General features: G+C 40.5%; 3 protein-coding genes across 3 annotated transcripts; all 3 read right to left on the reverse strand.

Annotated features, from left to right (window-relative positions):
• Positions 1 to 7,543: 7,543 nt before the first annotated feature.
• LOC114270652 (MATH domain and coiled-coil domain-containing protein At1g31390) lies at positions 7,544 to 9,537 on the reverse strand. The gene is made up of 4 exons (XM_082877286.1): positions 9,406 to 9,537; positions 8,936 to 9,227; positions 8,253 to 8,419; positions 7,544 to 7,936 (listed from the first exon to the last, which is right to left on the reverse strand). The coding sequence occupies exons 1-4, from the start codon at positions 9,503 to 9,505 to the stop codon at positions 7,782 to 7,784; spliced, it is 714 nt and encodes a 237-aa protein (XP_082733412.1). The 5' UTR covers positions 9,506 to 9,537; the 3' UTR covers positions 7,544 to 7,781.
• A 5,453-nt stretch (positions 9,538 to 14,990) lies between these two features.
• LOC114270651 (ATP-citrate synthase alpha chain protein 2) lies at positions 14,991 to 34,861 on the reverse strand. Its single transcript, XM_028212202.2, has 12 exons — positions 34,423 to 34,861; positions 21,551 to 21,727; positions 21,303 to 21,464; positions 21,121 to 21,201; positions 17,820 to 17,871; positions 17,539 to 17,653; positions 17,373 to 17,454; positions 16,284 to 16,379; positions 15,993 to 16,094; positions 15,767 to 15,883; positions 15,562 to 15,678; positions 14,991 to 15,290 (listed from the first exon to the last, which is right to left on the reverse strand). The coding sequence occupies exons 1-12, from the start codon at positions 34,519 to 34,521 to the stop codon at positions 15,219 to 15,221; spliced, it is 1,272 nt and encodes a 423-aa protein (XP_028068003.2). The 5' UTR covers positions 34,522 to 34,861; the 3' UTR covers positions 14,991 to 15,218.
• On the reverse strand, positions 25,326 to 31,595 carry LOC114266586 (uncharacterized). Its single transcript, XM_082877223.1, has 3 exons — positions 30,983 to 31,595; positions 30,077 to 30,901; positions 25,326 to 25,370 (listed from the first exon to the last, which is right to left on the reverse strand). The coding sequence occupies exons 1-3, from the start codon at positions 31,460 to 31,462 to the stop codon at positions 25,326 to 25,328; spliced, it is 1,350 nt and encodes a 449-aa protein (XP_082733349.1). The 5' UTR covers positions 31,463 to 31,595.
• Positions 34,862 to 72,089: the final 37,228 nt, after the last annotated feature.

The raw sequence follows: 72,089 nt of genomic DNA on the forward strand, positions 1-72,089 counted from the left end.
CATTGCTGCCATGGAGCAGTTCTTTGCCTGCAGCTGATCTCCTTTGACCTCCTCTATCCCATGCTCTGTTGGGAATCACAATAGTTAATACAATGTTGAGGGAACAGCCCTCATTGCATGCAACCATGGCCTTCCCAGGATAGCATTGTAAGGGGAGGGTGTGTCGATTATGATGAACTCTGTCTTTATCTTCATGGTGCCAGCCTGCACCTCCAAGCTTGCTGCTCCCAGTGGCCATGTCGGCGTTCCATTGAACCCGACCATTGGGCCATTGGATTGCTCCATATCGTTTGAGTAAAGGCCAAGCTCCTTGTAACACCTGACATACATGATGTCACAAGAGCTACCTTGGTCAATCAAGATGCGCTTCACTTGGCACTTCCCAACCTGGAGGGATACTACCAAGGCATCGTTATGTGGATGTTGTACCATCTCAAGGTCGGCTTCAGTAAAGGACACTACTGGTCCCTAGCACTCCTCGAGCCGATGTCATTTCTCCCCAACCTGGTACACGTGCTACAAGTGTTTTACCTTCTGGGTCTCCTCCTGTATTTCGTTTTCGTTGACCTTCGAGTGAATTACATTGATTACCCGAGGTCCTCCTGCCTGCGGTTGTTGTGCTGGAGGGGGTGGAGCTGCTGGTGCTTGAGTCAATCTTGTCTGCTCTTCCTTTGTCCTGGCCTCATCTATAACCTTAAGTGGCCTTACCTTACCAGGTCTTTTAGGTATGACTTCAGGGCTTTGCAACCTTGAGTCAGGTGCCCATCCTCATTATGGTAAGCACAATGCTTACCAAGGCTTCTTCCCATAAATTCTCCGAGCACCCTAGCTGGGGCTCTGAAATAGGGCTGGGATCGGATTTTATCCAGGACTTTGTGAATTGGGATTCGGAACACAGTTGTGACTGCCTGTGCAGCCCTCAGTCCTATCTCTTGCTTGTTGGATCCGTTGTTACCTCGGCCTCGCTTCGGCGAGCCATTTCCTTTCTTTTACGTTGTCTCTTTAGTTCCTGACGTGTCTTCCTCGACTCTGTCATACTTCTCAATTCTGGCCATGAGCTCTTCCATGCTTTTTGACAATGTCTTTGCCAAAGACTTTCGTAGCGGACAGTCATCTTTTAGGCCGTTCTTGAAAGATACGACCGCCACCTCTTGATTGCACTCGGGTATTCGGTTGAACACTTCATAGTACCTTTTAGCGTAGGCCCTAAGGCCTTCATCCTTACTGATTCTCAGAGCCATTAAGGCATCTACCCTTAATGGCTGTAGTTTGTTTGTCACGAACCTGGCCACAAACATCTCGGCCAAGCCTTCCTAGGTCTTCACACTTCTCTTTGGCAGTTTGTGAAACCAAAATGATGCAATCTCCCCGAAGGATGAGGGGAACACCTTGCAGAGCAACAGCTCATTCCCAGTGTATAGTGCCATCGAGTTCAGGTATAATCCGACGTGAAAGTTGGGATCTGACTTTCCGTCGTATATCTAGAACCTCGGTATACTGAATCTTTTTGGGGCCTCAAATTTGTCCAACTCTACCGAGAATGGTGTTCTTGGCTTAACAGGGGAAATTACCTCGGCATCTTGTTGCTTCCTCTTGAAGTAATCTCTCAAGTTCTCTTTTGTCCGCCTAGGAGCTCGGCTATCTCCTGATTTCAATCTTTTTGGTGCACTACTTTCAGCTTCGTTGTGAGCCCTCTTCGACCTTTCTCCATTAGTTGTGTCGAAGCACAACACCTGCCTTTGAACATGCCGATGTTCTTTGGGGTCTGTCTCCTTGGTGCGATGTGTCCTTCGAGATTCTTCCCTCCTCGACTCTCCTCGCCCGACCTCCCTTGAAGGCCGGTGAGAGTGTCTTTCACTCCTGGTATGTTGGGGGGCTATAGGGATTGCTTTTTGCCCTCCCTTCTTGGCATTGGCCACTGGAATCGGCGTGTCCTGCAGCTGGAACGATGGCTGCATGACGTTGTTTTGCATCATAAAATTGACGACCGATTGCAGGTCAGCCAATTTGTTTGCCATCTCTTTTACCTCTTCATCCCTTCGCAGGCATCTATCTTTCCATACCTGGAGGTTGTTCTCATTGTAATACCCGCTTCGGTCCGACTTTTTTGGTACGTCGCCCTCCTGGCCGACGTCTTCTTTATCGTGATTTTGATCTTGAGTCTCCTCGTTGCAACAATCTTCCTCCAGGTTAGGGTCAACGTGTTTACCGTTCCCAGCAAGGATTTCGTTCCCAACCTTTTCCTTCTATCCGTTATTGGCCATCTACTCTCCTTTCTTTCCCACAGATAGCCCCAAATTGTGTGAGTGAATTTCTGACCACACTGCCAAACTCAATATTCAGTTGGAGAGCACTGGCAGAATAGATGGCTCCTGATTGACCTGCAACAGAAAGAAGAAATTTCGGCGGTGGTTCGTCCACCCGGGGGCACTTCGACGATCAAGTCAGTTATCTCTCGAAGATAGATCAAGTGCTTAACTCACTGTTCAGAATATAAATTACGTACCGTAGACCCATGGGGGTGCCTCTCTTTTATAGTCAACACAAACTCAGTCCTAGTAGAAGCCTAGCTTCAATGGACTTCAGCTCAGTGCTTATTTTGGACTCTTCAATAGATAAAGATAAACTCTCTAAGAGTTTTATCCTTATCCAGGCTGAAATCCTTCCTCATTCTAGGACTTGTCCCTTATCTGCTTATCCCGGATTCTGATATCTTCGGAGATAATCTCGGCCTAACCGAGATCACCTCGGCATCACAACCAGGACACGTGGCACCTCAGCCGACACGTCGGCGTCACCTTAGCCACGTGTTTGGTACTCATAAAATATATCCCCACAGAACTAAAAGAAGAAATATTGAGATAATATGGAAAAAAAATGAAATAAAAAATGGAGATCAATTTGAAGAAAAAATCCAAACAACAAAGAAAATTGAAATATTAAAACAAACGAACAAGAAGATAAGAGGGAGAAACAAACAAAATCAAGAAAAATAAGAGAGAGAAAGCGAGAGAGAGAGAGAGAGAGAGAGAGAGAGAACTGGAGTGGAAGAGTGAAAATTGAAACTTGAAATTTTTTGGAAATTAGTAAAAAGCTGGCTTTTGGCTTTTTACCAAGCTTTTTAGCTTTTTGAAAAGTGATTTGGAAAGTTGGTAAAAAGCTGGCTTTTGGCTTTTTAGTTTAATATTTGTTTATGGTGTCAAATCAAATTAAAATGACCAAAATACCCTTACCCAACATAAGAAATTTATTTTTTTATTTTTTTGTCGTAGGCCCCAATTTGTAATTTCACACTTGCTGTAGGCGCGCCCGCGGAGGGGGGGGCCTCATGCTACTACAGTTCGGACTCGCGATTTTGTTGTCGCGGTTCTTAATCTGAACCAAAGAGTCCAAATCTGGCAAATCATTTTGAGAAACAGATTTTTGAAAAGTAGTGCCAAACATGGACTGCTTTGGCAGATACAGAGTCGCCACCTAAATATTTTTAAAATGGGAAAATTTAGGAAACCCTGACTCGGTGCCGAAGGCCACATGTCCGTCATCACCGGAGTTGTCTCGGCTCGGGAGCTTGGGTACGATCGGGGAAGGTCAGCTATGAGCACCCCCTTTCGCCCGGTTCGAAGACCGGCCTCTACTAACCATGATATCCGATTTTGAAAACATTACGTGTTCTTATTCCAATTATTAGCCTAGAATTACTATGTTATGCGCACAGCAAACAAGTATAGACTAGATTGCCTAATTTGGAAATAAGCATTGCATATCCGTTTGTTTTGAAAAACGCTTTGGAATTTGCTACTCGCAAGTAGACTAAAACACGGATTTCAATGAGTCCTTCCAACTCAAACAATCCAACCTTCACCCACAGGCATTCAATCAGTTTAACAGATAAGCATTTAGCCACATGGCAAGCATACTGTCATGGCAACACTCACACGCATGCGGGATGCTAAAGCATAAATACTTACATCGTACTCCGTGCCAAAACAGTAAACTAGTCAGCAAACATGCATGTCCTAGTTCATGTTAAAAATGGCTAATGCATCACATGCAAAAATGCAATCTAGGCAGGCTCGGCTAACCCTAAACATGGCATGTGAAATGCGATCGACTACCACATATTCAATTTGTGAATTGAAGTACAGATGCAGTTAGCGTGATGTACCGAGCCTAATATATGTAATACAAATGTATGGATGCACGCATGCATAGCATAAGGTATGCTAATTTTAAAGATGCCCTAATCTACCATCATAAGCAGGTAAATAAAAAGGAAGAAAGAAGTGGGGATTGGAAGACATACACACCACCCACACACACTTATTACAGATTTGCCCTCACTCGGAGGGACCAAATAAATATTACAAATTAATTAACTACGCAAGCTAATTAAATATTACAAATTGCCTAATTAATTAAGCAAATTAAATTGAACTAAGAAAACAATAAATCGCCTCGGGAAATGCGCCGCCATGCGTGAGCTGCCTTTGTTTTCCTTCCTTCACTCCTTTGGAGGTTGCCAAAACCTCAAGACTGCTTCCTTGGATGCTGGGAGACATCACCGGCTGCATGGAATTGCCACCGGCAGTGGGATGTGGCCACCGGCACAAAGTTAAGCTGTCGGCAGGGAAATGATTGCCGGTCGGCACTTTACACTGCCGGTCGGCAGAGTGTTCCTGCAGAATCTGCAAATGACAGCAACAGAGGGCAAGGCAAAGCATGGCAGCATAATTCAAGGCATATATGCACCAACCATGTCCCTTATCATGTTTGTGACTCAAAGGGGCATGTGTCTCGATTCTCGGACCACCAATCACGCATTTCCATGCATGATGGCCCAAGGAATCAAGTATGCAACTTTCATGTCAAATGAAATGCAAACCAATCAAACAAACTAAGGCCCAATTCCTATCATCAAGTCAAGGAACAAGGCATGCATGCAAGATGCAATGCAACCTAGGCATGCAAGCTAAGGATGCAACATGGCATGGCAACAAACTTATGCAAGCATACAAGCAAACATGGGGCCATGTAAATGGATGCAAAGATGGACTTATACATGATTTAGGCAGCTCTAATTAGGCCTAAAACGAGGGCCAAAATGCTATAATATGGGGGACCAAATACATACACACATGCACATAATTGAGGGCCAACACTTAAGCACAAATTGAACAACCCTCAAACACATTTGAAAGGGGGTAATCATGGACATATAGCATGCAACATAAGCATTAAAAATCATGTTAAAACATGGTGCCAAATCAAGCAATAAATCAAGCCAAACATGCAACAAATGGCCTAAGTGCTCAAAGCAAACCAATGGAGCATTGAACTACACTAAGCAAGACCAAACATGGCATGAACTTATTGACCAAAAACAGAGTTTTAGCACACTAAGACAAGGCCTAAAGAACACTTAGATGGCATCTAAGTGGCTCAAATTTAGAGGCATGCACAAGTGCCAAAACAATGAGCATTGCTACACAAGCTTATGAGGCATTGAAGATGCATTCAAGGCAAACATATAGGCATGCAAATAGGACTGAAATGACATGGTGGATGGTCCCAAATCACCCAATCAATGCAAAGATGTCATGCTATACATGCACATACTTAAGGCCAACAAGCCAAAATGCAAAGAGGCTATATGATACATGCCAAAATCAACCCAAACACCTATGGACAGACCTAAAACATGTCAAGATAAGTACAAAATCTTCACAAATGTAAGCCTAAAACATGCTAGAAACAAAGGCACACGACCTAAGACATGTTAAGGAATCACAAGGCATTACATGGCAACTATGCTAAGCATGCATGGAGTACCAAAACCAATTTAAAATCATGTTATATTATGGAAAAATAAGCATGAAAAACAGTCTATACATGCTCAACACACACTCAAACATAGGCTCCCTTTAGAGGCCAAAACATGCCCTTTTCAAGGACAACAAGGAGAGGGGGTGGCCCTCTCCTTTTAGAGACTTCAAGGCACCATCTCCACCACTGAAATCCCTCAAGATTTCAGTGGTGAAGAGGCCCAAACACCAAAGTCTCGAAGCTTGCTCAAAATGGCTCAAAATGAGGCCTTTCAAGGCCTAAGAGAGGTCAAACACCTCCAAACCACAAAACATTCTTAATAAACAATCAAGAGGGCCTAAAAACAGAACTTTTTTGTATTATACACTAAGCTCAAAAACGATTTTAAGATAGGTAGAAATACAATGCAAGATTGGGAAATAAAAAGGCTAGATTCTTACCCTTGAAGACCCCTTCACAAATAGTGCTCCAATGACCCTCCTTGGCTTGAATCCAACACCAAAACTTCAAAATCAGTCCCTTAGAACCTCAGTTCCAAGAGGAAGGTGAAACACTAGGTGCTTGTGTGCAATAGTATGGACTAAAACACACACAAGAGTAATATAGAGATAGGATGTGTATGTAACTCAAACCCTAAAAACCAGAGCTTGGTCTGTGTTTTTCTCTCCCTAAAATGTAAAAACTCTCTAACCCCTGCAACAAGAGAGAGCCCCTCTCTATATAGAAGCTTTTTGTCTTGTAAAGCTTACAAGACAAGCTTCATAAGAGGGAGATCCCTCCATACACGTGTATGGAGGGGAGCAAAAGTAAGACAGCTGTCTTAAAATATCTGCAAAAGCAGATGCACAGTAGTCGGCCGGCCAAAAATGCCATCTTGGCCAAAAGGAGTGCCGACCGGCACTAAATAGTGCTGACCGGCAACAAATAGTGTCGGCCAGCAACAAAAAGTGCCGATGGAAGCAAAGACCAACCGGTGGCCTCTAGCCACTGCCGGTGGTGGGTGGGGATGATCTACAAGCCCTACCCTGCTTCTCAAAGGCAAGATGTCAGTGTTTGGTGCAAAACCAGACACTAAACGGTCGAGTTCGGAGATCCTGAGGCAAGGCGCGTAGCCGAGGCCTCCGGGAACTCCAAACGAACACAAACATGGATGATCACCGAGTGTTCAAACGGTGACGTCCAAGTCTTGAGGACAGTCAAAAATGAGGTGTCTACACTTGCATTTTTATAACTTCCCAAACAAATTTTGTTGCATTTTTGCCACTTGCGTTTTTGGACATTTTGACAAAAACGTGACTTTTTATTTTGGTTCCCAAAACGGCACAGATCTAAATTATAACTGATTGTTTCACTAGTATTTTTTTATATTAAAAAAAATCCTAAATTGATTTTCTTTACATGAGTAATCATGAGTTTCATACTACAACTAAGAAAATATCTTAGCAAACATGGTTTATTCATAATCTGTATTTGGTTGCGGAATTTAGAAAGGAAAAATGTATTCACATTTCATTTACCTTTTTCCTTTCTTTTCCCAAATTTCTTCCCAAATCATTTAACCAAACACAGCATTATAAAGTTTTCTCATAACTTTGGGGTGGCGGTTGCACTGCCAGCCCCCTCCCCCACTCTTCAGTCCATTCCAAGCCATAATAAGGAAAAATGGAACTATATTATTATAGCGATTATGTGCACACTCACTATAAATTTGAGCCATATATTAATTTTCTATGCATGTAGCATTACTGAATATTAATTCAAGAAATATATTACATTGCGGACCAATTGAGCTGGTGGAGTTAAGAAGCTTAGATAAATAGAACGTTTTTGTTTTTCTTTATCTTACAAGTAGAATTTTTGGTGAAACAGGATCATACAAATTCTTCCGGTTAAGAATGGACACAATTGATTCTGTGTTTAAATTTACACCCCCAAACTGAGTATGGCAAAGCCCTTGTTTACATTAGATTAGCCATCCCGTGGACAGTGATCTCTGCTTCAACCCAGCAACTGTCCTTCACCAAAAAACCAGTGTTTGGCTGATTGAAATGACCCAGTGTAATAAACCTGTCCCCTCTACACTCCTGTCTTGTTAAGCTGAACCAGTAATTTGCTGCAATCATACCAGATAAAAAATATTTGAGCTCATTAGAGAAGCGCACACACAGCTGTGAATAAACCATGTTTGCCAGATTTACAAAAAACACTTGACCCAGCCATATAGTGCCTCATGATGAATGAGTACAATAATCCATTTGTTTTAGTGAAAAATGTTTTTTTACGCTAAACATTAAAAAAAAAAGAATCTTATATTTGATTGTGACCTTAAAACTAATGTGCAAACAATTCCTGAAATAAGATTTTCGTTGCAAAATGACTAATATATCCTTCTCGGGATAAGTTCTCCCACCTCATTAACTAATGTTTACCTTTACCAGAGTGATGCTTGGCTTTCATCTGGTCCAGTATGCGCAGTGCAACATCTGCAAATATTTTAGAACCAAGAGGAAGAGTTGAAGGTTCAGCCAAAGTTAGATACAGAGATAAATGGGTACCCATTCCACTGCCTTTTCCCTTGGGATATAGCTGTATCTTCCTGCACCAACCAACAAACAAACAAGTCACAGAGTAATCATTGTTTTGTTTCTATTGATTGTAATCAAATCCAACGGGACTCTAATGTATGATGATGCATAGCTTTTCATCGTGAACACAGTGGCCGTGTTAGTAAATTTTATGACGAGCTGATCATTACTTTAAACTTGCACAGGTATGGAGGAAGCAAGTGAAATATATTACATTTCATTTTTTAAAAACGATACTACCAAAGATCTCATAAAAATGTTCAGCATGATGTGCACAGTACTGCATTCATTTTGGATGGAACATGCACTTCACAACAGGATGAATGTAGTGCTGCTACACTACATTATGGGTATTTTTCTGAATATGTAGGATTAGTGTTCTCTTTCTTCTTCTTTTTCTTTTTAATAACATTTTGGAAGATGTTTGATCTGAATAAACACATTCACACGACACAGTGAGTACATAACTTAACCAAAAACCTCTTAAACAAGATATAAGTGACATCAAAAAGCATATTTGAGTTTACCATTGGAGATCTCCAGCACTGAATGCCTTTGAGTCATAACACTCCTTATCCAACCTTGAGAAATTATCAATCTTCCAAGTGTTCTTGTAAGTAATTGCATCCTTCACCATCGACAAACACTCCCCTTTCCCTGTATTTTGTTCCTTGCACACAAAGACCTCTGCCCCAAAGACACAGGTGTCGTTTACAAGATATCCATTGGAGGGATTGTTGAATGCTTTAAGAGGGATGAATTGATCGAATCCCCATTCCAGCTTCATTCTATGAAAACGTTTTCCCTTCCCCGGTGCATCTAAGAAAACATAATTAATGACTTGATTAGTAAGCAGCGCACATCAAACCATGATGTTAATTTGAACTCAGTCAATGTTATATTAGAATTGAGAATTCTTTTCAGAGCCAACATTGACTTGTAAACAAAGGGAATAAGAAAAAAATTGCAAAATATAGTGCTAAATTTGGCAAGATACCTTCAAGTACTAAGTAGGTGTCCTTGTTTTGATTAAGCACAAACAATCGGAAAACAGCTTGGACCTCCCAACCGGGATGCACTGGACTTCCTTCTGCCATCACCAAGTAAAGAGAGAGGTGATCTTTGATACCCTTTGTTAAAATCCACCTACTCTCCACCTACTTCACCCACTTAAACCTACTCCACTAAACCTAACCCACTACACCACTACCACCTCACCTACTCCACTAAACCTAACCCACTACACCACTACCACCTCACCTACTCCACTAAACCTAACCCACTACACCACTACCACCTCCACTTCACCTACTCCTTACCTACTACACACTCACCCTCTTCTATATATAGGAATCATGAATCATTGTAATAGATATAACATTACATCAATCAATAATAATACATACAATTTATTCTCTCTCTTTCTCTATACATTATTTCTTACATGGTATCAGAGCAATAAGATTTAAGCCTGTATTTCTTTCTCACCGGCGGGCAGCCGGCCGACACCTTTGCCTTTGCTGCCCGCTGGAATTTTCTACACATACCTGCCACTCTCCACAGCCGTAACTCTGCAAGAAGAGAAACTTCGCTCCATCATTTTCTTCCACGAATCTTCTTCGTGGCTTTCGAGCTCGTCTCTCACTATCTCGTGCAATCGATCTTTGCACTTCATCGCCACATGTGAGCAACCGTGGCCGTCGTAAACGCCGAAAAAGTGCAAATCCGCCGGATTCTGACTACTCCGGCGGCAAAGCAAGGGGTGAATGGCCACAGCGTCTTCCATATCTCTCCTCCTTCCACGCACAGAAGTCATGCCTAACTTAGGGCATTTCTGAGCCACCTCAGGCTCGTTTGTCACATTTGAAGTCGGAGATGCACACTGTTTCGCAGACGTCGTCTCTGATTCACCGTTCTCCACCAAACGACCGTCACTAATCACGCAATTCTCAACTGCTTTTCCGCACTCAGACAGCTTCGAATCTGCCACCAAAACATCCAATTTCTGACGTTTTCTACCGTGCTCTTCCAGCTTCTTCTCAGCTTGGTGATAGATTTTTCATAATGGTTGCTACCGCCGCTACTTCTGCATTTTTTCCAGTTGCATCTCCTCCACCCGATTCTGGTGCCAAGACATCCAGCAAGCTTGGAGGACCTCCAGCAAATGTGGATGCACGAGGGATTAAATCAAAATCTGCTGCCACTGGGGGTTTGCAGGTTAAGGCCAATGCACAAGCCCCTTCCAAGGTAAACGGTACCAAAGTTGGTGTAATGGAGGGGCTCAAGAGTGAGGATGATTCGCCATCACTTCACCAAAGGATTTTTATCAACCAACTGTTCACCCACGTTGGGCAGTGTTACAGCTGCAAATTTGTCTTCTTATCACGTGAGGTGATGATGAGATTTGTGAATTATTTGAAGTGGTTTGAGCTGGAATGCATATCTTCAGAAAAGGAATGTGCCGGTAAACCTAAGATAAACTATGTTAATATGTTACAGTGTGTCTCTCTCTCACTTTACTTTTTCCACCACCCACAACACATTATCATCGCCATTCCCTAACCCACATGGACTTGTTCCCATCGTTTCATACAACTCATCATTCATCCCACTAGAATATATAGAATATATATATATATTTAAAAAAAAAAAAAAAAAAAACAATACAAATTTGCACACCAAACCTTCCCTTATTTTATTCATGTTGGGGCTCACCCCGATCACCTAAAAAAAAAAAAAAAAAAAAAAAAAAAAAAAAAAAAACCACAAGATTTGTTTTCTTTTCTGCAGACGGCCACCCACCGATCTCACTTTTTCGCCTATTCCGCCGGTCTTTTCTTCTTGCCTCCGTCCTGGGCGGCCCTTGACGGTGTTGCCTCCGTGTTTCCCACTCCACTGGGCACGATCACTCCACCCTGCTCCTCCACTACAGCATATGGCGGACCTCCAAATCGGAACATAACGGTGGCCTTCCGCTTCAGCTCCTTATTTTCCGCCTTTAGCACACTTATCTCTGCTCGCGCATCCTTATACATGCGTTGGAGCAGAGCCAGTTGGGCGTTTAAATGCTGCACCTCATTTGTCCTACTCTGCAGCCGGTTCGACAAGTTTGTGACCGCAGTCATAGTTTCAACACAGGACTTCAATGTATACTGATTAGCTTCAATATCCGTTTGCACTGCCATTTTTTGCTCCACCGACCGCATCGGAAAGTTCAACGGAGCAAAACCAGAGGTGTTTGGTTGAGGTTCACAGGCCGCCGCACCAGTTATCTCTCTTGTTGACTCGTTGAGGTCGGGAAAGAGAGTGAGCAGACCACGGGAAGAAGAGGCTATGTTCTGGGTAGCTGAACGGGAAGAAGAAGCCATGTTTTTGGGTTGCTGAGTGTTTCAGAGAAGGGTTGGTTACAGAATGTTACAGAGAACGAAGAGGTTTCAACTGGTTTGTTATGCTTCCAAGCCTCAGACTTCGCTTTGGTTTATAAAGACAGAGACGACGAGGCCGACACGCGCTCTGTCAATCACGTGCATCGCCGCGTGTCAGGCGCCCCTTTTGATAGCTCGACGCTTTCTGTCGGGCACGTCTTTTGATGAAGTGGGCACGCCTTTTGATGGCACATCTTTTTATGAATTGGGCACGCCTTTTGATGGCACGCCTTTTTATGAATTGGGCACACCTTTTGAGGGTGCGACTTTTTAAGGGTCCGACAAGACTCTGTAAACTGTCCCGACATTGATTCCGGTTAGCTCCTTCATGGGTCCGACAAGACTCTGTAAACTGTCCCGACATTGATTCCGGTTAGCTCCTTTAAGGGTCCGACAAGACTCTGTAAACTGTCCCGACATTGATTTCGGTTAGTTTCTACAAGGGTCCAGCAAGACTCCATAAACTGTCTTCTACAACGGTCCGACATGACCCCATAAACTGTCTTCTACAACGGTCCGACATGACCCCATAAACTGTCTTCTACATCGGTCTGACACCACCATACAGTGTCCTCTACAACGTTATGACACCACCATCCAGTGTCTTCACCAATGGTCTGACACGACCATACCGTGTCTCCTATCCTCTTTTATTTTTATGTATTTTCTTATTTTGTTACTCTCTCCAAACTCAAGTTGGTTAGTTCCTATCCCCCTTGAGTTTGCGGGGGGCTGTTAAAATCCACCTACTCTCCACCTACTTCACCCACTTAAACCTACTCCACTAAACCTAACCCACTACACCACTACCACCTCACCTACTCCACTAAACCTAACCCACTACACCACTACCACCTCACCTACTCCACTAAACCTAACCCACTACACCACTACCACCTCCACTTCACCTACTCCTTACCTACTACACACTCACCCTCTTCTATATATAGGAATCATGAATCATTGTAATAGATATAACATTACATCAATCAATAATAATACATACAATTTATTCTCTCTCTTTCTCTATACATTATTTCTTACACCCTTGCTCTTGTTTCCACTTGGGTAGAGAGCCAATTTCCTGCAAACAAACCAATAAAATTTATGTTCACCAAAACAAAAGGCGTAACATTTTTAGGAGATGAAGAAATGTAACCATTTGTAGCCTCCAGCTTCGAAATCACCGGAGTCGTATCTTTCTATGTTATTGGTTGTTAGCAATGAAAATAATTGGATTTTAATCGTGTAGTGAGCAGGTGGTGCATCTGAAGTTGATCTTGAAACCACTGCAATAACAAAAATGACGATGATGATGGTGACAACATGAATAATCGTGATGGTAAGATATAAAACTAAGCTAAAATCATTATAAACAGCTAAATATTAAGTGTGGGTGTTCCATCAATTTGTGAGGTCTGTAGCCGTTTTGTCAACTGTCCAATTAGTTCACAACGTAGTTTTATATTGGAGCAGTGGTTAGAAGTTCAGCAAGTGCTAACTCTAAGACTGTGTTCGCTTCAAGGATTTGGAGAGGGATTTGGAAAGGGGAAAGGTAAAATGTAGGTGAAATATAAAAAAATATACTTACATTTCATCTAGTTTCACGCACCTTTTCCCTTTTTCTTTCCAAATCTCTCCCCAAATCCTTGAACCAAACACAGCCTAAGGGATTTGGCTTAGTGGGAAAAGAAGGCAACCAAAGGGCTTACCACCCAAGAGGTTGTAGATTTGAATCCCACGAAAGTCAAAGAACCCAAACCTTGGCTTGACCTAGGCCCAGTGGGTTTTTACTTGGTCTAAGCGCATACTTTAGACGGCTAGCCTGAATAAGGGTCGGGATGGACCTGGGCCTAGATGTTAAACCCCGGTTCAATAGCCCCGTTTGTTGGCTCGTAAGAGGTTGAGCAGAAAAATCAATAAAACTTTTCCGATGGGGAAAATCAATGTTTGGACAGGGTTTTTTTACATGCACACACAAAATAATAATAATAATAATAATAATAATAATAAATAAATACAAAAGTGCATAGAAAAATAAGGTCTAGTCTAAATTCATTATGAGTGTGATGGGAATCACATCTAAAATGATTCCAGATCACACATTGATATTTCTTTGCACCGTTACGTGCACACAATTTTTCCAATTGGAGAGAGATGGAGAGAGAGAGGGGTCATACCATCTTGGTCATCAAAGATAAGATCTGACATGGCAAGAAATATATAAATATTCACCACTGAATTGTGTAGATACAGATATAAAAACAATGAACCAATGGAGTTTTGCATTTATAAGGACTAAGGAAACCTTAAATTCCAGAAGACTTCCAAGGAAAACCTTAAATTCCAAAACACTTTCAAGGGGTTTATCCTTGGCTTTTCAATAGGACTTCCCATTGTCAGATGACAAACAAGAATCCATTCCCAGCTTGTTGGTTTTGCAGATGTTAATTCTTGAATTGAAAATTAGCAAAACCTTCCCTCCTGACAGAGCACATCTGTTTCTTGACGGTTCAATTGCTTCATCTTATCAAATCAAACCCACACAACAATGATATCTGCTTTTGTGTGTCTGACTACGACTCTGAAAGGTAAACTTCTGTGTGAGGTAAACTCGGAATCGGGCTACACTTCAAGCCGAGTTTGAATAGGCAGGAGGCCCGAGAAGGCTTGACGGATGATTTTAGTGAAAGAGGAGGAAGTTTTGGTAAAGACTTTGTAAGGGTTTAGGAAGGGAACACTTGTAACAGAAATTTTATTATCATCATCTAAATACGGGACTCAGATGAATTTCTCTCACTTCAAATTGAGTTTGGAAAGACTCTCAGCCAAACCGAATGAATTGCAGTCCTAACACCAACTTCTCAAAATTATAAATTAAAAAGAAAAAAAAGGACAAAGAAAAATTGCTCATGCTAGAAGCTCTTCATTTTTTTTCCGTCTGTGAACACATCAACTGACAACAGACACGCCTTTTATCTTCATTGACACATTTCTTCCTCAATAGGCGACAAAATATGCCAAAAGAAATTGAAATAGAGCATGCGCTTATTCATGCTTCTTATCTTAGAATATCAAAGAAATATGTCATATGTCAAATAGTTTGTATAGAGAAATCTATAATATATAAAACAGAGAAGAATGGGAAAGCTACCCGGACAGGAAAATTAAACCAGACCTTTCAAGGTCGCTAATATATATAAGTTGATGAAATACAAGGCAAGCAGGTTTGCAGCAGTAACTGTTTTCAGAACTTATAAATTATACATTAAAACAATCCAATCCCAGTCTCCCATTACGAAACTTCGATAAATAACTCACTCTCTTCACAAACATGTTAAAAAGACTCTTGCACACATACAAAAATTCAAATTAAGATGGGATCTTATGCCTCAGACATGATGCACTCAATTGCTTGCTTGCATATTCCAGTCATTGTTGCCTCAGGCCCAAAAACCTGCATTAGAGTTTTCTCACGGTCAAAATTTAAATAGTAAAACAGAAGTTTAAAAATAATCAATTGATCAAGAAGCGAAGGCTGCCAGACAGACTGCAATATCAAACTTGAAGTTGAAATGTTGTGACATGCAGCCCAAACACTATACTCTATTTAGTTTTCTTTTTTTGTTGTTGAAATATTCAAATCGGTTAAATATGATTTTTGAGTACGACTGATTAGAGCTGTTTGTAATATGTGATAAAGATATAGCCGAGATTTTATCTCATACCTCTAGAGGAACCCCTAGTTCCTCACCCAGGGCACGCATCTTTGCCAAACCAGTCTGATAGTTTGGACCACCCCTTCTCACATAAATATGCATTCTTGCTGCTTTTAGCTTGGATTCCTAAAGTCACAGAAGAGGTATATGTGAGCATATAAAAGTGAAATTAGATTATCAAGTTGCTTTTATAAAAGAAGCAAAATGTCTCTACCTTCTCCCTTAGTGCTCTAATAATTCCATTAAAAGTAACAGCAACATCAGTGAAATTAGCTATGCCACCTCCTATGAGAAGAACCCTTTTACGACCATCAGGATTTGCAGTGGCGCACTGCAAAATCAAGGGAATGTTAGATGCTACCGGTAATGGTGGATATGTAAATTACATCAAGAAATGAAAAGAAAAGCCTCAAATGCAAGAAATATTGACAAGCTCTTACATCAATGACAACCCTAGCATATTGCAACACCTCTTCCTCATTAGGAGCACCACTATACTCTGCATAATTCCCAAGTTCTGATGCATAACCCAAGTCTCCAACCTAAATGAGAAAAAGAAACCCATATACAAGGCATCCAAGAAACTAAGAGGGACAATGGGATTATGGGAAAATAAGCGCCACATACGCTCATTTACGATAAACAGATGGGATAAAAAGTAAACAAGCAACAAAATAGTCCAGCTGAATTGTAAGCTATGAATCACGTTAATGGTCTATTAAGAAACTCACAGTATCAGCATAAATAACACTTGCACCCCCACCAGCTACCATGGTCCAGATGCGTCCTCTGGGGTTCAAAACAGTGAATTTTAAGGAAGCACTTGTCTGCAACATTGTCAACAGATCCCAACTTATTAGTTGCTGCCATGGATGCAATTTAAGCCTTTAAAACTAACACTCTATCACATAAAACAGTAAGACAATGCACAAATGACTGAGCAGAAATATAATTCTTCTCAAACAGGGTAAAAATTGACTGTATACTCAACCATTTCCGTCCAGCGGATATTAGATGCGTCAAGTTAGAGAAAGTCTGCCTCTTTAAGTTTTGAATTCCATTAACCTCTAACAGGACCACACAGATTAGAATACTATTGAGGCTGCTTGGTGTTGGACAATTTTAGGGTCTTGAATGTGATATCAAGGAATGGGGACTAAACTGGGTATAATTTGAATGTGATGTCAAGGAATTTCCATTTGATCATGGCTTTGCTTGCTGTATCCCCAAAGTTTGTCTCTCGAATGCATCCACACAAACTAAATCAAGCATAATAATTTGAATGTGATATCAAGGAATTTCCATTTGATCATGGCTTGGTTGCTGTATCCCTAAAGTTTGGCTCTCAAATGCATCCACACAAGCTAAATCAAGCGTAAATCCCATCAACCAGTTCCAAGACCAAAATCGTTCACAACGGAGCACTTAAAGAGTGTTAGAAACAATAGATTTTTTATATCTGCTGACTCCACGGCCTTCCACAGCTCTACATGACAAATGAGATCTATGTACTTGAATACATGCATAACTAAATGGTATCTTGTTGCTCAAGTTGGTCACTGAGATGATGGTCAGAAGAAATCGAAGTCCAGAACTTCCTAACTTGGGATTTGTAGGAAATCATAGGTTTCAAAATTTCCTTGCCTTTTCTGACATCTAGTTGAGAGTGATATATAATGCATACTAGTTATAACCCAACTAGAGACCATCTGCATAACAGTCATTTGGAATGCCATAAGCAATAAATGAACGCACACTAAGGGGACTTTCATAGAACAATAGACAACATGAATGCAAAGTGTAATATCTTTTACACCTACCTTTTCATCCAATGAGTGAATGAATGTCTCTGTAGGGCTCAGAACCCTGCCAAAAGGCAGCGGAAATTCTACATTACCCCACCTGCAGAAGTTAACACAACATTAAAATGCAACAGAAAACAAGCAGAACTGATATTTGTTCGTCAAATTCTCAACAGAAGTATACTTCTGAAAGTTCTTGAAAGCAGCAGTGTCGTCCAACTCCCCTCTCATATCTAATGGATATGGCTCATCATTAACCAGTGTGAACGGGTTCATCTCCAGGAAACTGAAGTCCAGATCTGTGGAGCGGCGCAAACTTATTTCACTAAATATTTGACTAAACAACTAGCTAAACAAGGATGTACACTCTGATAATTCAAGGTACTATCTATAGCATCCAAAGATGGGATTGAAGCAAATATCTGTACTATGAATTGGTGAATGGTTTTTCCTCCTGAAACATACCCTGGAACACAGCAAACACAGCCTTTATAAAGTCCCCAATTTTTCCCCGTACCTGCAACGTAAAAGTATATATTGTAACTTGTAAGCACAACTTTGCGAAGCAGTGTTAAAGGAACTCCAAGAGAGCATGTAGAAAACAGAAAATGCTGAAATATAATATTTTTAGACCATTTATTTTCATTAGTTACAAAAGTCGAGAACTTTGAGCCCTAAATTGCACATAGATTGCCAATAATATAATATGTACCTCCTGCAATAACATGATTTTTAACCAGTATGTTGAAAATGCCCATTCAAACAGTCTAGTTTTGCTTATGGTCCTCAAGTGTTCTGTTAGAATTTACCATCACCTACCACCACTACCACCTCACCTACTCCACTAAACCTAACCCACTACACCACTACCACCTCACCTACTCCACTAAACCTAACCCACTACACCACTATCACCATCCACTACACACCATCCACTACACCTACATCTATATAAGGAACCACTTGTAATAGACAAAATATCAATCAATATATAAATCAATAATACATGAATTTTAACATGGTATCAGAGCAAGGTTAACAACCTAGTCATTCTGCTTCACCGGCGGGCGGCAGCCTCGCCTTGGCCGCCCGCCGGACCTCTACACATACCTTCCATCCGCTGCCACGAATCCCATAACTGAATCATCGGAATAGTCGCCGTCGTCCACGGCTTCACCGGCGAGTCGAGCTGGCTCATTCAGCTCACCTCCGTCCTCTTCGCCAAGTCCGGCTTCGCCACTTGCGCCATCTTCTTCTTCCATGCACACAGCATGTTTGCCTGCCCTTTGTTGATGAGGTCAAGGATGCAAGGACACCCAATACACAAGAAAATGGAAGAGATATGGCAACCGCGCTGGCACCCATTTTTTCCAACCAGAAGCTGCTCAAGAAAACAAAAGTAGGCAAGCATGCTGACAATGACGAGAACAGGCACTTCCTGCCAAACCCTGTATCCATTAATTTCCATCTGCGGGGTTCTATTTACTCCAGTACTTGGATTTCGAACACTTCGAATCCGTAAAAGTGTGACTGGTAAGTTTTGAACCTCTTGCCTGCACACATCACAGATCTTGTTACCTTTGATGCTACACCATTTCACAGCACATTCTTGGTGAGCCAATGCAAGTTCGCCTTTACAGCTGCACCTCCATCAGAAGGATCTGCAAAACCTTTGGCCTAACCATGGTTCTCTTTTTTTTTTTTCATCTCTCTTTCCTTCTCTCACTCTCTCGGCAGCTTTAACAAAAACAAATAAAATAAAATAACAATAAAATAAAATAAACAATACCCACACATCCGACTGCACACTGCTCCACGTTCCCACCAAACCTGTATAATATATTATACTCTCTTATCCTTTGCCATATTACCTTTATTTATTTTATTTTATATTCCCTTTTCCATTTAAAAATAAATAAATAAATAAATAAATAAATAAAAATAAAATATATATATATATATATACAGATTTGCACACCAAACTTTCCTTTATTTTATTCATGTCGGGGCTCACCCCGATCACCATTTTACATATATAAAAAAAAAAATAAAAAAAAAAAAAACAAACCAAACAAACAAAACAAAAAACATCCACAGGCGGGATTTTGCTTCTCTACTCTGCCACAGGTCTCTTCTTCTTGCCTCCGTCCTGGACGGCCCTTGCCGGTGTTGCCTCCGTGTTTCCTTGTCCACCGAGCACGTTCACTCCCCCATACTCCTCCACTGCAGCATATGGCGGCCCTCCAAATCGGAACATAACGGTGGCCTTCCGCTTAAGCTCCTTATTTTCTGCCTTCAGCACACTTATCTCTGCTCGCGCATCCTTATACATGCGTTGGAGCAGAGCCAGTTGGGCGTTTAAATGCTGCACTTCATTTGTCCTACTCTGCAGCCGGTTCGACAAGTTTGTGACCGCCGTCATGGTTTCCACACATGACTTCAGAGTATACTGATTGGCCTCAATATCAGTTTGCACCGCCATTTTTTGCTCCACCGACCGCATCGGAAAGTTCAACGGAGCAAAATCAGAGGTGTTTGGTTGAGGTTCACGGGCCACCGCACCAGTTATCTCTCTTGTTGACTCGTTGAGGTCTGGAAAGAGAGTAAGCAGACTACGGGACGAAGAGGCCATTTTCTGGGCAACAAAGTGTTACAGCCTATCTCTCTCAGCAAAACGAAGAGTTTTTTTTTTCAGAGGTTTTTTCGCAAGTTTTTTCTCAGCCTCTGCCTCAGCCTCTGCCTTCGTCTTGGTTAAATAGCCGAGGCAGACACGCGCATCGTGCGCCTCTTGACGCCAGACGACAAACCGGGCGCGCCAGCCAAGGCGCTCACGTGCCTCGCCATCATGTCCGGCACACCTTTTGATGAATTGGGCACGCCTTTTGATGGCACGCCTTTTGACAGATTGGGCACACCTTTTTGAGGGTGCGACTTTTTAAGGGTCCGACAAGACTCTGTAAACTGTCCCGACATTGATTCCGGTTAGCTCCTTTATGGGTCCGACAAGACTCTGTAAACTGTCCCGACATTGATTCCGGTTAGTTTCTACAAGGGTCCAGCAAGACTCCGTAAACTGTCACAACATTGTCTGCTACAACGGTCCGACATGACCCCATAAACTGTCTTCTACAACGGTCCGACATGACCCCATAAACTGTCTTCTACATCGGTCTGACACCGCCATCCAGTGTCCTCTACACCGTTATGACACCCCCATACAGTGTCTTCACCAATGGTCTGACACGACCATACAGTGTCTCCTATCCTCTTTTCTTTTATGTATTCGTCTATTTTCTGTTTTGTTACTCTCTCCAAACTCAAGTTGGTTAGTTTCTATCCTCCTTGAGTTTGCGGGGGGCTGTTAGAATTTACCATCATCTACCACCACTACCACCTCACCTACTCCACTAAACCTAACCCACTACACCACTACCACCTCACCTACTCCACTAAACCTAACCCACTACACCACTATCACCATCCACTACACACCATCCACTACACCTACATCTATATAAGGAACCATTTGTAATAGACAAAATATCAATCAATATATAAATCAATAATACATGAATTTTAACATGTTCATTTATTTTAGCAATTTTGCTCATGCATCTGTGGCCCACGTACAACATAGAGGATACAAATTCGGAGGCCAAAGAAGACATTACCCATTCTAAATTAAGAATTTACATAGTTATCCTGCAAAGAATGAATTCCATCCTAGTTGTCACGGTAGGTAAATTGTAAATGAAACAGGACTTACCTCTAAGGGAAGTGTGGCAATCAATGGGGCAATTGCCTCAGTTGTCATAGGCTTTTCAGTTGGGAGAAATATTGCCTTAACCTATATGAACCAAGAGTTCAAAATACAGTAAATGCACCACTGCAGAAGACATTCAAATATCGTAGATCAATATGCAAGTAACATTTTATGCCTTGAAATACCTTGTCCCAGTTCTCTTCAATTTCAATACCTCCACACTCTGAAAAGCTTATAGTACAGCCAAGCCTTTCAGAGACGATTGAAAGATAATATTCTTGGTCATGAGGAACAAATGGTTCAACTATAAATGTAGTAATAGGTGCTTTGCAACCACCCATCTCAACCTAAAGAAGATTCAATGCTATGTAAATAGAGCACAGTTAAATTAGTTCAATGACAAATTTTAAGTAATATTTGATCTGGACATTACCTCCACACCAAGGCGTCCCCTTACGAATTCAGCAACTTGAGCCATATCTAAATTCAGAGCCACAAGGCCACTTTTTCCGCGCTTCCCAAACAACATATCAGGCTTCACCACCAATCTTGTGGATGATAACCATGTTTCTTCGTTTGTTAGTTCAGTGAAGTCTGTTAACTCTGTTACCTTATCAATAGAAATAAATCAAAGATTTTAATTTTGAATCAGCGATAGATATTGACCCCTATTTCTTTAAATCTAATAATAAATAAATAAATAATTACATTAAAAAAAAATTAAAAAAACTCAAAAAAACTTTTACTTGGAAAAGGTGTGCACACCTACAAATGGATATGCACACAGGAGGATATACAAGCAAAAACAGAAATTGGGAAAGATCATGATTCACTTGTGCATACAGAAAAAAAAAATACCAACCTTTTTAATACTATTCTGATTTACTCAAATTGTGGTTGACTTTCTTTTTTTGCCCATATTTGTTGGTTGATATGGAGGTTTTCATTTGTCCTGCTTTTGTAGTTTTTTAATACAATTTTATTAATATGTGTTATAATCTATTAATAATGGTGTGTTTGAATGTTTCTGAAATATAAGCACTAATAACGCACCTTTTGCACTTTAATACTTCAAGGGAAAACACCATGACCACCCTTGGCGAGATGGCCAAATAGGGAATACATTCAGCATAAGTCTAGAGGATGGACATGTTGCTTATGGGTGATTGTAAATGGGTTGTGAGTAGGGTATCAATGAACCATGCTCTCCAGCACCAACCTTGAAAAAGGCTTTGATTTTAATTTTCCTTCCACAATCTACTCTTGTATTTAGGGTCAATTATCACAACAGCGGGAGAGATTGATGCAGATGTGGCCCATAGGATTAAGGCGGGATGGTGTAAGTGGAAAAGTGCGTCTGGGGTATTGTGCGATAAACGAATACCTACTAGACTCAAAGGTAAGTTTTATAGAACGGCTATTAGACCAGCTATGTTGTATGGGGCGGAGTGTTGGGCAACTAAGAAACAACATGTAGATAAGATGAGTGTGGCTGAGATGAGGATGCTAAGGTGGATGTGTGGTAAGACTAGACAGGACAGGATTAGGAATGAGTGTATTCGGGAATAGGTAGGAGTAGCACCGATAGAAGATAAGTTGAGAGAGAATCGTTTGAGATGGTTTGGTCATATTCAACGGAGACCAACAGAGGCAGTAGTGAAGAGATGCGATGCTGTAACGGTAGATGGAAGTGTTAGGGGACAAGGTAGGCCTAGATTAACGTTAACTAGCGTTATAAATAGAGATATGAATCTACTTAATTTGACCAATGAAATGGCCTTTGATAAGGCCGCGTGGAGAAGAAGGATTCATGTAGCCGACCCCATTTGATGGGACTTAAGGCTTCGTTTGGTTTGGTTTTGGTTTGGTTAATCTACTCTTGTATTTAAAAGCTTCATCTTTCTATAACCAAGCTGAATCAAATTCACAGATAGAATTGGATTTTATTCAGCAAGTTGCAACTAGCCTTTGCATTGCTTGCACATTTTTTGCCCACTTCTTCCAAGACCTTTTATTTAGGATAATAATATAATATCACTAGTACTATGTGGGGACATATTTTTTGAATACCAACACGTGGCATGGTGACGCCGACGTGTCAGCCGAGGTGCCACGTGCCCTGGTAGTTAAGCCGAGGTAATCTCGGAGAAGCCGAGGTCATCTCCGAAGATGTCGGAGTCCGAAGATAAGGGACAAGAGTCCTAAGGCAAAGAGGGGACTTAGTTAAGATAAGGATAAAGCTCTTAGGGAGTTTATCTATATCTCTTAAAGAGTCCAGAGTAAGCACTAAGATTGGAGTTCATAGAAGTCATACTTCTAGTTGGACTTGGATTGAGTACATTATAAAAGAAAGGCACCCCCGTGGGTCTAAGGTATGTAATTCATACTTTGAGTATTCAGTTTAATACTTGATTATCCTTGAGGGTTGATACTGACTTGATCGTCGGAGTGCCCCCGGGTGGAAGAACCACCGCCGGAGCTTTTCTTTTCTGTTACAGGTTGCTGGAGCCATCTATTCTGCCGGTGCTTAGCTGCTGATCACTAAACGGGCAGTGTGGTCAGATTTTTACCCACACAATTTGGCGCCGTCTGTGGGAACGAAGGAAGAATAGATGGCCAGTAACGGACAACAAGGAAACGCTGGGGACGATGCTCCTTCTGGAAGCAACAGACCGATTAACCTTGACACCGAAGGAGACAATCGCAATACAGAAGCCCGTGACCAGGGTCACAGGGAGAACGACGATATCCAGGAAGGTGACACAACAAAAAGACCAAACCAAGGAAAATACTACAATGAAGACAACCTCCAGGTATGGAGGGACAGGTGCCTACGCAGAGACGAGGAAGTAAAGGAATTAGCAAACAAGTTGGCGGACCTCCAGTCGGTCGTCAACTTCATGATGCAGAACAATGTTATGCAACCACCATACCCGCTGCAAGATACGCCAATGCCAGCAACCAACACCCAGAAGGGTGGAGGAAAAACAATCCCCGAGGTCCCTCAACATACCAGGAGCGGAAGGCATTCTCACCGGCCTTCCAGGGAAGTCGGACGAGAAAGGCCGAGGCAAGAAGAGTCCCGAAGGACGCAACACATGAAGAATTTTTCGGTGGTTGATGAAAGATGACTGCCCACTACGGAAGTCTTTGGCAAAAACACTGCCAAAGAGCATGGAAGAACTCATGGCACGAATTGAGAAATACGCCAGGGCCGAGGAAGATACGTCGGGAAACAAAGAGGTGAAGCAAGAAAAGGGAAACGGCTCGCCAAAACGAGGCCGAATCAACAATGGACTCACCAGGCAAGAAATAGAATTAAGAAATAAACAGGCGGTAACCACGGTATTCCGGATCCCCATCCATAAAATCTTGGATCGGATTCGGAATCAACCATATTTCAGGGCTCCAGAAAGAGCACCAGGGGAATTCATGGGAAAAAACGTCGGCAGACGTTGTGCCTACCATAATGAAGGAGGGCATCCAACTCAAGGTTGCAGGGCCTTAAAAGCACACTTGGAGGACCTAGTAAGGCAAGGCCTTTTGAGGGACCTGGTCGATGAGGCCAGAACAAGGGAAGAACAGGCAAGGTTGCCTCAAGCACCAGCAGCACCCCCTCCCCCAGCACAGCGACCACAGGCAGGAGAACCAAGGGTGGTCAATGTGATCCACTCAAGGGTCAACGAAAACGAGGTCAGAGGAGAAACCCAGAGGGTAAGACATTTGCAGCATATCCACCAAGTTGGGGACAAGAGACATCGGCCAGAAGAATGCCAAGGGCCAACAATAGCCTTTACCGAAGCCGACCTAGAACTGGTCCAACATCCGCATAATGATGCCTTGGTAGTATCCCTCCAGGTTGGGGAATGCCAAGTAAAACGCATCCTAATAGACCAAGGCAGCTCCTGTGATATCATGTACGTCAGATGTTACAGAGAGCTAGGCCTTCACCCCGACGACCTAGAGCAATCCAGCGGCCCGATGGTCGGCTTTAATGGGACGCCAACATGGCCACTGGGCGCAACAAGCTTGGAGGTACAAGCCGGCACTAAAAAGATCAGGACAGAATTCCTGGTTATTGACACACCCTCACCATACAACATCATCCTTGGAAGACCGTGGTTGCATACAATGGGGGCAATTCCCTCGACGTTGCACCAACTACTCCGATTCCCAACAGAGAATGGGATTGAAGAAGTCAGAGGGGATCAACTACAAGCCAAAAATTGCTCAATGGCAGCGATAAAGTCCACCTGTAGTATACAGGAGCCAAAGAAAGCAGAAGTTGAAGAGGGAGACATGGAAGTCCTGGAAGACGTCGGGAAAGAACCGACCGAAAAAAGCGAAGAAGCGCTAAAGAAAATCCTCGTCCAGGAGGGCGACGAAGAACGATTTTTTCTTCTCGGCTCTGGCTTAGCTGAAGAGGAAGAAAAGGAACTAGAAGATTTTTTAAGGGCAAACATAGAGGCATTCGCCTGGACACCCTATGAAATGCCTGGCATTGACCCCGAGGTCACTTGCCACAGTCTGAATGTCGACAGATCGGCAAAACCAGTGATTCAACGAGCCCGAAGGCCGACGTTGTTACACGTCGAAGCGGTCGAGGAAGAGGTAGACAGACTCCTTGAAGCCAGGGCAATCCGAGAAGTTCAGTACCCAACGTGGCTGTCCAACACAGTAGTGGTAAAAAAGAAGAATGGTAAGTGGAGGGTTTGTGTGGATTTTACCAGCCTCAACAAAGCTTGCCCCAAGGACAGCTTCCCTCTGCCCAAAATCGACCAACTGGTAGACGCCACTTCGGGACACGAAAGAATGAGTTTTTTAGACGCATACAGAGGGTACCACCAGATTGCTATGTACCCTCCAGATGAGGAGAAGACCGCGTTCATCACCCCGAAAGGCCTGTACTGTTATAAGGTAATGCCTTTTGGGCTGAAAAACGCAGGAGCAACCTATCAGAGGTTAGTAACAAAGATGTTTAAACATCTGATCGGCAAAACAGTAGAAGTTTACATTGATGACATGGTCGTAAAGACCAAGGAGTCAAAAGGTCATCTTGCCGACCTAAAAGAGGTCTTTGACATACTCAAAAGATATCGGCTCCGACTCAACGCCGCAAAGTGTGCCTTCGGAGTTGGGTCAGGTAAATTCCTAGGCTATCTGGTAACAAGAAAGGGCATAGAGGCCAGCCCAGACCAAATCAAAGCCATCCTGGAGCTACAGAGCCCAACATCGGCAAAGCAAGTCCAAATGCTCACTGGAAGGGCCGCAGCCCTGAACCGATTCATCAGCAGAAGCTCGGACAAGTGCAGACCCTTCTTTAACCTGGTAAAAAAAGCCACAGACTTCCTGTGGACCGAAGAATGTGAAGCAGCCTTAGCCGATCTGAAAAAGTACCTGACCACAACCCCGGTCCTTTCTAACCCTGTTCCAGGAGAAGAATTATTTTTGTACTTAGCAGTCTCTGAACACGCAGTCAGTGCAGTGCTAATCCGCGAGGAAAAAGGGGAGCAGAAAGCTGTCTATTATGTAAGCAAGACTTTGGCTAACGCAGAAACAAGGTACCTACCACTGGAAAAATTAATGCTAGCCTTGGTAATGGCCTCAAAGAAACTAAGCCATTACTTCCAGGCACACAAGATTGTGGTTCTAACAGAGCACCCATTGAAGTCCTTATTACATCAAGGAGACTTAACAGGAAGGATAGCAAAATGGGCAGTAACACTGGGACAGTTTGACCTAGAATTCAGGCCAAGAACAGCAATAAAGGGCCAAGTTTTGGCCGACTTCGTCGCAGAACTCACACCTGAAGCCATCGCACCTCAGGCTCCGTCGAGCCGAGATGAGCATCACCCCGACAAACAAAAAGAAACCCAGTCAAAGACAAAACAGCAAGAGAAAGAAAGGCTCAGACCATGCAGCATCTACATCGGCGATTCGTTCAGACTATATGTCGATGGAAGTTCAAACCGCCAGGGAGCAGGAGCAGGAGTACTGCTGATATCTCCAGATGGAGAGATTGTAGAACAATCCATCCGACTGGGGTTCAAAGCCTCCAATAACGAAGCAGAATATGAGGCATTAATTGCAGGACTAAAGCTAGCAGCAGCAGCAGAGGCAGACGAGGTAATTGTTTTTTGTGATTCACAATTAATTGTTAACCAGTCAACAGGAGAATTTGCAGCCAGAGACGAAAGAATGTCGGCATATGCAAAGGAAGTCATCCGACTGGCGGCCCTATTTCAGAACTGCAGATTACTCCAAGTCAGCCGAGATGACAACACCCACGCCGACGCATTAGCCAACCTGGCCAGTTCAATTCAAACTGGAAAAACAAGGACAATTATGATCGACTACATGTCGGCCCCGAGTATAGATAAACAGAGCACCGAACAAGAAACAATGTGCGTAGGCCTTGGACCAAGCTGGATGGATGCAATCATTGCATTCCTAAAAGAGGGGAAGCTGCCAGAAGACCACAAAGAAGCACATAAAATTAGACTGAAATCGGCCAGATTCAGCCTAACAGCGGAAGGCCATCTTTACAGGAGGTCCTTCACTGGACCACTTTTAAGGTGCGTACACCCTTTGCAGGTTGAAGATTTTCTTTATGAGATTCATGAAGGAATTTGTGGAAGCCATGCCGGGGGCAGATCGTTAGCCCATAGGGCCATTACCCAGGGGTATTGGTGGCCCTACATGCAAAAGGATGCCGAAGCCTATGTAAAGAGATGTGAGCAATGTCAAAGGTTTGCACCTTTGATACATCAGCCAGCTGCCGACCTAAACCCAGTATCCAGCCCCTGGCCGTTTGCCCAATGGGGCATGGATCTGGTAGGACAACTTCCCCAGGCAACTGGGCAAAGAAAATATTTACTGGTAGCAACGGACTACTTCACAAAATGGATAGAGGCAGAACCTCTTGCCAAAATCCGAGATGTGGATGTCAAGAATTTTATTTGGCGAAACATAATCACCAGATTTGGGATTCCAAGAGCAATAGTTGCCGACAACGGAACACAGTTCGACAGCAAACTTATCAAAAACTTCTGTGCGAAATTCAAGATCAAAAACTATTTCTCAACTCCAAGTTTTCCTCAAAGTAATGGGCAAGCAGAGGCGTCCAACAAAGTAATCCTGGATGGGATAAAGAAGAGGCTCCAAGCAGCAAAGGGAAAGTGGGTGGACGAGCTGCCCAACGTACTTTGGGCATATCGGACCACGCCGAGAAGATCAACGGGAGAATCCCCTTTTGCCATGGCCTATGGCACAGAAGCAGTCATCCCATTGGAGATCGGCATCCCAGGGATCAGAACCCAGGGAGTAGAGAATGGCACCAATGACATACTGTTAGCCCGAGACCTGGATCTGCTGGAAGAACGAAGAGAGAAGGCTGCAATTCAGCTTGCAGTATACCAGCAACAGCTTGCCAGAGCTTACAACAAGAAGGTTAATCCAAGGGATTTTCAAGTTGGCGACTTAGTCCTAAGAAAAGTCGTCGGAAACAAGAAGGATCCCAGGGAAGGCAAGCTTGGCCCGAACTGGGAAGGACCCTACAGAGTTACTTCAGTATTGGGCAATGGAGCATATCGGCTTGAAGACAATGAGGGCAAAGCACTACCCAGACCTTGGAATACTTGTAACTTGAAATTCTTCTATCATTAGATAAACATCATTGTTTGGCCGATATTATCAATAAAGTCTTTTCAGAATTCTCTCAACACGTATGATTAATGGTTATTAAAGACATATCAAACTCAGGCAAACTAAACCGACATAATTCCTTGATCCACTTGTTGAAATTTGTAGCAATTTACAAGTTGGAATCAAGCTGATTCCTTATCTTCACTTGTTGAAATTTGTAGCAATTTACAAGTTGAAGTTAAGCCGATGTTATTCCTTGATCCACTTGTTGAAATTTGTAGCAATTTACAAGTTGGAATCAAGCTGATTCCTTATCTTCACTTGTTGAAATTTGTAGCAATTTACAAGTTGAAGTTAAGCCGATGTTATTCCTTGATCCACTTGTTGAAATTTGTAGCAATTTACAAGTTGGAATCAAGCTGATTCCTTATCTTCACTTGTTGAAATTTGTAGCAATTTACAAGTTGAAGTTAAGCCGATGTTATTCCTTGATCCACTTGTTGAAATTTGTAGCAATTTACAAGTTGGAATCAAGCTGATTCCTTATCTTCACTTGTTGAAATTTGTAGCAATTTACAAGTTGAAGTTAAGCCGATGTTATTCCTTGATCCACTTGTTGAAATTTGTAGCAATTTACAAGTTGGAATCAAGCTGATTCCTTATCTTCACTTGTTAAAATTTGTAGCAATTTACAAGTTGAAGTTAAGCCGATGTTATTCCTTGATCCACTTGTTGAAATTTGTAGCAATTTACAAGTTGGAATCAAGCTGATTCCCTACCTTCACTTGTTGAAATTTGTAGCAATTTACAAGTCGAAGATAGGCCGAGATTATTGCGTAAGTTCTCATAGCAATATCTGGGTTGTCTGAACCCAAGAGAAGATGCTTAACACTTGTTGAAAGTTGTAGCCATTTACAAGGTTATGTTAAGCCGACGTATGATCACCCACTGAGGTATACAGAAAATTAACGGGTCGATGCAAAGGTCAAGTATATTATTTAAACACTTGTTGAAATTTGTAGCAATTTACAGGTCAGTATCCTGCCGAAGTAAAAGCCTTGCAGTTATACCCAGGGTATGTAACCCCGAGAAGATTACACAAAGAAAGCATGCAAAAATTTCTAAGTATAGAACTATGCAGAAGCAAGCAACAGAACATCACAAGATCAAAAATATCCATTGCAAGAACAGTTGCAATTACATACTGAAAAAGGCACATCGGCCATAAGAAGGAATGTACATTGTTCAGGAATTAAAAGAAAGAACAAAGTCCAAAATCCAGAAAAGAAAGAAGGGAAAATCAAGACTCTTGAACATCAGCAGCAGCAGCAGAAACTGGAACCTCGGATGATTCAGCTGGAATATCCTCGGCCACTTTCTCCGCTCGTATTTCGGCATCTATCTCTGCTAAAGTTGTGTCAAGACTTCTGTCAGTCAGAAGAAGATCAGATGATGGACACCCCTGAACAGGTTCCCTGGGCACTTCCTCAGCCTCATCACCCACTTCATCTTGAGTTAAGTCTAAAATTTGCTCAGCGGGAAAGGACTTGGCCTCAGTAGCGCCCTTGGGTTTTCTCACCAAGGCTTCACCTTCATCTTCGTCTTCACCCTCAGCTTCTACCTCGGTCTCTGATTCATCCTCAGCTTGACTTGGAGGAAGAAATGGTAAAAGATTAGCATCAACCTGGCGCAATGGCGAGTCAGCAGGGAGATCAAGCTTCTTTATCAGAGACATCCAACCAAGGGAAAATCCCCTGTTGCATGCCTGCCTGACTTGAAGTTTGTATTCTTCTGCAACATCGGCCATGCCTTGAGCATAGGCCTTTTCATCGGCCTCCTTGACTTCGGCCTCCTTGGTGGCCAGAGCTTGTTGAAGTTCTTTTTGCGCTTGGACCTTCTGAGCCTCGGCCTCCCTTTTCTCGGCCTCAGCTACTTTTTTAACGGCCTCAGCAGCTTCGGCCTTCTCAAGAGCTAAGGTTTGGTTCTTCGTCGCAGCCTCGGCTTGATCCTCTAGTTTCTTCATTTTTACCTCAAGAGCCCTTAATTCTCTCTTCATTGAGGTCGCTTCCCTCTTCATATCAACCAATCTTTGACGATTCTCAAAGGATTGCATTGAAAAAGAGTGGGCATGTTGGATAGCCTGAATGCAAACAGAAGTATCAGAAAAATTTCTCAGAAAGAAAAAGAAGGAAGAAACATAAATACAAATAGAAATACTTACTTGAGCAGAGTGTTGGAGCATCAGAGCGTAATTTTCATACTCACTGAACTTGGCATTTCGCTCCAAGTCATTCGGTAGAAGAAGAGCAGTGCTAAGGGCAACAGCAACGTTGATATCATCAGCACTTTCACTAGCCATGATAGGCCTGTCCTCCAGAGAAAGATCAGGGGCCCATGGGATGTCAGGCTTCTTTGAAGCCGAGGTCGTCGCAGACGATGACCTTGGCCTCTTTGTTTGTGTAGACCCTGAGGGTTGGCCCTCAGCAGACCTTTTGGTTGCAGTAGAGGTTGATTTTTTGCTTTCAGCTAGCTTCGAAATCGGCAGAGCATCCTCAGCCTCGGCGTCTGTAGCCTTGGCCTTAGGCTGAGCCTTTTTTACTCTCTTTTGTTTGGGAGGGAGCGTTGATTGCGCCGGCGCGGCTTCGGCATCAGTTGGAATATCGGCGAGAAGGTCTTGGACGACAGGCCTCGGACGAACCATCTCGGCAGTCTTTACTAGCCTTCGTCGGCGTTTACGTTCAGGAATTGGTATTAAGAAGGGAGCCGAAGTTGATGGAAGATCGGCTGGGTCAGATGTGGACTCTTGATCTGTCCGAGATATAGAAGCAGTTAAGGTTGTGGCTGTTGGTGGAGAGAGACTCTTCTTCCTTTTTCGAGGGACGTCGGGTAAAATGGATCTGTGTGTGGGGACAAAGTTTAATAATACTGGGGCTTTTCGTTTAAGGATTGGAAGACCAAGAAGTGTTCTCAGATCTGGTCCTGGGAAGAAGGATTGACGAAAATTTTTCGGTGGTTGATGAAGATCTGCAAAGAATCAGACGTCAGAAACAACAAAAGTATTTAAGTGTTGAATGAAAACAACTAAGTGTTGACTCAGGGCTCTTACTCTTGCCCTCTGTAAGTGTCCGAGGAAGAGGGTAAAGGTGGACATCTTCATCTGGGCCAAATTCCCAATTTCCAGAGGCAATAAGATAGTCATCTCCAGCCCCCTTGTTGGAGTCTGGAAGGTCGGCTATAATCTTGTACTGAGTGGATCTCGGCTTAAGGTAATATACAAAACCCCTATCCTTCAGATCAAGAGGGCACATGGTATAACAATATTGAAGGTCGGCGAGGGTGATTCTGAGGTTTTCTTGCCTAGCTAAGGCTATAATACCATTAATTATCCTATAGGAATTGATAGTAAGTTGCATGGGGTTTAGCCTATAGAAATAGAGAACTTGACGAAAAAGGGGATCGAGTGGAAGCCGAAGTCCACATTCGATAAAAGCAACTACTGGAAAAGGCATTGTATGGTCTGTAGGCACGATAGTGTCATTATCCCCAGCCAGCTTAAGATGAACGTCGGCTGGGATAGAGAATTCTTGCCTAAAGTATTCAAGACTTGTTGGGGTATTTACCCTGTGCCTCCACATACCCATTGTGTCGGCCTAAATTAAGAGGAATATGTTTCAGAAGACGGGCGTTTTTCAGGTTTCCCTAAAGATTAAGGGTTCTACAGACAAATCCCAAATCTACGAACTATTAAGATAAAGATCGAGGGCACAGATCTGGGGCAGATACAAAAAAGAGAAAACAAAAACGAGGTTTCAGATTCAAGAACAGAGGTATAATTTTCAGAAACAAAAGAGGTACAGGAAAAAATCAAGAACAGCGGCGAAAAGAATGATGGAAAAGCATAGAGGTTCAAAATATAGCCACAAAATTCAAGATACAAATAGATCCCAGACCTCGAGTAAGATCAGCAATGGCAACAGACTGACAATAGCGCATAAAGAGAATGAAAGAAATTAAAGGAAAGGGACTTACCAGGAGAAGTGAAGCCAAGGCAATACTCGTCGAATCCAGAAACCAGTTGCGACAGCAAAAAAGGCTTTGCAAGAAATACGGGACTAAGAACAGTTCCTGAGAAGAAATTGAAGCAATGGTAGATATTGAAGAGGAAGAACGAGCTTTCGGAAGAGAAAGAGTAAAGAAGATGAAAAGAAAAAGTGAAGAAAAGATAGAGGCAAAAGAAGTTTTGTCAAAAATTTGAAACGGCGGCAAAAATAGGGCAATTATTGCGCCTAGGGTAACGCACGCGTCAGACGGCGCAGACGAAACGAACAGACAGCTTCCAGGCGCGTCACTAACACGCTCCAATAAAGACGAAACACGTGGAAGGAACAGTTAGACATGAATGACAGCTCATGTGCATAGGGGAGTACGACCGAAGCCACGTTCTCCGAAGAGAACACGTCGGCTGAAAGAAGATAATCTTGGCAAAAGCAGTCTTCTTGAGCCATTATTCAGAAAGGAAGTGACAAAAAATTCGGAATAGGTTCCATCACCTCAGAATTCCGAGGTAATAGAACCTAGGGGGCAGTTGTGGGGACATATTTTTTGAATACCAACACGTGGCATGGTGACGCCGACGTGTCAGCCGAGGTGCCACGTGCCCTGGTAGTTAAGCCGAGGTAATCTCGGAGAAGCCGAGGTCATCTCCGAAGATGTCGGAGTCCGAAGATAAGGGACAAGAGTCCTAAGGCAAAGAGGGGACTTAGTTAAGATAAGGATAAAGCTCTTAGGGAGTTTATCTATATCTCTTAAAGAGTCCAGAGTAAGCACTAAGATTGGAGTTCATAGAAGTCATACTTCTAGTTGGACTTGGATTGAGTACATTATAAAAGAAAGGCACCCCCGTGGGTCTAAGGTATGTAATTCATACTTTGAGTATTCAGTTTAATACTTGATTATCCTTGAGGGTTGATACTGACTTGATCGTCGGAGTGCCCCCGGGTGGAAGAACCACCGCCGGAGCTTTTCTTTTCTGTTACAGGTTGCTGGAGCCATCTATTCTGCCGGTGCTTAGCTGCTGATCACTAAACGGGCAGTGTGGTCAGATTTTTACCCACACATACTACAAGATGATACAAGCAAGCAAGCAACTTAAGACCGTAATTCCTCATCACAATTGGGGTATCTAAAAGCCATTGTGAAAACTAAGAAAGAAACATATTACTTTCCAGCAGTATGGCATGAAGAGCTGGAAATGGAAACCCATCCATGGATTAGTAGAGAATTGTCCCATAAGATCCTCTAGGAGACAGATTAGGGATTTTTAATTCAATAGTAAATTGGGATGAACAATTACGATGACAAGAAGTGAACAAGGAGTGGTAGAACCAAGTGTTGAGTACAAATATCTAGTTTTTGCATTCATCGCCTAATAAAACCTATACCTATGGGAAATGAAATACACAACAACATGATGTGAGAGCCAGGCAGAGGATGATCCAAAACAAAACCCCACCAATCGTTAAAGAATTCACAAAATAAAAAAAAAAATCAATTGAATCGATAAGAAAAGAATTGGATTTGAACAGAGCAGCAATTGGGAACAAGAAGAAATTAGCATCAGCAGAGCTAGAATTCAAATATAACAATAATAAGTAAGTAAACCTGAGCAGAGGAAATATGAAGGTGAATCCCAGCGAGTCTGATCAAGTGCTCCTTCAACAGCCTCTTAGAATCGTACTCTCTGATCTTCTTTCTCGCCATAGAAATAGAAATAGAAATAGAAACGCTTGTAATTACTAGCTCTCTCTCTCTCTCTCTCTCTGTATGTGTGTGATGCTCAGACCTGCTCACAAATATATATATATATATATAGAGAGAGAGAGAGAGAGGGATTGGTTGGTTGGTTGGTGCGTGGTGGTTGGCGACGGCAGGTGAGCGTCAGCGTCTGAGGAGTAGTAACAAACGCTAGTACTCCTAGTACTGTCATTTGTGAGCCTTGTTTGGGAGAAGTTATTGGTTGCTCTTGGCTGTGGTGACTCAATGGTGTTATGATTGGAGAAGGGAGTGAGCTTGCATCGAGTGATTAGGAAATATAACGTGACGAATAGTGATTGGTGTGGGGTGTGGTTAGGAGCGAAAAAATGGCCTGAGGTCTGTGGGTGGTTTGAACTTGTTCAAAATTTGTGGCGGACCTGGCCCGTTTCAGCTCAGTTAAACTCAAGTCCAAACCTAGTCCAGTACCTTAGGCTTAGGCCTTTCATTTTAGGGTCCGGTCTGGTAAATTTCAAAAAATAAAAATAAAAAATAAGTTACAATAGTTAATAATTAAAATAAATAAATAAATGGGGGATTTGATGATAACCTTCTTACTATCTAATTTGTCTTTCAAAATGACAAGAATTATATAAGTACTTTCAAAACCCCTTAATATTTTAAAAGTTATTTCTTTTACTATATTATCCTCATATCTATCAGTTCTCCTATTAAGCCATATTCATTATGTATTTCAGAGTAAAATTTTACTTTGAATAAAAATAAAATTTTACTCTGAATAAGAGTAAAATGTTACACTCTGAAACTAAAAGTAAAATTTTATTCTGTATAAAAATAAAATTTTACTCTGAAAAACTAGTAAAATGTTAGACTCTACACAAAAGTAAAATTTTACTCTGTATAAAAGTAAAATTTTACTTTGAAAAACGAATAAACTGTGAGACTCTGAAGCTAAAAGTAAAATTTTACTCTGTATAAAAGTAAAATTTTACAGTAAAAAACGAGTAAACTGTGAGATTCTGAAGCTAAAATTAAAATGTTACTCTGCACAAAAGTAAAAAAGCGAAGGCAGTATTTGTAGCAGCTGAAGTGTTTGGCAATGACCACCTCTTGATAGTAAAATTTTACTGTCATTCTAACACCAAAATAAAATTTTACTCTAATTCACTCAAACAAAAAACAGAGCAATAGAACAAGAGTAAAATTTTACTCTCATTATCTGAAACAAAAACAGAGCAATAGAACCAGAGTAAAATTTTACTCTGATTCTGTCAAATAAAATTAGATCAAAAACAACAAAAATAAATCAAAAACAAACAAACAAACAAAAACAAAACAAATTAATCAACAAATCAACATATTTAATTGAGAAGAAAAACTTCTAAAACTCGATCAACAATCACAAATCTCAATGAAAAGAATACATGCGTTCAACAACACTCATACACACAAATATATATATATATATATATATATATATACATATATTCAAAACTCAAATCTGTGTTTAAAAAAATATGTGTAACCAAACAACTCCACCAGCACTCTTCTCCATGTGGTCGTCATTGTTGATCGCGCGTCATTATTGAACGATGTTGGAGAAATAAACGGAAAGATCGGAGTAGAGAGATATGACTTTGGATATATTACTGTTGATCTCTCGAATTAAGGCAACGTTCTTGACGAGATTGTCAGGCATCTTCGACTAGTGATTCTCATTAACCTGGTGAATCAAAGCTCGATTCCAGAGGGAGCGGCAGAAGAGGAGTGGACGCCGGCGGCGTCGGCGAGGTCTGAAGCTTCCAAATCTGAAGCTTGAAGGAGTTAGAGAAAGGAGAGAAGGAGGAGAAAAACAGAGAAGGTGGGGAGAGAGTGGGTGAAGAAGGTGAGAAAATTTAGTTGAAGGTATAATAGTCTAATAAAATATTTAAATAATAAATTTTGTCCTTTATGCAAGATTTTATAATTATGAGGGGATTTAGAAAGTATAATTTTTTTCTTAGTCCTTTTAACAATGAAAGAAATGTAAAGGAGGTTTATAGCCAAATTTCTCTAAAAAAATTGATCTTATAAAAATAAAAAAATAAAAAGATTGATCTTATAAAAAAATAAATAAAAAGATTGATCTTATAAAAATAAAAAAAAATAAAAAGATTGATCTTATAAAAATAAAAAAATAAAAAGATTGATCTTATAAAAATAAAAAAATAAAAAGATTAATCTTATAAAAACAAAATAATTAAATAATTAAATAAATAAAAAGATTGATCTTATAAAAATAATAAAATAAAATAATTGATCTTATAAAAATAAAAAAATAAAATAAAAAAATAAATAAAAAGATTGATCTTATAAAAATAAAAACATAAAAAAATAAAAAAAAATTAATATAATTAAATAAATAACATTAATAATTAAAAAAAACAAAAATTAATAATAATTTATTAAATTAAAATCAAATTATGAATTATTTAATGGAAAATGATGATACGATATATCACTACGTGCATAGCAGCACAGTCTGTGTGTGTGGCTGAGAAAGTGGGAAAGTGCACCTAATAATATATATAGGAAAGTACACCTAAGGTCCTAAGCTCACGTGAAAGAAAAATATATATATATATATATATATACACTAAGTTGGAAGGTAATACTGGGCTTGTGGGAGCTCACCACGAGTTCCATTTTAATAATCCGAATCGTTCAATGTGTAGAACTCTTCCATTACTATGTGCTTGTAAAAAATCACGTTAATCGGATATCGCTAACTACATGATCAAATCAATTTGGTATAAAAATGCATGGTGTTACAGTTAATGGTTTACAAGAAAAACTAATCCGATCAGATAGTTATAGATATCCGATCAACGTGATTTTTTATAAGCATATAATAGTCGACGAGTTGTACACATTGAACGGTTCCGATTAGCAAAACGAGACCCGTGATGGCTCCCACTGGCCAAAGAGCACCATCCAAATGGTTGCCCGAGAAGGAGGCAATCATTTCCTAGCCTACCCTCAATTTTGAGCCGTTGCAAACTCAAACGAATATATATAAAACGGTCATAATAATTCAAACGGATAGATTTTAAGCTAGTATAAATATATTTTAGTTTTCAAAATATATTTCACAACAAATCATTCCCTCTCTCTCTTCAACTCTCTCAATCTCTCTCAACTCTTAATTAATTTTGAAGTGTCATCCCTAAGTGGCTATTACAATTGTGCAACAAGAAACTTTTAACAGAAAAAAAAATTTCTATATCGCATTCGCCAGTCGGTAACATTAATTAGTTTAATTAAATTTATGCACATATATTAATTATTATTTTTTACTGATTGAATTTACACATTATTTAAATTAATTGTTAATTCTTATATATTGTTTTACTTGCATTACTATGGATCCTAATATGCCTAATGTTTATTTCGATGTTGATACATATAGTACACCACATGAATCTGTTGATTCTCCTCCTAATATCCCTGTTCCAACAGTTGCATCATCATCTAAGAGCAAAAATAGTAGTGTTTGGGAACATTTTGAAAAAATATCTGTAAATAATCCTGATGGCACAATTACATTTAAAGCAAAATGTAACTATTGTGCACGTTTACTTAATGCTGCATCTGCAGGGGGTTCTAGTCATTTAAAAAGGTATTATGACAAACATTTACAAAGTAAACAACCTGATATTCGAAATCAAATGCAATTAGGGGCTTCATTAACTGATAATTTGCAAACATTTTCATATGATCCTATACGTGCACAAAATTCTGTAGTTGATTATATTATTAAAAAAGAACAATCTTTTAGTACTAGTGAATGTCATGATTTTACCGAAATGATTCACAAAAATTTTGCACCGCAATATCAAAGTTTTTCAAGAAATACTACTAGAAATAGGATTTTAAAGAAATTTGAGGATATTAAAAGTGAATTATTTGATATCTTTAAAAATTTGAATAGAAGAGTTTGTTTAACATATGATCTGTGGTCAAATAATGGTTTTGAATATCAATGTATCACTGCACATTTTATTGATAATGATTGGAAATTAAATAAAAGAATTATTTCATTTAAATTAATTGAACTTTCATACATTGGTCATTTGCTTGGTGTAGAAATAAAAAATGTATTATATGAGTGGGCTTTACAAAATAAAATATTTACGATTAATTTAGATAATGCATCATATTATAATCAAATTGTAGCCCATTTAAAATCAACTTTACAATTACTTGTTGATGGTGATTTATTTCATGTTCGTTGTTGTGCCCATATTTTAAATTTGATTGTTAAAGAAGCTATGCATGTATACGAAACTTTTGTACTTGTAATAAAAAATGCAGTTGTTACTATTATGTCTTCTGGTAATCAAATTTCAGAACATAGAAAAATTTGTCAATGAGAAAATATGTCATTTAAAAAATTAATTTTAGATGTAGATAGTAGGTGGAATTCAACATATAATATGTTAAAAATAGCTTGTAAATAAAGAAGAGCAATAGATTTATTTTTTGCAACAACATCAATAGGAGAAGTACTGACACCCACTGAACTTAATTGGTGCTAAGTAGCCTTGTATAAAGATTTTTTAAAAAATTTTCGATACTTCAACAAAATTATTTTCTTATATATATGTTCCTACTTCACCATTTTTTTTTTACATATGCTAGCAAAAATAATTAAAGTTTTCATAAAATATATGGGTAATGAACTTTATGTAACCATTATTACTTCAATGAAAGAAAAATTTGATAAATATTTTCATCATTTGCCTCATCTATTAGGTTTAGCTATAATAATTGATCCAAGGTGTAAAGAAGTTGGTTTACAAGAATTTTTAGAGCGTATTTTCGATGATCAAATACAGTTTGCCCCTATTATGCAAACATGCAACATATTATTTGTAATGACCCCAAAATGCGTATAAGAAATCATCTTTATTTACCTATGAGAGGATGTGTTTTAATTTAATTATATCTATTAGAATTGACGCATTATCTGTTGAGTTACGGACTTCAAATTGAAATTACCGACCTTTATGGGTTCAGAAATCAAAATTGAGTACTTGGGTATGTTAATGAGAATTTTTAGAACTATTGGGGAAAATTAATTGGAAATCTAATTTGTCTGATTCGTTAATGTACGTTTGGGTGGCTAACTTTGTACTGCAAATTGAAGACCCTAGAGACTTCAGAAACCAGAACAGGGGACATATTTATGATCAGCACAATTTTTAGAGTCACCTGGGAGCTTTAATTGAAATTTGATTTTGCGCGATTCGTAAGGCCACGTTTGGTTCTCCCTATTGTGTTAAGCCTTGTGTGTGTGTTTATTTAGATATATAGATATGTTTGTGAGTGTTTGGTCTCATCTTTTGGAAGCCAAAATATCTAAAAGAGAGAAAGGAGAACCATGGGGGAGAAAAGAGAGGGGAGACCAAGAAAAGCTTAACAATCATGGTGGTTTGAAGGGAATTGAAGATAGAGAAGGGAGAACAACCATGGAAGCTTGGAGAAATCAAAGAGTGAACTAAGGTAAGATTAATTATCTTGAATCCTTATGTTTGAGACATCAATTTCATGAAATCATGATAATAAGGAAGTGTAGACGTCCCCGAACGCCCCGGGAGGGTTAGCTCCAGTTCTGTTCATTTGGGGTCACTACAGCTCGGACTCTTAAAATGTCACGGTTCTTAATCTGAACCAAAGAGTCCAAATCCGGCAAATCGTTTTGAGAAACTGATTTTTTGAAAAAGTAGTGCCAAACATGGACTGCTTTGCCAGATACAGAGTCGCCACCTAAATATTTTATTTTGGGAAATTTAGGAAACCCTGACTCGGTGCCAAAAGGCCACGTGTCCGTCATCACCAAAGTTGCCTCGGCTCGGGAACTTGGGTACGATTGGGGAAGGTCACTTCGTGAGCACCCCCGCTCGCCCGGTCATAGACCGGCCTCTACTAACCATGATATCTAGTTTTGAAAACATTGTGGGTTCTTATTCCGGTTTATTAGCCTAGGTTACTATGTGATGCGCACAGCATATAAATATAGACCGGGTCGCCTGAATTGGAACGAAACATTTCATGCTTGTTTTTTTGAAAATGGTTTGTTACCCGCAGGTAGGCTTTAAAACATTTGATGATTTATTCCAATTCAGATAACCCAACCTTCACCCACAGGCATTCAGGCAGATATATCAGATAAGCACATAGCCTCATGGTAAGCATGCTATCATGGCAGTCACTCACACGCATGTAAGGATGCTAAAGCATAAAACTCACCGAGTACTCCAAGCCAAAATAGAAACTACATTAGAAATCATGCATGAATACTAAATATACAGAAATGCCTAATGTAACGCATGCAAAAATGCAACTATAGTAGGCTCGGCTATTCTAAGATGGTATATGAAATGCTACAACTATCATGTATTCAATTTTGAAATTGAAAGTACGACGCAGTTAGCATGATGCGCCGAGCCCGGTGCATGCAATACAGATGAATGAATGCAAACATGCTGTCATACTGTATGCTAATTTAAATATGCCCTAATCTAACCATCAAAAGCGGATAAATAAAAGGGAGAAAGACGTGGGGTTGGAAGACATACATCACACTCACGCACACGCACACTTATTACAGTTGTGCCCTCACTCGGAGGGTCCGAATAAATAATACAGTCCAAATATTACAGTCCCGAATAAAAGAATATTACAGTCCAAAATATTACAGAATCCTAATTAATTAATGAATTAATTAAGAAAGCAGATAAAACTGGCATGCAAACCAGGGACTGCCTTGCTTCTGATAGATGATGCATGTCCGGATTGTCTTGCGCGGAAATCCACCGAAATGCCCCAATTAGCCTCTGTTTACATCTGTTCTTGAAATGCGTGCCAAGCCCCAAAAAGTTGCTGATTCTTCATTTTGCTGCAACAGAGAGCAGGAAAGGGGCATAGCAATGTATTTTCACAAATATATGCATGTCTCGATCCTCGTGCCACCAATCACGCATACCGAGGCATGATGGCCGAGGAATCGAAATGCACAACTCAATATAGAATGAATGCACATGAAACTACAGCTAAAACCTAACTCCATCATGGATAATCCGGAGCGTCGGTGACTGGGGAATTGAGACACATTCCGTCACTCGGAGTACGAAATGTACCTCGTTTCCTGTGCCCGGGCTAACTCTTATTCCGGACATGACGCAATATGCATGATATGCATGAATGCAACTAAGATACAGCCTAGCATGCACAATGCTATGAAAATGAGATGTCTCGAAATGCGTGCACACAGGCACGCAAACCGAGAAAATGCATACGCAATGCAAATGATATGGAAATAGGATATGGGCTTACACTAACATGAGAGAGCCTCAGCCACACTCACATAAGAGGCCGGTGGATGAAAATGAAGTGCCTCGAAGTGCGTGCACACGGGCACGCAAACCTAGGCAATGGCATTTGCAATGCAATGGCATGGAAATGGCATATAGAACGCAACATGGACTTATACTAACATGAGAGAGCCTCAGCCACACTCACATAAGAGGCCGATGGATGAAAAAGAAGTGCCTCGAAATGCGTGCACATGGGCACGCAAACCGAGGCAATGGCATATGCAATGCAATGACATGGGAACATGATATGGGCTTATACCAACATGAGAGAGCCTCAGCCACACTCACATAGGATGCCGAAGGATGAAAATGAAGTGTCTCGAAGTGCGTGCACACGGGCACGCAAATCGAGGCAAGGGCATACGCAATGCAAATGAAATGGGAACATGATATGGGCTTATACCAACATGAGAGAGTCTCAGCCACACTCACATAGGATGCCGAAGGATAAAAATGAGGTGCCTCGAAATGCGTGCAAGCATAGACAGAAGCTAGACAGTCCCAAAAAATGCACTTTCACAGTTATAAACATGACCAAACAGCAAGCATAGGTATGGCAAAAATAGCATGCAAGAATAGGGGCCAAAAGAGGGGTAATGAAGCAAGTGATACAAGCAAAACCCAAACTGAAAAATTTCCTTCTACAACACTGAAGAGGGACCAAAAATATGAATATTTACAGTTTATGGAAGCCTTAAAATCAGTATACAAACATGCTAAAAGTGTGATGCAAAATTAGGCTCAAAAGTGGCTACAACATGAAGCATACAAAATAATCACCAAACAGCCAAAGACCCTTAATAAAACATGTAGAATGGACCAAAATAAGCATTTTTCCAGAACTGTAAAATGGCCAAAAACAAAAGCATGGTAGGCTAACTAAACATGCAAGAATGGGGAATAAAAGAGGGATATAACATGAAGTGACCTATGGAGGTCTCAAACCATGAAAGGACCTAAATGAAAAATGAAGTATGGACCAAAATAAGCACTTTTTCAGAACTGTAAAATGGCCAAAAACAAAAGCATGGTAGGCTGCCATTGCATGCAAGAATGGGGAAGAAAAGAGGAGTATAAAGGTAGGTACAACATGGAAGTCCCAAATGGTGTTGATCCCTTCTTCAATGTTGAAAAGGGGCTCAAAATAATCCTAATATCAGTTTACAACATGCTCGAAAATAAATTTCTCATGGGCCAAAAATAGCATGCAAGATTGTGACATATAAGAGGATCAATGAAGCAAGTGTGTCATGGAGGGCTCAAACAGGGTTGAGCCCTTAATGAAAAGTGAAGATGAGCTCAAAAGAGGGCCCTTTTCAGTTAGGGCCGGAGCTTGAAACAAAAATCATGTGAGGCTTACAAATAAATCAAGAAAAAGGGTCAAAAGGGGAAAAGTATTACTCACCCTTGAAGACTCAAACTTTTGTTGCTTCTTGGATGGATTTGTAGCTTCTTTTGTCTTTGAGAAACCTTCCTTGTTGCTGGAAATGAGGTGGTGGTGGTAGAGCTTGGTGGTGTAGAAGGAATGATGGTTAGGGACTTAGGGTTTTTCAAAGAATTGAGAAGGATGAAGATGGAGTTGTGTATGGAGGCTTGAAGGAGAATTTTTCTAACCCCAAAATACTACAAGGCTTGCTTGCTATATAGGCCAAAGAAGGGGTGTAAAGGTGGGGGAAAAGGAGAGCAAAATTCCCCCACGAAATATCCCCCAGATAAAGATCTTGTCTGGGGGAAACAGCTCCACAGCTGTAAAGTGTACAGTGTAAGGAAGCAGGCCGCCCTGGTACTTTTGTTGCAGGTGGCCGGCCGGCCACACCCCCTAGCCGGCCGGCTAGGGGTCAAAAGGTTCAATGAGATTTTCTGGCCGGCCACCAACTGGTAGTGTTCTCCTATGTGTGTACATCACAACCATGTGGTTAAAATTTCAAGAAAGTGGGTCCAAGGGGTTCAACATTAGCCCGGAAGGAGGGGGTCAAAAGGGTCAAGTTGAATTAATGGCCAGCCATGAACTTTTAGGGTCCTCTCATGTGTGTACATCACAAATATGTGGTTCAAAGTTCGAGAAAAAGGGTCCAAGGGGTTCAACATTAGCCCGGAAGGAGGGGGTCAAAAGGGTCAAGTTGAATTAATGGCCGGCCATGAACTTTTAGGGTCCTCTCATGTGTGTACATCACAAATATGTGGTTCAAAGTTCGAGAAAAATGGTCCAAGGGGTTCAATATTAGCCCGGAAGAAGGGGGTCAAAAGGGTCAAGTTGAATTAATGGACGGCCATGAACTTTTAGGGTCCTCTCATGTGTGTATATCACAAATATGTGGTTCAAAGTTCGAGAAAAAGGGTCCAAGGTGTTCAACATTAGCCCGGAAGTGCGAAAAACGGGCGCCGGAGGGCGTCGGAGGATGTATAACTGGTTGCTGCAACAATTTCTGGCCTCCCACCCTTCAGTGACCTTCCTAGTGATAAAACAGAGGTACCTGCCAAAAATGAACAAAAACCGTTGCAAAACGAATGCTCGGGGACCAAAACACGCAGTTCGGGGTCCCGAAAATGGGCTGTTAAACACCGAAAGTGGTGTTCGGCCACGAAGTGGGTTTCTCAGACCCCAGTGTCCCTCAAAAGGGATTAAATAAGATGTATGCCAAAAACCGGAGCAAAAGGAGATGGTTAAGCGGTCCCGAACCGAGGCACACGGCCAACGGTCCCGAAAACCGGGAACCGGACTCCGAAATGGGCAAAATGGCCTACGGCCACCAACTGTAGCCTACGGACATTGAGAGATGGTCTACGGGACCTCTCCCTCCCCTCAGGAAAAGAAACAGAGAAAATCGAGTCTGGTTCGCAAACCGAGACAAGGCACAGAAGAGGGTTCGGAAGTCCGGAGGCAGGGCTCACGGCCGCGACTCTAAAACTTCTGAACGAGCACATTATGCAACATCACCAAGCACTCAATCGGTGACGTCTGAGTCTTAAGGTCGGTCAAAAATGGGGTGTCTACAGGAAGCTTTGAACCCATGGTTTTGTGTATATATATTGATTGAACCTTGATTTCCTTAGAATTTCTTGATTGAAGAAGTAAGGCATTATATTTGTTTATTTTGAGGTTATGATGGTTGATGGAGAATAATAATGTGAAATTGGTCATGTATTAAAGGGTTTTGGGCTTTGATTTACATGTAATTAAGGTTTGATTTTGAAAATGAGAAGTCCCAAACTTTCAGCCATTTTCGGACTGCAAACTGTTCAGGCCGCACGTGCAGCATTGTTCCCCCGCACGTGCGGAGACAGCTCTGTCTAGCCAACTTTGAACAAGCATATCTTTTGTGTCCGAACTCCATTTTGAGTGATTCTTAAGCCTAAAATCAAGCCCCGGAAGTCTAGTTTCTAATGGCAGTGGTCTCACGCCCAAATTCTAAATATAGAAATAGTTATGCCCAAATTAGTGACGACTGTTCACTTTCTGTCAACCAGTTTTGTACCATTTCTTCACCTAAACCATTTCCCATCGATTTCTCCTGTTTTCTGAGACATGGATTATAACTTATTAAAGAATAATGAGCTTGGTACCACCATGGATAATTGATTGAATGATCAAAGAGAATAAGTAAAGGATCGAGTATAATCTCATCTAATGTGTTGTGCAATGTACTTGTAGGTCGAGACGAGGACATCATCCCAGTACTACCGGGAGCCGATCACTGTGAGTAATAATACCCTCAATGTTTCGTGATCCCATTAATTACTATTGTTATTAACGTTACGTTGAACATGTATGCTATTAAGGAACGGTATGAAATCATGGAATTGTGAACTATGAACCTATGGAAACATCGAAAGAATTGTGAACTATGAATCTCCAACTTGTGAAATATGAAATGATGAGGCCGAGGGCCAATTGTGAAATATGAATCTCCGACTTGTGAATTTAAGAGGCCGAGGGCCGACTTGTGAATTTATGAGGCCGAGGGCCGACTTGTGAATTTATGAGGCCAAGGGCCGATTTGTGAATTTGTGAACCTATTAGGCCAAGGGCCAATTTGTGAATTTGTGAACCTATTAGACCAAGGGCCAATCTGTGAATTTGTGAACCTATTAGGCCGAGGGCCAAGCTGTGAAATACGTTGTACTTATTATTAATAATTATTAGTAGTACTCTGTCAAATGCCAACTAACTATGTATTACTCTGATTAATAGTTGATATGAACATTCTATTTTTCGTAAGTAAATTATGTCATTTATTAATGAAGAAAGAGAACTTATGTTTATTCTGGAATAATGGTTTTAGTGTAACTATGAAAGCATACCATGTTGCTACTAATGGGCCTGAGGTCGATCAGTTATAAATCATCGAGTATGGATATTTCTGAGGGATCAAAATAATTGGATAAGCTATGTGTGTCCGTATGAGTATGAAATAGTTCTGTTGTGTTACATATGGACCCGAGGTCATTCAGAACCTACGATACGAATGCAAAGGTTTAACGTTATTATATGCTCTCTGTAATAGTATGATTCATATTCTGTTATACACGAGATAACTATGTTAATCGGTAACTAAGTCATGAGAAGTTTATGTGCGCTATACCATAATGGAATTCTTAAGGAACTAAGGTTATTCTGTTTTTGTTTATCTGTTTCGGTTATGTTATGTTATGACATAATATGCATTGTTTGGTCTTTATGACCTAATGATATATTCTAGTATGGAACAAAGTGCTGTACGGAACTAAGTGCTACACCTTGGTGGGAGCCACTTCTAGAATCCGTGCGAGCCACCTCTTAAGTCCATACATAGTTATTTTTGGGCCGAAAGGCTGTTCTGTATATTTCTAGGCCGAAAGGTTGTTCTGTATATATTTCTGGGCTGAAAGGCTATTCCGTTATTTCTGGGCCTATGGCCATTTTGTATCTGAAGACCTATGGCTGTTCTGTATATGCTGGGCTTAAAGCCACTATGTCACGAAAACTGGACCTATGGCTGTTTTGGAAATAATTACGGAATATAGTTAATCATATGTATCTGCAGTTATATGTTTTATTATTCAGGTTAAACATTACATTATTTATGTACTATTATTCATTGAGTTCGCTCATTCTGTATTTTGTCTGTCTATTTCTGTAGGTAATCAATCGGGAGTTCAGTCCTAACCTTTAAGGCTCGTCTTTCTCTTGTCAACTTTGATGCGTCCAGGCACCCACCTGAAGCCGTGCATTTTGTAAAGTGTTGTTAGGTTATTGGCATATGCTTTGGTTGTCTTTCATTAATATTTTCGTTACACGCCCAATTGTGGGTCTAAGTATGAATGTATAAGTGTGTAACCGAAGTTCGGGTGTATGTTTCTATATATTATGTACCTAATGCAATGTGTGCAGTCCTAGCATGGTAGAGGTAGCTCAATGGATGATGTTTTATGTTATTTTATAATGGTAATACTTCCGCCCAGGCCCCATATATTATGTATAACAGGTTAAGTGTCCGTTTCTGAATAGGTCATGCCCAAAACTTTTAGAGATGGGTTTAGGGTGTGACATTATATCAAGAATACAAGGAAGCTGCAGCTGCAGCTGTATCTGCATCTATAACTACACCTACACACACTACACTAGCAGTCCAACAATCTCGAAGCGGGCGATTAAGTATTTTCACAACAATAAAAAGTAGAAGAATATCTCAACATACAAGTATAAGTAGTTCTGAACTGCAACGTTATTTGGAAAGCCCGTTAGTGGATGATTCAGATAATTTTGAAATTTTGGAATGGTGGAAACAAAATGAATCTATGTGGCCTGTACTTTCACAGATGGCCCGTGATATACTAACCATTCCTATTTCTACAGTTGCTTCAGAAATAGCTTTTAGTGCAGGTGGACGGGTGCTGAGTGACTATAGGAGCAGGCTTTCACCCGAAATGGTTGAGGCATTGATGATATCCAGGGATCATATGCACTCGCTTACAAGAAGACAAAATTTTAGTGAAAATGAGCGAATTCAATATGATTTGGATGACATATCATCGGGTAATGCGACTGAAATGTCTGTCTCCTCGGATGATTGATCAACAATTTATTTTTTACTATTTCATTTCATTTCGTTTTTTTCTTGGTTTTTGTTTTTGTTTTTGTTTTTGTTTTTTTGTATTAGATTATTGAGATGGAATATAATGCAAATGATTGGTAGGCTAGTAGGTGCCAACCTAGTTGGGATGTACTTGACTTATAGTGATGCAATTGTTATACCATCATCAGTAATCTACACCTAATTTATTTAATAATATCAATTTTTGTAATATTTTATTTCATTTTGAAATAAAAATTATTCATTCAATAAATGTTATATAAATAATTTAATATTATAATATTAAAAGTTTCAATTTCATATATATATAAAATTATTCATTTCGAAAGAAAAAAAATTTCATAATTGCATACTTTTTTAATTATAAGTTCACAATTAAAAAAACATAAGTCATATATAATTAAATTTAAATATCACTATAAAACATTACATAACCAAACAAAATATCTCATTAATCGTAATTAAAATACTTTAATATAATTTTTTTTAAAATTTTTTATTTCTATTATTAAAAAAAAACCCGACTAGGCCCGGCCCGCGGGCCAAGGCCCAAGCCCAGACCTTATTATGAGTGGGTTTGGGCTTGGGCTTGGGCCTGGGCCCCACATTTTAGCCCATGGCCCAGCCCGTTAAAAAATCGCGAGCTCACAAAGCCCGAATGGGCCGGCCCGGGCTGGGCCAATATTACACCCTTAGGTGTGGCGTCCAAGATGAATCAATAATTTTTTCTTGTTTTGAATGTGTTTAGAGTAACACATTTCTTATGTTATTTGAGTTATATTACTCTTATTTAGATTATATTATTTTTTTATTACTTTTTAGATCTTTTTATAATAAAATTAATATATATATATATATATATATATCTATTTAAATCATCCGAACATCCTCAAATATTTACGAAAACGATAATTGGTATTGGGATGGCTTCAGTCTTCCCTGTCCAATATGCTTGAATTGTTTTTAATCCTTTTCTTCTTGTTTCATACTGAGATGCTCTCTTATCTCTCTCATTTTCCATTTTGGTCCGTACCAACATAATTGAAATAACTCTAGGATGTCAAGTAGTAAAAGGTAATCAACTATTAAAAATACATGTGATATTTTCATAATAGTTGGGATGTGTCAACATTTAAAAAAAAAATGATTTAGAAAAATTTCAAAATATAGAGAAAATCAAAAAAATTGAGCAAATCAAAGAAATTTCAAATAGAGAAAATTAGATAAATTGAGCAAACCAAATAAATTTTAAAACATAGAAAATTTTGTTTAAAATTTCTCTATGTTTTGAAATTTCTCTGGTTTGAAATTTCTGTTATTTACTCATAATTTTTATTGTATTTTAATCAATTTTCTCTGATTTGCTCACAATTTTCTAAGTATTTTAACCACATCAGAGAAAAATGTGTTTTAACTCAATCAGAGAAAATTGATCAAAAAGTCAATACAAACCATCCTCTGTCTCTGTATATTTATATATTTATATATTCTCTTTCTTGCTTGTAGAGGGAGAAAAAGAGCAAATAATAATAAATAAAAAAAATTAGAGCAAATGAGAGTTATCTCGCCAATTTGGGCGAAACAGCTGATAAGATATTGTTCATCCATGCAGTATTGGAGATCGTCAATCCAAAGCGTGCACACCTCGTCAAAATTGGCTGGGAATTGCGATTATGCCACCGCTAATGCCGACTAAGGTGGTGGGTGCTGCTGGTGATAATACACCAGCGGTTACAGCGGCAGATATTGAAAAGGTTGTTATTGTAGTGGTTGTTTGTGGTGTTGGTGATTGGGCATCATCCATAGTTGTTGTTGTTGTTAGTATTGGAAGTAGTTCTGTTGGTAAGGGATGGTTGGATGTGCAATTTGTGGAGGGACCAAGGTTGTTCCTGGTACCATCATCGTCAAGATCCTTACTTTGAAGAAAATGATGAGAGAAAGAGAATGAGAGAGTGGGTGTGATATATGAGTGTGGGTGAGATACATAATCATAAACGGGTGAAGGACCTTAGACTACTAAAAAAAATATTGTAGACCTCTCCCATTATTAAAAATGAGAGGATTGTTAAACTAAATACCTCTATTTATTGAATGATGATTAGGGGGAAAAAAATGTTGATGAAGATCAGAATTCATAATTTTAGTTCACTTACTACATCCCATTTGAGAATTGACTATTTTAATTAATTAAATAAATAAATATATATATATATATAACAACATTTTTTCTTTTTTTTTGGCTAAAATCCATCTTCTCAAAAAAATACGAGTTGTTAAACATTTTAAAATATATTAAACTTAATATTATATTTGTGTTTTATCCAAGCCCAATAAAACTAGGGAAATTTATCGGAAAGTCCTATATGGCTAAATTGTGTTTCGTTTGATCCCACTAAGTTTTTGTTTGATTGACAAGTCCATGTGATAGGGGATTGCTTACTGATAAGCCCTTTTTTGAATGTAGATAGTTGTATACTGGACGAATATGTCCTCACATAATTTATGGGGATATTCTATTTTATTTTGGGTATGTGTAATCCCATGATTTGTGGGGGGTGTCATCTGCTAAACAGGTTAGACTCATCAGGCACTCTAGAAGAGCATGCAAGCTGTCTGTGCTTATAAATTAATGTTATTTTGTTTTTCTGATGCACTGTTATATGACGCTTGGACTCACATTTGACAAGGAAGCCCACAAAATTTCATGGAGATAATTATATTATCGTCCTACTATCCCTGATTGTATCTTACAATATGACTGATAAATCCCATTTTCAGTATGCTAAAATGTTGTCATTCATTTTGTGAAAATTCGTTTATAAAGTTTTCCAAGTAGGGATTTCATTCTGAGTCCATTTTTTTGTGTGGCAGTCCAACAGTGTTGTAGTTGACGTCAACCCCACTCACTCCATCTATAACATGGGTTTCAGAATCACACCAACACTGCGTGAACCCAACAATGAAGAACTTACGTGAACCCAACAATGAAGAACTTACATGAACCCAACAATGAACAACTATAACGTGAACCCACTCACTCCATCTATAATGTGGGTTTCGGAATCACACCAACACTACGTGAACCCAACAATGAACAACTATAACGTGAACCCACTCACTTCATCTATAACATGGGTTTCAGAATCACACCACTTATTCCGTTTATAACGTGACCCAACAATGAACCACTTACATTTTCCAACCACTAATTAAGACTCTGTAGCCGACGATAATGCATCTCAAATCTGATCAGCGGGGTTCACAATGCAAAACCCACTGTTCCAGGAAGGTATTAGGGTTCTTCACGACCACGAACTCAACGAAATTGACCAACACAGAGATTCTAATTCACACCAACACTACGTGAAATATTCCTTCAATCTATAACGTGGGTTTTGAAATCACGAATACTTGAAATTCAAATTAGAAAAGGGGATAATCGTAACAAATGGTAGGGTTCATGTCACGACCCAAATCTGACCCTATAGATTTAGCATCGTAACCCAAACCCGCCCCTATAGGTTTAGCATCGTAACCCAAACCCGCCCCTATAGGTTTAGCATCGTAACCGGCCAGTAATAATAATTGGATTACCAAAGGCCTCTTAACAAACTGACATATAATAAGGGGCTACGGAAGCAATTATAGAAACATACATTGTCCATAGAGCTGTGATAACGTATATGAGATAGAAGTTTTCAAATATATATGTATATATATATATGTCATAACACAATAGTCTTACGTCATCCACATACACAAATGTAACCAAAAGGAAAAACTTGTCCTTATATACAGATAAGCAAAACAAACAACAAAAACATTCTCATCAGGTTTACAAAACTTGACTTCTTCAAAAATGAACCTCCTCAGGAGGCACAGTGGTTGGCTGACTCAAATACTCCAGGCAACAGCTGAAGCCTGGTCACGCTCTTGCTCACCTACATACATAAAATAAATAGTGAGCGGGAGCTCAATGAATAATAACTGAGTAAAGAGTTTAAATGAATGATGTCCAGGTTCATAAATTAGAGTTCATATCAGATATAGATTTACAATCATGTTCTTGTTCACACTTCAAACAGAAATCAGAGTTTATGCTTAATCATACATGGTACATCCATTAGCGTTATCATGCTTGTTAGTTCCTTAAAAGGAACCTCTGGTACCGGGAAACTTGTATCTTGCTTGAACCACGGTATTATTACCCTCGGGCAAGGGCCTTAAAACCACAGTATTGTTACCCTCGGGCAAGGGCCTTGTACTTGTATACCACGGTATTATTACCCTCGGGCAAAGCCCCTGTGCTAAGGATGCCACGATTATATTTCAGAAACTTGGACCATCATTTATTGTACGTAATATAACATTGCATAAAACAGATCTTGATTCATATCATTTAGAAAATAATTAAAGTTAAATATAGCTTTACTAATTTATTACTCGCAGATGGCTCCACTTGCAGAACAGACAAACCTTGGGGTGTGTGACCTACATACACACAACAAAAACATATAATGAAACACACACACTCGGTCAATACTTAATCTCTTTCGTTTCATTCTTAGTGTGTTTCTAGGTCTTAACCTTTTATTGAGTCTTATTCATGGCTTATGAATGCCTAGATGTATTGTGGATGCTAAAATGCACTTTAACACGTTTAACAAAACTTATTGAAAATAGGGGTCACGCTCAAGCGCAACTTCTCTCGCTCGAGCGGACATGCAAACTTGTGAGGGGTCGCTCGAGCGCAACTTCCTTCGCTCGAGTGCTTTGTAAACTTTGCAAAAAGTACTGGTTAGGTGGAATCTTCGCTCGATGGCAGCTCGACTCTCGCTCGAGAGTGTAAGACTCATACCCTCGCTAGAGCGCAACTCTTGCTGCTCAAGCGGTCTGTAAAACATGTGTAGACGTCCCCGAACGCCCCGGGAGGAATGAGCTCCCGTTCTGTTCATTTGGGGTCACTACAGCTCAGGACTCTCAAATTGTCACGGTTCTAAGTCTGAACCAAAGAGTCCAAATCCGGCAAATCGTTTTGAGAAAAACAGATTTTTGAAAAGAAGTGCCAAACATGGACTGCTTTGCCAGATACAGAGTCGCCACCTAAATGTTTTTTTAATGGGAAATTTAGGAAACCCTGACTCGGTGCCAAAGGCCACGTGTCCGTCATCACCAAAGTTGCCTCGGCTCGGGAACTTGGGTACGATTGGGGAAGGTCACTTTGTGAGCACCCCCGCTCGCCCGATCAAAGATCGGCATCTACTAACCATGATATCTATTTTTGAAAACTTTGTATGTCCTTATTCCGGTTATTAGCCTAGGTTACTATGTGATGCACACAGCATATAAGTATAGACTGGGTCGCCCGAATTGGAACAAAACATTTCATGCTTGTTTATTTGAAAGATGGTTTGCTACTTGCAAGTAGGCTTAAAATGCAGATTTTGCCACCCACAGGTGGGCTTAGAAAAGATGGTTTTGCCACTATCTAGTGGGCTTAAAACAAACAGTTGATGATTTATTCCAATCCAAGTAACCTAACCTTCACCCACAGGCATTCAGGCAGTTATATCACTGTAGACACCCCATTTTTGACCGACCTTAAGACTCAGACGTCACCGATTGAGTGCTTGGTGATGTTGCATAATGTGCTCGTTCAGAAGTTTCAGAGTCGCGGCTGTGAGCCCTACCTCCGGACTTCCGAACCTTCTTCTGTGCCTTGGCTCGGTTTGCGAACCAGACTCGGTTTTCTCTGTTTCTTTTCCTGAGGGGAGGGAGAGGTCCCGTAGACCATCTCTCAATGTCCGTAGGCTACATTTGGTGGCCGTAGGCCATTTTGCCCATTTCGGGGTCCGGTTCCCGGTTTTCGGGACCGTTGGCCGTGTGCCTCGGTTCGGGACCGCTTAACCATCTCCTATTGCTCTGATTTTTGGCATACTTCTTATTTTCTCCCTTTTGAGGGACACTGGGGTCCGAGAAACCCACTTCGTGGTCGAATACCACTTTCAGTGCTTAACAGCCCATTTTCGGGACCCCGAACTGCGTGTTTTGGTCCCCGAGCTTTCGTTTTGCAACGGTTTTCGTTCATTTTTGGCAGGTACCTCTGTTTTATCACTGGAGAGGTCACTGAAGGGTGGGAGGCCAGCAATTGTTGCAGCAACCAGTTATCTCTCCTCCGGAGCCTCCCGGCACCCGTTTTTCCAACTTCCGGGCTAATGTTGAACACCTTGGAGTTATTGTTGCCAACTTTCAACCACATATCTGTGATCTACACACATGGGAGGCCCCTAAAAGTTGGTGGCCGGCCATTAAGGTTACCTGACCCTTTTGACCCCTTTCTTCCGGACTAATGTTGAACCCCTTGGGCCCACATTCTTGAACTTTCAACCACATATCTGTGATCTACACACCTGAGAGGCCCCTAAAAGTTCATGGCCGGCCAGTAATTCAACTTGACCCTTTTGACCCCCTCTTTCCGAGCTAATGTTGAACCCCTTGGACCCACTTTCTTGGACTTTTAACCACATGGTTGTGTTGTACACACATAGGAGTACCTTACCAGTTGCTGGCCGGCCAGAAAATATGATTGAACCTTTTGACCCCTAGCCGGCCGGCTAGGGGGTGTGGCCGGCCGGCCACCTGCAACAAAAGTATTAGGCCGGCCGTGTTCCTTGCACTGTGCACTTTACAGCTGTGGGGCAATATCTCCCAGATAATATCTGTATCCGGGGGATATTTTGTGGGGGAGTTTTGCTCTCCTTTTCCCCCACCTTTACACCCCATTTTGGACCCTTATAACCAGCTGGTGGCCTCCTTTGTTGGGGTTAGAAAACTTCATCTTCAAGCTTCCATATAGAACTCCATTTCTATACCTCTCATTTCTTCAAAAAACCCTAAGTCCCTAACCATCATTCCTTCTACACCACCAAGCTCTACCACCACCATCTCATTTCCAGTAACAAGGAAGGATTCTTAAAGGCTAAAGAAGCTGCAAATTCATCCAAAAAACAACAAAAGTTTGAGTCTTCAAGGGTAAGTGATACTTTTACCCTTTTGACCCTTTTTCTTGATCTATTTGTAAGCCCCACTTGCTTTTTGTTTCAAGCTCCGGCCCTAACAGAAAAGAGCCCTATTTTGAGGTCATCTTCACTTTTCATTAAGGGCTCAACCCTGTTTGAGCCCTCCATGACACACTTGCTTCATTGATCCTCTTATATGTCACAATCTTGCATGCTATTTTTGACCCATGAGCAATTTATTTTCGAGCATGTTGTAAACTGATATGAGGCTTATTTTGAGCCCCTCTTCAAAATTGAAGAAGGGCTCAACACCATTTGGGGTTTCCATGGTGTACTTACCTTTATACTCCTCTTTTCTTCCCCATTCTTGCATGCAATGGCAGCCTACCATGCTTTTGTTTTTGGCCATTTTACAGTTCTGAAAAAGTTCTTATTTTGGTCCATACTTCATGTTTCATTTAGGTCCTTTCATGGTTTGGGGTCTCCATAGGTCACTTCATGTTATATCCCCCTTTTATTCCCCATTCTTGCATGTTTAATTAACCTACCATGCTTTTGTTTTTGGCCATTTTACAGTTCTGGAAAAGTGCTTATTTTGGTCCATTCTACATATTTTATTAAGGGTCTTTGGCTATTTGGTGATTATTTTGCATACCTCATGTTATAGCCATTTTTGAGCCTTGTTTTGCATCACATTTCTATCATGGTTGTATACTGATTTGAGGTCTGCCATATACTGTAAAAATTCATATTTTTGGTCCCTCTTCAATGTTGTAGAAGGAAATTTTTCAGTTTGGGTTTTGCTTATACCACTTGCTTCATTACCCCTCTTTTGGCCCCTATTCTTGCATGCTATTTTTCCCTACCTATGCTTGCTGTTTGGCCATGTTTATAACTGTGAAAGTGCCTTTTTTGGGACTGTCTAGCTTCTGTCTTTGCATTGCATGTCCATATTGTGCATGCTTGGCATAGCTATAGGCCATTTCGGGTGCCTAATGTTGCATTTCGGGACAATTCCATGCATTTCATGTCATTTCGCCTCATTTCGGGACTGTTTTCCCCCATATTTTACTGCTGAAATTCCATTAGAATGATTGCTATCATTTCCATGTCATTTCATCATATTTTGTCATCGCCTCGGTTTGCGTGCCTGTGTGCACGCATTTCGAGGCACTCCATTTTTATCCGCCGGCATCCTACGTGAGTGTGGCTGAGGCTCACTCATGTTGGTATAAGCCCATTTGTCATTTCCATGTCATTTCATCATATTTTGTCATCGCCTCGGTTTGCGTGCCCGTGTGCACGCATTTCAAGGCACTCCATTTTTATCCGCCGGCATCCTACGTGAGTGTGGCTGAGGCTCACTCATGTTGGTATAAGCCCATTTGTCATTTCCATGTCATTTCATCATATTTTGTCATCGCCTCGGTTTGCGTGCCCGTGTGCACGCATTTTGAGGCACTCCATTTTTATCCGCCGGCATCCTATGTGAGTGTGGCTGAGGCTCACTCATGTTGGTATAAGCCCATTTGTCATTTCCATGTCATTTCATCATATTTTATCATCGCCTCGGTTTGCGTGCCCGTGTGCACGCATTTCGAGACACATATCATCTCCTCGGTTTGCGTGCCCGTGTGCACGCATTTCGAGACACTTATCATCGCCTCGGTTTGCGTGCCCGTGTGCACGCAGTTCGAGACACATATCATCGCCTCAGTTTGCGTGCCCGTGTGCACGCATTTCGAGACATGTCATTTTCTCGGTTTGCGTACCCGCGTGCACGCATTTCGAGACATCTCATTTTCATAGCATTGTGTATGTTAGGATTGCACCTTAGTTGCATTTCATGCATATCATGCATATTGCATCGTGTCCGGAATAAGAGTTAGCCCGGGCACGGGAAACGAGGTACATTTCGTACTCCGAGTGACGGAATGTGTTTCAATTCCCCCAGTCACCGACACTCCGGATTATCCATGATGGAGTTAGGTTTTAGTTGTAGTTTCATGTGCATTCATCCTATATTGAGTTGTGCATTTCGACTCCTCGACCATCATGCCTCGGTATGCGTGATTGGTGGCACGAGGATCGAGACATGCATATATTTGTGCAAATACATTGCTATGCCCCTTTCCTGCTCTCTGTTGCAGCAAAATGAAGAATCAGCAACCTTTTGGGGCTTGGCACGCATTTCAAGAACAGGTGTAAACAGAGGCTAATTGGGGCATTCCGGTGGATTTCCGCGCAAGACAATCCGGACATGCATCATCCACCAGAAGCAAGGCAGTCCCTGGCTTGCACGCCAGATTTATTTGCTTTCTTAGTTAATTCATTAATTAATTAGGATTTTGTAATATTTTGGACTGTAATATTCTTTTATTCGGGACTGTAATTTTTGGACTGTATTATTTATTCGGACCCTCCGAGCGAGGGCACAACTGTAATAAGTGTGCGTGTGTGTGTTGTATGTCTTCCAACCCCACGTCTTTCTCCCTTTTATTTACCAGCTTATGATGGTTAGATTAAGGCATATTTCAATTAGCATAAAGTATGACAGCATGTTTGCATCATTCATCTGTATTGCATGCACCGGGCTCGGCGCACCATACTAACTGCATTGTACTTTCAATTCAAAGTTGAATACATGATAGTCGTAGCATTTCATATGCCATGTTTAGAATAGCCGAGCCTGCTATAGTTGCATTTTGCATGTGTTGCATTAGGCATTTCTATATACTTAGGATCATGCATGATTTCTAATGAAGTTTCTATTTTGGCTTGGAGTACTCGGTAAGTTTTATGCTTTAGCATCCTTGCATGCGTGTGAGTGAATGCCATGATAGCATGCTTACCATGAGGCTATGTGCTTATCTGATATATCTGCCTGAATGCCTGTGGGTGAAGGTTGGGTTATCTGAATTGGAATAAATCATCAAATGTTTCAAGCCTACCTGCGGGTAGCAAACCATTTTCAAAAACAAACATGAAATGTTTCGTTCCAATTCAGGCGACCCGGTCTATATTTGTATGCTGTGCGCATCACATAGTAACCTAGGCTAATAAACCGGAATAAGAACTCGCAATGTTTTCAAAAATTGATATCATGGTTAGTAGAGGCCGGTCTATGACCGGGCGAGCGGGGGTGCTCACGAAGTGACCTTCCCCAATCGTACCCAAGTTCCCGAGCCGAGGCAACTTTGGTGATGACGGACACGTGGCCTCTTGGCACCGAGTCAGGGTTTCCTAAATTTCCCAAAATAAAATATTTAGGTGGCGACTCTGTATCTGGCAAAGCAGTCCATATTTGGCGCTACTTTTTCAAAAAATCAGTTTCTCAAAACGTTCTGCCGGATTTGGACTCTTTGGTTCAGATTAGGAACCGTGACATTTTAAGAGTCCGAGCTGTAGTGACCCCAAATGGACAGAACGGGAGCTCGTTCCTGCCGGGGCGTTCGGGGACGTCTACAATCACATAAGCAATTAGCCTCATGGTAAGCATGCTATTCATGGCATTCACTCACACGCATGCAAGGATGCTAAAGCATAAAGCTCACCGGGTACTCCAAGCCAAAACAAAAACTCATTAGAAATCATGCATGAATCCTAAGTATATAGAAATGCTTAATGCAACACATGCAAAAATGCAAACTATCGCAGGCTCGGCTATTCTAAACATGGCACATGGAATGCTACAGCTAACATGTATTCAATCTTGGAATTGAAAATACAATGCAGTTAGTATGATGCGCCGAGCCCGGTGCATGCAAAACAGATGAATGAATGCAAACATTCTATCATACTATATGCTAATTGAAATATGCCATAATCTAACCATCATAAGCTGGTAAATAAAAGGGAACAAAGACGTGGGGTTGGAAGACATACAACACACATACGCACACTTATTACAGTTGTGCCCTCGCGCAGAGGGTCCGAATAAATATACAGTCCCGAATAAAAGAATAGTACAGTCCAAATAATACAGTCCAAATAATATACAAATTCCTAATTAATCAATCAAATTAACTAAGAAAGCTTTAAAACTGGCGTGCAAGCCAGGGACTGCCTTGCTCTTGATGAATGATGCATGTCTGGGCTGCCTTGCGCGGAAATCCATTGGGATGCCCCAATTAGCCTTTGTTTACACCTTTTCTTGAAATGCGCGCCAAACTCCAAAAAGTTGCTGATTCTTTATTTTGCTGCAACAGAGAGCAGGAAAGGGGCATGGCAATGTATTTTCACAGATATATGCATGCCTCGATCCTCGTGCCACCAATCACGCATATCGATGCATGATGGCAGAGGAGTCGAAATGTGCAACTTAATATAGAATGAATGCACGTGTAAACACAACAAGAACCTAACTCCATCATGGGTAATCCGGAGTGTCGGTGACTGGGAATTGAGACACGTTCCGTCACTCGGAGTACGAAACGCACCTCGTTTCCCGTGCCCGGGCTAACTCCTATCCCGAACACGATGCAATATGCATGATATGCATGAATGCAACTAAGACACAGCCTAGCATGCACAATGCTATGAAAATGAGATGTCTCGAAATGCGTGCACACGGGCACGCAAACTGAGAAAAATGACTGAATGCGATCTAAGATACAACCTAGTATGCACTATGCTGTAAAAATGAGATGCCTCGAAATGCGTGCACACAGGCACGCAAACTGAGAAAATGACATACGCAATGTAAATGACATGGAAATGTGATATGGGCTTACACTAACATGAGAGAGCCTCAGCCACACTCACATAAGAGGCCGATGGATGAAAATAAAGTGCCTCGAAACGCGTGCACACGGGCACGCAAATCGAGGCAATGGCATATGCAATGCAATATGGCTAAAATGGCATATAGAATGCAACATGGACTTATCCTAACATGAGAGAGCCTCAGCCACACTCACATAAGAGGCCAATGGATGAAAATGAAGTGCCTCGAAACGCGTGCACACGGGCACGCAAATCGAGGCAATGGCATATGCAATGCAATATGGCTAAAATGGCATATAGAATGCAACATGGACTTATCCTAACATGAGAGAGCCTCAGCCACACTCACATAAGAGGCCAATGGATGAAAATGAAGTGCCTCGAAACGCGTGCACACGGGCACGCAAATCGAGGCAATGGCATATGTAATGCAATAGCATGGAAAATAATATGCAAACATGCTAATGGAATTTCAGCACTGAAATGTGGGGAAAACAGCCCCGAAACGAGGCGAAAGTACACCCGATGCATGGAATAGTCCCGAAACATGGATTTTGGCACCCAAAATGGCCTATAGCTATACCAAACATGCACAATATGGACATGCAATGAATAGACAGTAGCAAAGAAACCCCAAAATTAGCATTTTACCAGTACAAATCATGGCCAAACAGCAAGCAAAGATAGGGCAAAACTAGCATGCAAAAATGGCCCTAAATGTGAGATAATGAAGCAACTCACAGTTGCTGACCCCAAACAGGTTAGGGCCCTTCAACAACATTGAATAGGGGCCCAAAATATGACATTTTTCAGAACTGTAAAAACCCCAAAAACAAACATAGGTATGGCTAAGTTCTTATGCAAGAATTGGACCGAAAAATGGACAAAGAAGCAAGTGGTAGATGCAAAGCCCAAACAGAAAAAGACTCTTCTATAACACTGAAGAGGGGCAAAAAATATGACTATTTACAGTTTATGGAAGCCCCAAAAACAGTATATAAATACACTCAAAATGTCATGCAAGATGAGGCTCAAAAGAGGCTATAACACAAAGTATACAAAATATTCAACAAACAGCCAAAGACTCTTAATGAAACATGAAGAATGGGCCAAAATAAGACTATTTTTAGTACTGTAAAAAGGCCAAAAACAGAAGCACAATGGCCTGCCAAAGCATGCAAGAAAAGGGGACCAAAGAGGGATATAACATGAAGTGGCAGATGGAGGTCCCAAACAGTGATGAGCCCTTCTTCAATGTTGAAGAGGGACTCAAAATAAGCCTATTTACAGTTTACATCATGCTCCAAAACAGATCACATATAGGCTAAAAATATCATACAAGAAAATGGCATTCAAGGAGGATATTGAAGCAAGTGCAATATGGGGGGCCTCAAACAGTGTTGAGCCCTTAAGCAAAAGTGAAAAAGAGCTCAAAAGAAGGCCACTTTCAGTTAGGGCCGGAGCTCAAAACAACAAGCATGTATGGCTTATAAATGGTGCAAGAAATGGACCAAAAAGGGGGAAATGAAACTCACCCTTGAAGACAAGTCTTTAGCAACTCTTGGCTTGAGTTTGTAGCACCCTTAGGCCTTAAAGAACACCTTCAAACTTCTGGAATGGAGGATGGAAGGGTGGGGGTTGGTGGTGTAAAAGAAATGGTGGTAGAACTTAGGAAGTTTTTTGCTAGAAAGGGATAGATGGAGGGAGATTTTTGTATGCAAGCTTGAAGGTAATTTTTTCTAACCCCTAAGACCAATGTTGCCTGCTGGTTATATGGACCAAAGAGAGGGAGTAAAGGTGGGGAAAAGGTGGGGGAAAAGGAAGCAAGTTTTCCCCCAAAAAATATCCCCCGGATACAGATATATTCTGGGGGAAACAGTTATACAGCTGTAAAGTGAATTTGGTGAGGATCATGGCCGGCCACCTTTTGGAGTTGCAGGTGGCCGGCCGGCCACCCCCCCTAGCCGGCCGGCTAGGGGTCAAAAAGGTCAAGTTGATTTTTTGGCCGGCCACCACAAAAAGGTATCCTCCTAGGTCCCCTCATCACAACCCTGTGGTTCGAATTTGGAAACTGTAAAACAGGAGAGAGAACAAGCCATTTTTAAGAGGGGTTCAAAAGGGTCAAATGGAATTTCTGGCCGGCCATATCATATTAGGATCCTCCCATGTGTGTACAACACAAATATGTGGTTTGGGGTTGAAGAAAGTGGCTCCAAGGTGTTCAACATTGGCTCGGAAGCGAGAAAAACGGGTGCCGGAGGGCGAAAATGGAATATAACTGGTTGCCAAGATAATTGCTGGCCTCCCACCCTCCAGTAACCTTCCTGGTGATAAAACAGAGGTACCTACCAAAAATGAACGAAAATCGATGCAAAACGAATGCTCGGGGGCCAAAACACGCAGTTCGGGGTCCCGAAAATGGGCTGCTAAGCACCGAAAGTGGCGTTCGGCTACGAAGTGGGTTTCTCAGACCCCAGTGTCCCTCAAAAGGGAGTAAATAAGATGCATGCCAAAAATCAGAGCGAATGGAGATGGTTGAGCGGTCCCGAACCGAGGCACATGGCCTGACGGCTCCGAAAACCGGGAACCGGGCTCCGAAATGGGCAAAATGGCCTATAGCCACAAAATGTAGCCCACGGCCACTGAGAGATGGTCTATAGGACCTCTCCCTCCCCTCAGGAAAAGAAACGGAGAAAACCGAGCCTGGTTCGCAAACCGAGGCAAGGCACAGAAGAGGGTTCAGAAATCCGGAGGCAGGGCTGACGGCCAAGGCTCTGAAACTTCTGAACGAGCACATTATGCAATATCACCAAGTGCTCAACTGGTGATGTCTGAGTCTCAAGGTCGGTCAAAAATGGGGTGTCTACAACATACAACTTTTGAAAGCATGCATTTCACACTCGAGCAAACATCAAGTCGCTCGAGTAGAAATGCAAGATCACAAAGTGTTCGCTCGAGCGCAGATTCTGACGCTCAAGTGGAAGTACAGAATCTGGAATTTCCAGATTGCACTTCCAAGCTCCAAACTTGAATTCAAAGCCATTAAACTCAATATTTGGGCCCCAAAACTTGAGAAAACAGTCTAAACTTGGAAAACATAAAGAATTGAAGATCGTTTCATGAAATCTAGGTCCAAAAGTATGCTAATTATCCAAAACGAAACCCAAATCTTTGAAAACATAAAATTATACATCATGCATGTAAAGGTGTAAGTTTAAAGCCTTCAAAACATGATCAAATGAGACAAATTGATGGAAAATGAGATGAATTCTCAAAATTGAGGTAGAATGATAACATGCATGTGAGAATTCTTTGAAAACCTCCTCAAGATGCCATGATATAGACATGCATGCATGGTATGGCCTATGTTCTTTCATTTTAGCTCAATTCTAGCATTACACAACTTAATCCTTTGAATTCATGTGCTAAGTACCCTAAGTACACAACTAAAGGCTTGATTTCTTACCTTAGGTTCTCAATTCCTTGAATTATAGTGAGTTCTTGTTCAAATTCTTCAATTCCCCTTAATTCTCTAGCAAATTCCTTTGTTTGAAGCCTTCTCCCTAGTCTCTCTCTCTCTCTCTCTCTCTCTCTCTCTCTCTCTACACTTTTTTTGCCCAAGATGATGGTAGAAAATGTGCCTACTCATCTATAAGTGGCCTATTTATATGTTTGATTAGTTAAGGCTAGTTATTTGTAATTAAGCTAAGCAATTGACTTCAATTATTCTAATTTAATTCGTTCCGAATTGAATTTCAATTGAACCTATCATACTGTTCTAAAAATTCCAAATTACACGTATACCAAGTCAATTTCTGAATCGAATGTCAATAAGGCCTTCAATTTACAGAATAAAACAAAATCAGAGACAGATATTCCCACACATAACATATAGAAACTTATATAACATCTAACACACACGTAATGAATGAAAAATTTTACCTTAATTACTTATTAAGCATTCTTAATCATGAATTTACGTAAATCAGAGGTCGGGGTTATTATAGTTCACGTTGACATGCACCACTGATTCGTCTTTCCAAAATGGAGATGATTGCCAATGTATAGGAACATTCCACTGGGTTAGGTTTTTTAGATGAAAAGGGTTCGATTTCTGGGTTGGTGGGTTTCTCACACCACAAACACACCCACCCCAAATCGATCTAAAAATTATTTCAAATACAATCCCATAAATCATGTTTGTGGGATTCGGTCACAGGTATTTGAATTTCAAAACCCACGGCAATGGCAATCGGGAAAAAAAAAAGGTCGAGTTGTGAGAAATCCGAAACAGAAATCCAAAACCAATTCAATGTGCCTTATTACGCGTGTTCATGTCACACGCAAAAAACACTTACGACGTAACCCATGTCCCATTATGCACGTGTTACAAACCTATTAAATTAAAAAAGATATTAGTGTGCTTTTCCGATCAACATGACACACAAACACTCATTCACCATCCCCTATACAAACCCACGTCAACTGTTAACCAATAATATTAGCAGTGGCAAAACAATTAACAAACAGATTAAGGGACCACCTAGTCACTAAGAAAACATTTAGGACCTTATGGATTACAAGTCCACAAAATGCGATTTACTAGTCAATTCCCTATAAAACTATTATCCATTCCTTTATTTCTTCTCCCACAAATTCATCTGAATTAATTTATTGACAGAAGAAATAAACAATCATTACATATATATTTTAAATTTGTTTATACATCTATACAATTTTACAATATCCATATATCATCTAATGTGAATATTTTTTGAGATACATAACCTTTTTCAACATTTTATTTAAAGATGGTGGATCAGGGAAATCTAGAAGAAAAAAATTCAATAGAAAATATTTTAAATTGTAATAGTAGTGAAAATTCAACAAATTCAAGCAAAAGGATAATTTATTAAGATTTTACAAGATAAAAGATATAGAATATTTTTGCAGTGATTGGAGTCCCTTAACATTTTTTCAAATAAATTTTAATTCAGATCTATGTTGCTCAATTTCATTGATTTTCTTTGTGTTATGAAATTTACGCTGAGTTGAAATTTCTCTAGTTTGCTCACAAATTTCTTTGTGTTTTTACCAATTTTCTTTAGTTTGCTCACAATTTTCTTTGTATTTTTATCAAACCAGAGAAAATTGAACATATTTCTGCACAACACATACAAATTAGCATGTATATATATATTGGTGTCTTCCTTATCAAATTACCTTTCCGAGCTCGTTGTGGTACTCTCTGTTTTTGAATCCCCATATATTATCTCTTTCCAAACAAAGAAGAAGAAGCAACAATGGCGGCTGACCTTTTATTCACAACAGAAGATATGCCCATTGACAACCCATGCAAAGCTCTGTGGAGATTGCAGTGTTTGTTCGTACATCTATGGCCCACCTTTCACTTTCACTCCCTATGCTCTGCAACATCATAAGGTAAGAATAAAATAAATGCCATGGCCTACATTTCACTTTCACTCCCTATGCTCTGCAACATCATAAGGTAAGAACAAAATAAATGCTGTGGGAGAACAAAATAAATAGAAATGGTGGTGGCATTAGTGGTGGTTACGACAGTCATGATGGCGAAGAAGGCGTCGGCGTGGAAAGCAGAGGAGGAGGCTAGGGCGGGTGAGAGGAAGAGAGAAATGAGAGATGAGAGAGAATGATAGAATAAGCGAGATATATGGATGTGTTGTGGGTGAGAGACCTTAGGTTACAAAAAAAAATATTGTGGACCTCTCTCATTACTAAAAGTTTGAGAGGAATGTTAGATTAAATACCTTAATTAAAATGGGATTTTATTAACATATGTTCTATGACATTGGTTATAAATATTTCAAATAATATACATTTTTGTATGACACATTTTTTTTTGTATAGAATGTATAACAATTTCAAATTAAACTTGCCCAACAAAAAATTTCAAATTAATTAACAGATGTTTTTAAGGACACTGGCCTCGTTTGACACCTTTCAATTTTAGTCATAAAGTCACTATAAATTGTCAAATCACTCTCTATACTTTTCTGCACACTGATCTTTTTGTAAACAATCAAAATTTCATTAAAAATAAGTCTCTCACAAATTATTATGTAGTAAACATCTTAGGCAATTTCCAACATTTACTTAAATCTTGATGAAGACTTAACACTGAATCAACCTATTATGCAGCAATCCAAGGGTACAGCTACTGCAACAAACCAAACAGAGTAAGAGTAGGTCAAGTTGCAATCCAAGAAAGCTGAACAAATGCAGACTTAAATGAAGGTGTATCACAAGCCATGTGATGTGTCATATCTAAGCAATTCACTTGTACAGTTAGTTTATTAGCTGATTAGTTAGTTTGTTAGGTGATTGGTTAGTCTGTTAGATATACAATTAGTTACTGATATGTGAATATACAATAAAACAATGTAATAGTTAGATGATCAATTAAGATTCAGTATTTCTTCATGGTATCAGAGCAAATAGAGCTCTAACGAGCATTTAACAATGACGTTATCTTCAATGCCAACATCTACTATTCTCCATCCAAATCTTTCTCTTATTCTTTCAAATCTCAATTCTTTAGTCACAATAAAACTTAACTCATCAAATTACCTAATTTGAAAAAGTCAAGTTCATAATCTGTTTCGAGCTACAGAATTCTTGGGATATCTTGATGGATCAGTTGATTGTCCTTATCCTACAATCATGAATGCACAGAACAATCCAATCTCCAATCCGAAATTCAGCAAATAGAAGCTTATTGATGCACATCTTCTTAGTTGTTTAACTACAACTCTATCACTACCAGTTTTTTCCTCACTGTTGCATCTAAAGCATAGTCGTGAAGTATGGATTGTTTTGGAGAAGAGATTCACTGCTTTATCAAGATCACATATCCATCAACTCAAGAACAAACTTCAAACACTTTCGAAGAAATCTCAAACTATAAAGGACTATCTGCAACAGTTCAAGGAAATTTCAGATCAAATTGCATTGGTCATTACACCTATAAATGATGAGGATCTTATTCTTCTTGTTTTGAATGGTCTTCCTGATGAATATAACTCGTTCAAAACAACTATTCGAGCATAATCTAATGCTGTAACCATCGAAGAATTGTCCTCTTTATTATGTTCAAAAGCAACTCATATTGAGAAGATCAATTTACATGCTTCTTCTAATGCTGCTTTCTCTGTGATTCAAAGAGCTCCTTCTGAACATCAAACCCTAGCTTCGCCATATCAGTCATCTCAAAATTCACATCATCAACATTTTCAGTCTGGAAATAATCAATCCAATTTTCCTAATTAAAGAGGAAATCGTTCAAATTTTCATGGCAGAGGTTGCTATACCAATTCTTCTAATTACAAAGGTCGTCGTAGAGATCGTTTCTCAGGCCTTGTTTGCCAAATCTGTGGCAAAAACAATCACTCAACTCTTGAGTGTCGCAATCGCATAAATCCAGCTTATGCACCTTCATATGGATCTGTTTCTGGTTTACCTACTCAAGGCGGCTATTCTCTGCCCTCTTCTTATCTTGGTGTTCCTTCTACTTTTCCATTCTCTACAGCTCCTCGAGCCTTTTTTGCCACAGGTCCTACTTTTTCTTCTTCATCTGAAGCTTCTCCTTGGTATCTTGATTCAACTGCCACCACACCCATCACCAATGACTTGCAACATATGCATCTGTATTAACCATATCAAGGCCATGATCAAGTTGTGGTAAGCAATAAAGAATCCCTTCCAATTCAGCATAGTGGAGTTGGTATTCTTCTCACCCTATCTTTCGTTTTTGTTGAACAATTTACTTCATGTTTCCTAAATTTCTTCCAATCTTATTTTTGTTCATCAACTCACTCAAGACAATAATTATACAATCACTTTTGATAACAATTCCTTTGTTGTTCAAGACAAAACTTCAAAGGCAGTGCTTTCTAGAGGTTTTCACTCTCATGGTCATTATCAGTTTTTCTCTCCTCCATAGGCTTATGTTTCTCAAAGTATCTTTTCTACTTTGTGGCATAAAAGATTGGGTCATCCCTCACATGCTAAGTTCAATAATATAGCTAATTATGTTCCTATTGTTTGTAATAAAGATAATAATGGACTTTGTTCTCATTGTTATGTAGCCAAAAGTCATCGTTTGCCTTTTACATTGTCTTCTTCTTTTGTAAATCAACCTCTTGCCCTCATCCATAGTGATGTATGGGGCCCTTCCACTCAAGGTCACTCTCAATATAGCTACTATGTTGTGTTTGTTGATGATTTCAGTGGCTTTTCCTAGTTGTTTCCTTTAATCTACAAGAGTGAAGTTTATGCTAAATTTCTGGAGTTCAAGGTGTTTGTGGAAAAACAATTCACTACTTCTCTTAAGATTTTAAGATCCGATGGTGGTGGAGAATATTCTAATCATAAATTTCAACAATTATTTAAAGAAAATGGTCTTGTTCATCAGTTTTCTTTTCCTCATATTCCATTCCAAAATGGATTGGCAGAAAGAAAACATAGACATATCATTGAGACAGCTATAACTCTCTTGCATCATTCCTCTTTGCCTCTTAAGTTTTGGTTTGAGATTGTCTCTACTGCTATATATCTCATTAATAGATTGCCTAAGTCTCAATCTTCTTATTTTAGTCCCTTCGACATTTTGTTTGGTACCCAACCTGACTATTCTTTTCTTAGAGTCTTTGGGTGTTGTTGTTATCCCTGGCTTCGACCATGTACTAACCACAAACTTGAGCCTCGGTCTCTTCCATGTGTGTTCATCGGTTATTATTCCTCTATGAAGGGGTATAAGTGCTTGGATCCAGCTACTAGTATAGTCTATATATCTAGGCATGTGATTTTTGATGAAAATCACTTTCCCTTTGCTAAAGCCTCATCTTCAAACTCCTTTTCTCTCTCTTTGTCCACTCTTCAGTCTTTCTTCTAGACTTCTTCAACTGTTTCTTTCTCTCTTTCTTCTGGTTCTTCTTCCTCTTCTATTTTACCTGTCTCATCTGCACTATGTTCTTCTTCATCTTCTTAGTCTTCATGTCCTCCTTTGTCTGCTCATCCTGGTATTCAATTAACTATTCCCATTTTTCCTTCTCTAATTCCTCCTCATTCTTCCTCTAATACTCATCCTATGGTTACCAGGTCTAAGGCTATTTCTTACTTGTGTTTCTCAACTTCTCTTTCTCCATCTCTCCTTGAACCTACTTCGTATAAAGAGGCTCTCCAGTCTCCTTATTGGCTGCCAGCCATGCAAATCGAATTTCAAGCTTTACAAAATCAGCATACATGGACTCTTGTTCCCACTTCTACTGCCAAACATATTATTGGCTGTAAATGGGTTTTTAGATCAAGAAATACTCTGATGGTACCATTACTAGGTACAAGGCCAAGTTGGTAACCAAAGGTTACTTGCAAGAAAAGGGTGTGGATTTTCATGATACTTTTTCTCTAGTTACTAAGGTGCCGTTTGGTAACACTTACGTTTTCAGTTTTCAGTTTATATTTATAAAAATTTTAAAAACTCAAATAAAAACTTGTTTGGTAAATTTTTGATTTATAAATCAGTGGTCTCAGTTTATAGATTTAGCCAAAAAATATAAACTCAAAAAAAGTGTTTCTGTTTTGAGTTTTAAGTTTTTTTTTTTTTTACCACCCAACACTAGCCACCACCTGCCACCATTTTCCACCACCGTCTTTCGCCACCACCACCCACCCCCTACCACCACCTGCCACCACCACTCACCACCCACCTGCTACCACCACCCATTACTCGCCACCACCACCCACCTGCCACCCACTCACCACCACCACCCACCCCTCGCCGCCACCACCGCCACCACCCACCACCCGCCACTACCATCCACCGCTCGTCGCCACCACCACCCGCCACCACCACTCACCACCCACCCGCCACCACCACCTGCCACTACCACCACCACCAGCCACTAGCCACCCACCCGCCACCACCACCCACCACCCATTACCATCACCCACCACCCACCTGCCACCACCATCCACCACCACCACCACCACCCACACACAATCACCCACCACCGTCAACCACCCACCTAGCACCACCACCACCCGCCACCGTCACCCACCCACCCTGCACCACCACCACCTACCACCACCCGCTACCGCCACCCACCCACCCACCCAGCACCACCACCACCACCACCACCACCACCACCCGTCATCTGTCACCCACCTGCCACCACCACCCGCCACAACCACAACCACAACCACCACTACCACCCACCACCCACCACCGCCACCCACCAGCCCACTATCACCACCCGCCACCACCATCCACCTGCCACCATCTACTCGCTACCACCCACCACCCGCCACCATTACCCACCCACTTGCCACCATCCACTCGCTACCTACACCCACCCGTCATCACCCACCACCACCCGACATCCGCCATCCGCCACCCACCTGCCACCACCACCCACCACCTGCCGCCACCACCACCGCCACCACCCACCACCCGCCACGGTCACCCATCCACCCACCACCACCACCCACCGTCACCACTTTCCACCACCGTCTTCTGCCTCCACTTGCCACCACTTGCCATTTCTCACTCTTTTTATATTTTTAAATTTTTTTAAACATTTTGTCAATTACCAAACACGTTTGTAGTTTATGTTTTTCTAAAAATAAACAAAAACCAGTTTATAAAATTTTTGTAAATATAAACTGAAAACGTAAACATTACCAAACAGACCCTAAATAGCCTACTGTCAGGATTTTGTTTTGTTTAGCTCTTCACTTTCACTGGCCTATTAGGCAGTTGGATATCTCCAATGCTTTCTTACATGGTACTCTTGATGAAGATGTTTTTATGCAATAGCCACCTAGCTTTATCTGTCCTACTTAACCCTCTTTTGTTTATAAATTGAACAAATCCCTCTATGGGCTTAAACAAGCTCCTAGGGCTTGGTATCCTACCTTTTCTTCCTATCTTCTTTCCATAGGTTTTGTTCATAGTCAATGTGATCATTCTTTGTTCATTCAGAAAACTTCTTCTACCATTACCTATCTTCTTGTCTATGCTAATGACATTTTACTCACTGACAACTCCTCCTCTCATATTCAATCTCTCATTTCTCATATGAATTCAGTTTTTGCTCTCAAGGATCTAGGCTTGGTTAATTACTTTCTGGGTATTTCTGTTCACCATACTTCTACTGGTCTGTTTTTGTCCCAACATAAATATGCCTCCGATATTTTGATCAAGGTAGGTTTTGTAGAGTGTAAGCCTTACTCCTCTCATTTGTCTCTCAAACCCCCCTCTTCTTCTTCTGACTCTTCTTTGCCATTTCATAATCCTTCTCTTTATAGGAATATTGTGGAGGCTTTTCAAAATCTTACTCTTACCAAGCCTGAACTTTTCATTACTGTTAACATGGCTTGTCAACATATGCACATGCCCACTGTAGTTGAGTTTGCTTCAGTCAAAAGGATACTTAGGTATCTTTAAAGGACTCCGCACTATGGCCTTAATTTTAGTCCTGGTTCTTTTGATCTGCAAATTTTCTTTGATGTAGATTGGTCTGGTGATCAATCTGACCTCAGGTCTATTTTTGGTTTTTGTGTTTTTCTGAGATCCAACCTCATTTATTAGCTGTAACAACCTCGACCTATGATTAACTACTAAATCATGATTAAAGATGCCTAATAAGTAATTAAGATAAAAATTTGGAATTAATTGCATGTATGTTGCATTATTCGTATTTATATATGTCCATCGTAGGAATATCTGTTCATGTTTCTATTTGATTCTATAAATTGAAGGCCTTATCGACATCTAATCACATTGACTTGGTTTCCCTTATCGTAGGAATATCTATTCATGTTTCTGTTTGATTCGTAATTGATTTCTGGTTAAGTATGCGAATCTGAATTTATATCTGATATGAAATTTGTTATGGGACATCATTCATTAATTCTTTACTCCGTTATTATTCACTGGGCTTCCGCTCACTATTTATATTCTGTATATAGGTGAGCAGGCACGTGACTAGGCCTAAGTTGCTGCCTGGAGAGTTTAGGGTAGCCAGCCACTATGCTTCCTAAGAAGACTTCCTTTTGAGATCCGATCAAGTTTATGAAAAACAAGTCTTTGGGACTTTTGTACTGTCTTATGTTCTATCTGAATATGCTTTGTAAGTTCTGTATATATTTGTTTGGTGATGTATGACTAATGTACATGTATGACATCACTCTTATGTATCTAAGTTTTAAATTTTTGTCCCATGTATGTCTGCACAGCTCTGTGGACTATGTATGTTTCTATATATGCTTTCACAGCCCCT

Source organism: Camellia sinensis, chromosome 7 (genome assembly GCF_055761805.1).
Source record: "Camellia sinensis isolate YWXY chromosome 7, ASM5576180v1, whole genome shotgun sequence".
Classification (NCBI taxonomy): Eukaryota; Viridiplantae; Streptophyta; class Magnoliopsida; order Ericales; family Theaceae; genus Camellia; species Camellia sinensis.

Bases quoted from the DNA above. Each gene is read 5' to 3' on its own strand.
- LOC114270652 (XM_082877286.1), bottom strand. From the start codon at position 9,505: ATGGCAGAAGGAAGTCCAGTGCATCCCGGTTGGGAGGTCCAAGCTGTT. The intron at 9,228-9,405 runs GTATCTTGCCAA...ATGTTTTCTTAG, and splicing joins CACCTACTTAGTACTTGAAG to ATGCACCGGGGAAGGGAAAA. The intron at 8,420-8,935 runs GTAAACTCAAAT...TGGTTGGTGCAG, and splicing joins AGTGCTGGAGATCTCCAATG to GAAGATACAGCTATATCCCA.
- LOC114266586 (XM_082877223.1), bottom strand. From the start codon at position 31,462: ATGGTTCGTCCGAGGCCTGTCGTCCAAGACCTTCTCGCCGATATTCCA. The intron at 30,902-30,982 runs GTAAGTATTTCT...GTTTGCATTCAG, and splicing joins TGCTCCAACACTCTGCTCAA to GCTATCCAACATGCCCACTC. The intron at 25,371-30,076 runs GTTCAAGAGTCT...TGTATACTACAG, and splicing joins TTTCTGCTGCTGCTGCTGAT to GTGGACTTTATCGCTGCCAT.
- LOC114270651 (XM_028212202.2), bottom strand. From the start codon at position 34,521: ATGGCGAGAAAGAAGATCAGAGAGTACGATTCTAAGAGGCTGTTGAAG. The intron at 17,455-17,538 runs GTATACTTCTGT...TAACTTCTGCAG, and splicing joins GCTTTCAAGAACTTTCAGAA to GTGGGGTAATGTAGAATTTC. The intron at 16,380-17,372 runs GTAGGTGTAAAA...ACAATGTTGCAG, and splicing joins TTCACTCATTGGATGAAAAG to ACAAGTGCTTCCTTAAAATT.